Raw genomic sequence first — 72,089 nt, 5'->3', positions numbered from 1 at the left:
ACTCTCTTTTTGTCTCTCACTCACTCACTCACTCACTCACTCACTCACTCACTCACTCACTTACTCACTCTCTCTCGCTGTCACCCTCTCTCTTTGTCACACACCTGTTTCTCTTGGCTGTTGATGACCACCAGGTCTGCTCCTCTATTTCTGCAGTCCTGTCTGCTCTCCTCCCAGGATTTGGACTCAGTAGAGACGTAGTAACAACTGTTACCAAGCTTCTTCCATCCTTGAGGACACACTGTAAGTTGAACATTTCTTGCTTTAGTCACTTTAATACAACATTGAATTAAGTATCAATCAAACACTCAAGGAAGACACTAGCTAATGGACGGTTTGGAAGCATCATTTTTCATTTTATATAAGTTAAATTCCTTTCTATTAGTGACATGTGAACTGATACAGAGACTGTCAAACAGAACAGTCATGAGACTATTTGACTCACCTTTCTCAACTGAAGATTGTTTCAGACGTTCTATCTCTTTCTGTAGCTGGCCTCTCTCTCTGGTCAGGGTGTTGTAACTGGTCTGTAGCTGGCCTCTCTCTCTGGTCAGGGTGTTGTAACTGGTCTGTAGCTGGCCTCTCTCTCTGGTCAGGGTGTTGTATCTGGTCTGCAGCTGGTCTCTCTCTTTGGACAGGGTGTTGTTACTGGTCTGTAGCTGGCCTCTCTCTCTGGTCAGGGTGTTGTAGCTGGTCTGTAACTGGTCTCTGTCTTTGGTCAGGGTGTTGTATTTGGTCTGTAGCTGGTCTCTCTCTTTGGTCAGGGTGTTGTTACTGGTCTGTAGCTGGTCTCTGTCTTTGGTCAGGGTGTTAAATCTGGTCTGTAGCTGGTCTCTCTCATTGGTCAGGGTGTTGTTAATGGTCAATTGGTTTCTTTCTGAAATAATGAGATCATTGAACAAGGTAACAGTGGAAAAGTTAATCAGACATTACCAAGGTTGGGGTCAGTTGCATTCAATTCCAGTCAATTCAGGAAATACACTAGAATTCCAATTGATTTCCAATTTTTTGGAATTTAAATTTGGCTTACTTTCGGAATGTAATTGACTGGAATGTAAATGTAATTGAACCCTCGTCATTACACCACTGATGATGAAGAATGTTTGAGTGAGAACATATCAAACTCACGGTAGAGTAACAGGCCTATGATCCCAGCCAGTAGGAGAACACACAGCAGCCCCAGACACACTGCAGCAGCTCCAGAGTATCTCTTCCACCACTGACAAAACACTGAAGCACAAATTATTACCAGAAGAACTTGCTCTTTATTAGCGTTGTAGTTGGTGTCAACATATGTGTCCAGTTTCTCTTTAAAAAAGCGCATGGAACAGACCACCAGAACTGAGTTCCAGAACCTCTAACAGATGATTGGCTTGAACATAATGCAGAGTCCAGGTACCCAAATGACTGCCAACATCTACTTCAATCAAAATGAAACGTAATTTGTCATTTGCTTCAGAAACAACAGGTGTATGCTAATAGTAAAATGCTGAATTACGGGTCCTTTTCCAACGATGCCGAGTTGAAGATACAAAATGTAAAAAATAGTGACACAATAAATAAATACACAGTGAAAAAACTAAGAAGAATAACAAGTCAAAATAACATGGCTACAGTGCATTTGGAATGTTTTCAGACCTCTTGACTTTTTCTACATTTTGTTACGCCTTATTCTAAAATGGATTCAATTGTTTTTTTTCCCTCATCCATAAAAATTGTCTTCATCAATCTACACACAGAGCCTTTTGGTACAATGTTCACCATTCGAGCAACAGCCCAACTCTTATGCTAGTGAACGGGTCAAGATTTCCTTCCTGACTGGCTGCCTCCGTGCAGCTCGACCGGGCCCGTCTCTCTCCAGAGGAGAGGCAGTGGCAAATCAGCACTAGAAGCTGCCTGTTCTGTGGCCAGGTTGGTCACTTTGTCTCCACTTGTTCCCTGCGTCCAGCAAAAGTGGTGCTCAGCAGTAGTGCTACGGAACCCTGACCTGTTCACCGGACGTGCTTGTTGCACCCTCGACAACTACAATGATTATTATTATTTGACCATGCTGGTCATTTATGAACATTTTAACATCTTGACCATGTTCTGTTATAATATCCACCCGGCACAGCCAGAAGAGGACTGGCCACCCCTCATAGCCTGGTTCCTCTCTAGGTTTCTTCCTAGGTTTTGGCCTTTCTAGGGAGTTTTTCCTAGGGAGTTTTTCCTAGCCACCGTGCCTCTTTCACATGCATTGCTTGCTGTTTGGGGTTTTAGGCTGGGTTTCTGTACAGCACTTTGAGATTTCAGCTGATATACGAAGGGCTATATAAATAATTTTGATTTGATTTGATTTGATTTAGTGGGGATATACTGTTGAGGCAAATCACCTGCCCATCTCCCCCAGACCCCTGCTTGACGGCGCCCTCGTGTTGCAGAGCCTGGCTTTTCCCTCTGCCTGCTCTTATCGACTCAGGAGCCGAAGAGAGTTTCCTGGACCCTGGTGTCGTTGCCCAGTTGTGCCTGGACACTGTTCCACTCGATTCACACCTTGATGCCAACGCTCACAACGGACAGCTCCTCGTCCGTGTCTGGGAGAGGACCGTCCCTGTCATCCTGCATCTCTCTGGAAACTGCCAGGAAAGGATCAGTTTCCACATAATTGACTGTCCTCACTCTCCCCTGCTTCTTGGCCATCCATGGTTAAAGCTGCCAACCCTCAGATCAACTGGACCGCCGGAAGGGCAACCACTTGGAGTTAATTTTGTCACTCAAATTGTCTACATTCTGCCCTTGCCCATGCCTTGTCTTTGCCCCAGTTCATTCCAGAACCTCCGGACCTGTCATCAGTTCCTCCAGTGTGTCACAATCTAGCTCCTGTGTTCAGCTAGCACCACGCCCTGTCTCTGCCGCCTCATCGGCCGTACGACTGCACCATTGACCTCCAGCCTGGAGCTCCTCTCCCCTGTAGCCGGTTATATAACCTCTCTCGCCCCAAGCAAGAGGCCATGGAGAAGAACATCTAGGATTCCCTGGTTGCAGGACATGTCAGGCCTTCTTCCCCTCACGTGGGTGCTGGTGTTTCTTTGTAAATAAGAATGATGGGTCACAGAGGCCGTGCATTGACTTCCATGGGCTGAATAATATCACAGTGAAGAACAAGTATCCTTTGCCACTCATCAGTTCACAACGCTCCTCGCCCGTCTTTTTATTTTATTTTATTTATTTCACCTTTATTTAACCAGGTAGGCTAGTTGAGAACAAGTCCTTTATTTAACCAGGTAGGCAAGTTGAGAACAAGTTCTCATTTACAGTTGCGACCTGGCCAAGATAAAGCAAAGCAGTTCGACAACATACAACACAGAGTTACACATGGAGTAAAACAAACATACAGTCAATAATATAGTAGAAAAATAAGTCTATATACAAATGTGAGGAAATGAGGTGAGATAAGGGAGGTAAAGGCAAAAAAAAAAGGCCATGTTGGCAAAGTAAATACAATATTGCAAGTAAAACACTGGAATGGTAAATTTGTAGTAGAAGAAAGTGCAAAGTAGAAATAGAGATAATGGGGTGCAAAGGAGCAAAATAAATAAATAAATACAGTAGGGGAAGAGGTAGTAGTTTGGGCTAAATTCTAGATGGGCTATGTACAGGTGCAGTGATCTGAGAGCTGCTCTGACAGCTGGTGCTTAAAGCTAGTGAGGGAGATAAGTGTTTCTAGTTTCAGAGATTTTTGTAGTTCGTTCCAGTCATTGGCAGCAGAGAACTGGAAGGAGAGACGGCCAAAGGAGGAATTGGCTTTGGGGGTGACCAGAGAGATATACCTGCTGGAGCGCGTGCTACAGGTGGGTGCTGCTATGGTGACCAGTGAGTGGAGATAAGGGGGGACTTTACCTAGCAGGGTCTTGTAGATGACCTGGAGCCAGTGGGCTTGGCGACGATTATGAAGCGAGGGCCAGCCAATGAGAGTGTACAGGTCGCAGTGGTGGGTAGTATATGGGGCTTTGGTGACAAAACGGATGGCACTGTGATAGACTGCATCCAGTTTGTTGAGTAGGGTATTGGAGGCTATTTTGTAAATGACATCGCCGAAGTCGAGGATCGGTAGGATGGTCAGTTTTACGAGGGTATGTTTGGCAGCATGAGTGAAGGATGCTTTGTTGCGAAATAGGAAGCCAATTCTAGATTTAACTTTGGATTGGAGATGTTTGATGTAAGTCTGGAAGGAGAGTTTACAGTCTAACCAGACACCTAGGTATTTGTAGTTGTCCATAAGTCAGAACCGTCCAGAGTAGTGATGCTGGACAGGCGGGCAGGTGCAGGCAGCGATCGGTTGAAAAGCATGCATTTAGTTTTCCTTGTATTTAGGAGCAGTTGGAGGCCACGGAAGGAGAGTTGTATGGCATTGAAGCTCGTCTGGAGGGTTGTTAAGACAGTGTCCAAAGAAGGGCCAGAAGTATACAGAATGGTGTCGTCTGCGTAGAGGTGGATCAGAGACTCACCAGCAGCAAGAGTGACATCATTGATGTATACAGCTGAAGTGCACCCATGACCAGCTCTGAAACCAGATTGCACAGCGGAGAAGGTGCGGTGGGATTCAAAATGGTCGGTAATCTGTTTCTTGACTTGGCTTTCGAAGACCTTAGAAAGGCAGGGTAGGGTAGATAAAGGTCTGTAACAGTTTGGGTCAAGAGTGTCCCCTCCTTTGAAGAGGGGGATGACAGCAGCTGCTTTTCCAATCTTTGGGAATCTCAGACGACACGAAAGAGAGGTTGAACAGGCTAGAAATAAAGGTTGCAACAATTTCGGCAGATAATTTTAGAAGGAAAGGGTCCAGATTGTCTAGCCCGGCTGATTTGTAGGGGTCCAGATTTTGCAGCTCTTTCAGAACATCAGCTGAATGGATTTGGGAGAAGGAGAAATGGGGAAGGCTTGGGCGAGCAGCTGTGGGGGCTGCAGTGCTGTTGACTGCAGTAGGGGTAGCCAGGTTGAAAGCATGGCCAGCCATAGAAAAATGCTTATTGAAATTCTCAATTATAGTGGGTTTATCGGTGGTGACAGAGTTTCCTATCCTCAGTGCAGTGGGCAGTTGGGAGGAGGTGTTCTTATTCTCTATGGACTTTACAGTGTCCCAGAACTTTTTTGAGTTTGTGTTGCAGGAAGCAAATTTCTGCTTGAAAAAGCTAGCCTTGGCTTTTCTAACTGCCTGTGTATATTGGGTTCTAACTTCCCTGAAAAGCTGCATATCACGGGGGCTATTCGATGCTAATGCAGAACGCCACAGGATGTTTTTGTGTTGGTTAAGGGCAGTCAGGTCTGGAGAGAACCAAGGGCTATATCTGTTCCTGGTTCTACATTTCTTGAATGGGGCATGCTTATTTAAGATGGTGAGGAAGGCATTTTAAAAAAAATATTCCAGGCATCCTCTACTGACGGGATGAGGTCAATATCCTTTCCAGGATACCCGGGCCAGGTCGTTTAGAAAGGCTTGCTCGCTGAAATGTTTCAGGGAGCGTTTGACAGTGATGAGTGGAGGTCGTTTGACCGCTGACCCTTTACGGATGCAGGCAATGAGGCAGTGATCGCTGAGATCTTGGTTGAAAACAGCAGAGGTGTATTTAGTGGGCAAGTTGGTTAGGATGATATCTATGAGGGTGCCCGTGTTTACGGCTTTGGGGTGGTACCTGGTGGGTTCATTAATAATTTGTGTGAGATTGAGGGCATCGAGCTTGGATTGTAGGATGGCTAGGGTGTTAAGCATGTCCCAGTTTAGGTCACCTAGCAGCACGAGCTCTGAAGATAGATGGGGGGCAATCAGTTCACATATGGGTCCAGAGCACAGCTGGGGGCCAAGGGTGGTCTATAGCAGGTGGCAACGGTGAGAGACTTGTTTTTAGAGAGATGGATTTTTAAAAGTAGAAGTTCAAAATGTTTGGGTACAGACCTGGATAGTAGGACAGAAATCTGCAGGCTATCTCTGCAGTAGATTGCAACACCGCCCCCTTTGGCCATTCTATCTTGTCTGAAAACGTTGTAGTTAGGGATGAATATTTCAGAGATTTTGGTGGACTTCCTAAGCCAGGATTCAGACACGGCTAGGATATCCGGGTTGGCAGAGTGTGCTAAAGCAGTGAATAAAACAAACTTAGGGAGGAGGCTTCTAATGTTAACATGCATGAAACCAAGGCTATTACGGTTACAGAAGTCATCAAAAGAGAGCGCCTGGGGAATAGGAGTGGAGCTAGGCACTGCAGGGCCTGGATTCACCTCTACATCACCAGAGGAACAGAGGAGGAGGAGAATAAGGGTACGACTAAAAGCTATGAGAATTAGTCGTCTGTGACGTCCGGAATAGAGAGTAAAAGGAGCAGGTTTCTGGGGTGATAAAATAGCTTCAAGGTATAATGTACAGACAAAGGTATGGTAGGATGTGAATACAGTGGAGGTAAACCTAGGCATTTAGTGATGATGAGAGAGATATTGTCTCTAGAAACATCATCGAAGCCAGAAGATTTGGTCATAGCATGTGTGGGTGGAGGAACTGAAAGGTTGGATAAGGTTTAATGAGCAGGGCTAGAGGCTCTACAGTGAAATAAGCCAATAAACACTAACCAGAACAGCAATGGACAAGGCATATTGACATTAAGGAGAGGCATGCTTAGCCGAGTGATCAAAGGGTCCAGTGAGAATTAGATAGCTAGCCGAGCCATAGGTAGCAAGCTGGTAGTAGATGGAGGGAGATCTGTTTTTAGTCACCTCGTGCGATTCCGTCTGTGGATTAGTGGGGTTCCGTGTGGTAGGGGGGACCAGTCCAATTGGCAAAATAGTTATAGTTATAGTGGCCCAAGAAAATTGTCTGATAGACCTATTCAGATAGCAGCCGATAAGACAGCTAACGATTAGCGGGCCGCAGATGGGCGTTCAGGTTACGTCGCGACGGAGGGGCCAGTTGGATAACTCCCTCGGGCAGATAACGTCGGTAGTCCAGTCGTGAAGGCCCGATGGGGCTCCGCATCGGCCACAAAGCAGGTCCGGATAGGTGATTGTATCCCAGGAGTGGCTGATGGAACTCTTCAGCTGGCTAGCTCCGGAATAACTGATGTTAGCTCCGGGACCGACGTTAGCCAATAGTCACTCGGGTAGCAGCTAGCTAGCTGCAAGATCCAGGTGTGAAAGTCCAGAGCCTGCGGTAGAAATCTGGAGATATGGAGAGAGAATAGGTCCGGTATGCTCTGGTCTGAGTCGCGCTGTACAAACACTGGCGATAGCTTTTCGAGCTAATGGATAGCTGAGGACCGCTAGCTGAACTCCAACGTTAGCCAGTGAACTGGCTAACCTCTGGCTAGCTTCTGTTGTGGATTTCAGATTTGAGGTAAATAATCGTTTTTTTATTTTTAAATTGGTGAGGCGGGTTGCAGGAGAGTGTGTTGAGTTTTTAGAAAGAAAAAAAAATATGTAAAAAGATATGCGAAGAAAGATATGTAAATATATATATACACGGGACACGACAAGAGGAGGACAAAGGACGTCTGAACTGCTACGCCATCTTGGAATAAAGTGTCTCTGGGAGAGGACCGTCCCTGTCATCCTGCATCTCTCTGGAGACCACCAGCAAAGGATCAGTTTGCACATAATCGACTGTCCTCACTCTCCCCTGGTTCTTGGCCATCCATGGTTACCTCTTATGGCTGAAATCCCATTAACGGGATTGATTTGACAACATCCGGTGAAATGGCAGAGCGCCAAATTCAATTTTAAAAATATATATATTTAACTTTCAAGTGCAATACACCAAATTAAAGCTGAACGTCTTGTTTTTCTAGCCACCATGTCAGATTTCAACATGGCCTTACGGCGAAAGCAAACCATGCTATAATCTGAGGACAGCACCCCATCAAACAAACACTGACAATCATATTTCATCCCGTCAGGCGCGACACAAAACTCAGAAATAACATATAATTCATGCCTTACCTTTGACGAGCTTCTTCTGTTGGCACTCCAATATGTCCCATGAACATCGCAAATGGTCCTTTTGTTCGATTAATTCCATCGTTATATATCCAAAATGTCCACGTTTGATCCAGGAAAAACACCGGGAGCAACTTGCGCAATATGACTGCAAAATCTCTCATAAGTTACCTGTAATCTTTGTCCCAGCACTTCAAGCAACTTTCCTAATACAACTTTAGGTATTTTTTAAGTAAATAATCGATCAAATTTAAGACGGGATAAACTGCGTTCAATACCGGAGGAAAACAAAGTGGTGTGCTTTTCAGGTCGTACGCCTCTATCAAAAAGTACACTTCCCTCTACCCTCATTCTGAACAGGGCTACTTCTTCATTACACAAATGAAAAACATCAACCAATTTTTAAAGACTATTGACATCCAGTGGAAGCGATAGGAACTGCAAGCAACTGCCTTAAAATTCTAGATTCTCAATGAAAGCCCATTGAAGAGAGAGTGACCTCAAAAAAAAAAATCCTGGATTGTTTGTCCGCGGGGTTACGCCTGCCAAATAAGTTCTGTTATACTCACAGACATAATTCAAACAGTTTTAGAACCTTCAGAGTGTTTCCCATCCAAATCTAATAATACCTAATAATATGCATATCTTAGCTTCTGGGCCAGAGTAGCAGGCACTTTACTCTGGGCATGTCAGTCATCCAAGCTACTCAATACTGCCACCCATCCATAAGAAGTTAATCATGTGGGCAGACCACAAAAACCGCCAATTGTCTGAACTCCCGGCAAGCCAGATGGGCCTTGTTCTTCGGTAGATTCAATTTCACACTTACTTATCGCCCCGGTTCTTGGAATACCAAGCCTCCCGCAAGTTACCGCCGACAACACTGGTTCCGAACCAGATTCCATTGTGCATCGTTGCCGCCGTCCCCTGGGAGATCGAGTCCCGTATCCGCCAGGCTCAGCAGAACCAGCTTGACCTGGCTCTATTTGCTCCCGATTCTGTTCGCTCTGATGTTCTTCAGTGGGCCCATTCTACCCGCCTCACCTGTCACCCTGGTATGAACCGGACCCTCGCCTTTCTGCGTCAGTGCTTTTGGTGGCCCACTATAGAGAGAGATGCCCAGGAGTTTGTCTCAGCCTGCTCGGTCTGTGCCCGTAACACAACCTCCACTAAACCCACTTCCGGTCTGCTTCACCCTCTTCCCATACCCAGTCACCCCTGGTCACACATAGCTCTGGACTTTGTCACTGAGTTCAATCTTGGTTTCATCAGACCAGAGAATCTTGTTTCTTATGGTCTGAGAGTCTTTAGGTGCCTTTTGGCAATCTCTAAGCGGGCTGACAAGTGCCTTTTACTGAGGAGTAGCTTCCGTCTGGCCACTCTACCATAATGGCTTGATTGGCGGAGTGCTGCAGAGATGGTTGTCCTTCTGGAAGGTTCTCCCATCTCCATGGAGGAACTCTAGAGCTCTATCAGAGTGACCATCGGTTTCTTGGTCACCTCCCTGACCAAGGCCCTTCTCCCTCGATTGCTCAGTTTGGCCGGGCGGCCAGCTCTAGGAAGAGTCTTGTTGGTTCCAAACTTCTTCCATTTCAGAATGATGGAGGCCACTGTGTTCCTGTATTCTTCGGGACCTTCAATGCTGCAGAAATGTTATGGTACCCTTCCCCAGATCTGTGCCTCAACACAGTCCTGTCTTGGGGCACTAAGGACAATTCCATCGGCCTCATGGTTTTGTTTTTGCTTTGATATGCACTGTCAACTGTGGGACCTTATATAGACAGGTGTGTGCATTTCTAAATCATGTTGAATCAATTGAGTTTACCACAGGTGGACTCCAATAAAGTTGTAGAAACATTTCGAAGGATGACCAATGGAAACATGATGCCCCTGAGCTCAATTTTGAGTCTCATAGTAAAGGGTCTGAATACTTATATATATAATGTATTTCTGTGTTTGTTTTTGTTATAAATTTGCAAAAATGTCTAAAAACCAGTTTTTGCTTTGTCGTTATGGGGTTTTGTGTGTGGATTGATAAGGAAAAATGTGTATTAATGTCACGGTTGTCGTCGGTGAAGGAGGACCAAAACGCAGCAGGCATGCGGTTGTTCATTTTGAACATTTATTAAATCAAAACGAACACTCCAAAACAACAAAACGAAACCACGAACAACAAAACAGTCTGGCTAGGCACAAGGCTAAGCTCAGAACAATCTCCCACGAATCACAAACACACCCCAATATATGGGACTCTCAATCAAAGGCAAAGAGAAAACACCTGCCTTCAATTGAGAGTCCCAACCCCAATTAATCAACCATAGAAATACACTCACTAGACTCCACATAGAAATACATAAACCCAGACCATAAACCAAAACCCCAGAAATACTAAATCAAACACCCTTTTAACCTCTCTGGGCTAGGTGGCACCAAATCGTCCCACCTACGTAACAGCCAGTTGAATCCTGTGGCGCGATTTTCAAAACCTTTGAAATGGTATTACTTCAATTTCTCAAACATATGACTATTTTACAGCTATTTAAAGTCAAGACTCTCGTTAATCTAACCACACTGTCCGATTTCAAAAGGTTTTACAACGAAAGCAAAACATTAGATTATGTCAGCAGAGTACCCAGCCAGAAATAATCAGACACCCATTTTTCAAGCTAGCATATAATGTCACAAAACCCAAATCACAGCTAAATGCAGCACTAACCTTTGATGATCTTCATCAGATGACACACCTAGGACATTATGTTATACAATACATGCATGTCTGTTCAATCAAGTTCATATTTATATCAAAAAACAGCTTTTTACATTAGCATGTGACGTTCAGAAAAAGCATACCCCCCGCAAACTTCCGGGGAATTTACTAAATTACTCAGGATAAACGTTCACAAAAAGCATAACAATTATTTTAAGAATTATAGATACAGAACTCCTCTATGCACTCGATATGTCCGATTTTAAAATAGCTTTTCGGATGAAGCACATTTTGCAATATTCTAAGTACATAGCCCAGCCATCACGGGCTAGCTATTTAGACACCCGGCAAGTTTAGCCTTCACCAAAATCATATTTCCTATAAGAAAAATGGTCTTACCTTTCCTGTTCTTCATCAGAATGCACTCCCAGGACTTCTACTTCAATAACAAATGTAGGTTTGGTCCCAAATAATCCATCGTTATGTTCCATCAGCGACGTTTTGTTCGTGAGTTCTAGACACTATCAGATTGGTAAATCACGGTCGAGCGCATGGCGCATAACGTGACAAAACATTTCTAAATATTCCATTATCGTACTTCGAAGCATGTCAACCGCTGTTTAAAATCAATTTTTATGCAATTTATCTCGTAGAAAAGCGATAATATTCCGACCGGGAATCTGCCTGTCTGTAAATAGAGGGAAAAACAGAAAGGCGGGGGCAGGCAGTGCGCTCGCCTAAGCCTTTTGTCTGCTGATAGACCACTTAGCAAAAGCGCTCATGTGTTTCAGCCAGGGCTTTGAATTACGTCATTCAGGTTTTTCCCGGGCTCTGAGACCCCATTGGAGACGTGGGAAGTGTCACGTAACAGCAGAGAGGCTTAGTTTTTGGAAGAGATGTCAAAGAAAGCAAATAAATGCTCAGACAGGCCACTTCCTGTAAAGGAATCTCTCAGGTTTTTGCCTGCCAAATGAGTTCTGTTATACTCACAGACACCATTCAAACAGTTTTAGAAACTTTAGGGTGTTTTCCATCCATATATAATAAGTATATGAATATTCTAGTTACTGGGTAGGATTAGTAACCAGATTAAATCGGGTACGTTTTTTATCCAGCCGTGTAAATACTGCCCCCTAGCCCCAACAGGTTTTAACAAACACACCACCCTGAACCACATACAACAAATACCCTCTGCCACGTCCTGACCAAACTACAATACTAATTAACCCTTATACTGGCCAGGACGTGACAATTAAATACATTTTAGAATAAGGCTGTAACGTAACAAAATGTGGAAAATGTCAAGGGGTGTGAATACTTTCTGAATGCACTGTATGTACAGCGAGTACCAGGACCAAGCTGATGTGTAGGGGTACGAGGTAATTGAGGTAGCTATGTACAGGGAGTACCAGGACCAAGCTGATGTGTAGGGTACGAGGTTATAGAGGTAGCTATGTACAGGGAGTACCAGTACCAAGCAGATGTGAAGGGGTACGAGGTAATAGAGGTAGCTATGTACAGGGAGTAACAGTACCAAGCTGATGTGTAGGGGTACGAGGTAATAGAGGTAGCTATGTACAGGGAGTACCAGTACCAAGCAGATGTGAAGGGGTACGAGGTAATAGAGGTAGCTAGTGCCATCAGAAAAATGCCTTTTTCCACATTTTGTTGTTACTGACTGACTTTTAAACGATGTTTTGTCACTGACCTGCACACAATACCCCATAATGTCAAAGAGGAATTATGTTTTATATATATATATATATATATATATATATATATATATATATATATATATATATATATATATATATATATATACTGACCTGTTATAACATAATATTTTTATATATAAAATGAAAAACTGAAATGTTTTGATTCAATAAGTATTCGACCACTTCAACCTAAAAAATCTCAGGAATCATTTGCTTAACAAGTCACATAATAAGTTGCAATGAATCACTCTGTGTGTAATTATAGTGTTTAACCCTCTACAGTCTGATCCGGGGAGGGGGGGAGGGTCTGAGCCGGGGGAGGGGGAGGGTCTGAGCCGGGGGAGGGGGGGAGGGGGGGAGGGTCTGAGCCAACATATGGAATTGTTTTAAGATACCAAGGATTATTTAGCTATTTCATTTATAATTTTAAGACCTGTTAATGTATAAAAAATATTGAAAAAAATGATTGCATGAAGCATTGAATTTGGCATTTCCGCTATTAGCCAATAGAAACACATTGAATAACAGATTCACTACATGGATCAACAGATAGTCACCAAAAAAATCAAAAGGAAGTTTGTTCTGAAGTGCCCTAAATCTGAGAGATTTTAGAAAGATCAGGAAACATGTATTTTTTTTATATATATTTATCCCTTATTTTAGGCACTAAACTATCTCCATATATACGTCCATAAATGTTTTAAACCAGTACTGGGGACCTTCAGAGTCGTGTGAGGCTTGAAGACGTCCTAAATGGAGAACCCCATCCCGTTTGTGAGAGTCTCATCTTTCAATAGAGCGGTTATAATAGTTTGTAGGCCAAACCGTTCAGACGCTACGTAAGATTTTGAGAGAAGACCGATTTTTAGGATGTCTCATGGTCTGACAAACATCGCTCTAGCTCTGCCACATTTCACCACAGATACGGAAGGGTGATATCTGAGGATGGATCAACATTGTAGTTACTCCACAATACTAACCTACTTGACAGAGTGAAAAGAAGGAAGCTTGTACAGAATAAAAAATATTCCAAAACATGCATCCTGTTTGCAACAAGGCACTAAAGTAATACTGCAAAAAAATGTGGCAAAGCGCTTCACTTTTTGTACTGAATACAGGGGGGCAATCCAACACAACACATTACTGAGTACCTCTCAATATTTTCAATCATAGTGGTGGCTGCATCATGTTATCGGTATGCTTGTAATTGTTAAGGACTGGGGAGTTTTTCAGGATAAAAAAATTATAGAATGGAGCTAAGTACAGGAAAAATCCTAGAAGAAAACCTGGTTCAGTCTGCTTTCCACCAGACAACCAAGAACACAAGACCAAATCTACACTGGAGTTTGCAAAGTTACAGTTGTGATCTAAATCTGCTTGCAAATCTATGATAAGACTTCAAAATGGTTGCCAAGCAATGATCAACAACCAATTTGACAGAGCTTGAAGAATTTTGAAAAGAAAAAGCTCTTAGAGTCTTACCCAGAGACTCATAGTTGTAATCGCTGCCAAACGTGATTCTAACATGTATTGACTTGGGTGTGAATATTTATGTAAATGAGAAAAGTCTGTATTTATGTTGTGTGTGGTGTCAGTGTCAGTATGTGTGAGCCTGTTGTAGAATCCAGTGTGTATGCATATAGTCAGTGTAGGAAATTTAGTGCAATAAAGTTGTGTGTGTGTGCGGGTGCATGTGCATGTGTGTTGGGGTGTAAGTATGTGTCAGTGTCAAGCACTACACCAGGATAAACTGTTACCTGAATGTTGATCACCAACTCCATCCTTCTTGCAGGGCATGATGTGTCTTTCGTTGTTGTATATTTGATCATTAAAATCCATGGCCTCTATTTCATTTATTTTTTTGCCTCTAAATCCATCGCTGTTTTCATAGATTTCCTCTGACATCTTTACACACGTGTGTTCAAATGCAGTAACTTCTACTGTTGTAACTTCTACTGTTGTAACTTCTACTGCTGTAACTTCTACTGTTGTAACTTCTACTGCTGTAACTTCTACTGTTGTAACTTCTACTGTTGTAACTTCTACTGCTGTAACTTCTACTGTTGTAACTTCTACTGTTGTAACTTCTACTGTTGTAACTTCTACTACTGTAACTTCTACTGCTGTAACTTCTACTGCTGTAAAGTCTGCTGTTATCTCAGTTGTAGGTTTGTGTCTGTTCTCTGCACAGCTGGAGTCTCTGTGTGACTCAGTCTAATGTAAGAGACAGTTTTAACTGTCAACCTTCATTAAAGGGGAAACTGTCTAACCAATAGTATGACACTAACCACCACCATGTGACCACAGACTTATTTTCTGAAAACCATGTTTGTTTACCACAGTGAAGATTAGTTTGTATATTTAGTTTATATTAGTTTAGTTTACCATAGTGCAGAATAGTTTGTATATTTAGTTTATGTTAGTTTAGTTTACCATAGCGTAGAATAGTTTGTATATTCAGTGTATATTAGTTTAGTTTACCACAGTGTAGATACATTTTAACATGTGATTAAAGCATTGAAGTGACAATATATTTACATGGAGTAAAATGGGACCCTGTGAGTTCACACACACATCACAGAGCATGACTGTAGTTCTGAGAGGTTACGTATCACTACACAGTGGATTCTACGAATACAGCTTGATGATGAAGAGTTAATTATTTTAGTTTAGAGTTTAGGAAATGCTGCATTACGTCTACACCATAGAGAACCAAGGGCTCTCTATGGTCAGGGCGTGACAGTACCCCCCCCAAAGGTGCGGACTCCGGCAACAAAACCTGAAACCAAATGGGGAGGGTAAGGGGTGATTAGTGTCGGTGGCGGCTCCGGTGCAGGTCGTAGCCCCCGCTCACACCCTGGATCCGGCCATCGCGCCGGGCAGAACGCCGTGCCTGGACTGGGCACCGGCGCAAAGGAGGGCTCTGGCCATGGAGCTGGGTTGGACTCCGTGCCTGGACTGGGCACCGGCGCAGAGGAAGGCTCCGGCTTTGGAGCGGGACTGGACGCCGTGCCTGGACTGGGCACCAGTGCAGAGGAAGGCTCCTGCCATGGAGCGGGACTGGACGCCGTGCCTGGACTGGGCACCGGCGCAGAAGAAGCCTCCGGCCTGTTGACTGTCGCTGGAGTATCCGGACCGTGGACCGTGGCTGGAGGTTCCGGACCGTGGACCGTGGCTGGAGGTTCCGGACTGTGAATGCGCACTGGAGGCCTGATGCGTGGAGCCGGTACAGGTGGCACCGGACTGGTGACATGCACTTCAGGGCGACTGCACTCCTCGCTAATTCCTCTCTCCGGTATCTCTCATTAAACTCCTCTATCGACTGCCAGACGGTCTCTGGCTCTCTCCTCTGCCCAGCCGACCGCCCCATGTGCCCCCCCCAAAACAAATCTTGGGGTTTCTGTGGCACCGGACTGTTTCCCCGCTCCTCAGGGCGAGTGCGGGGAGCTGACACGGGCGTTGGAGCGGGACTGGACGCCATGCCTGGACTGGGCACCGGCGCAGAGGAAGGCTCCTGCCATGGAGCGGGACCGGACGCCGTGCCTGGAATGGGCACCGGCGCAGAAGAAGCCTCCGGCCTGTTGACCGTCGCTGGAGGTTCTGGACCTTTGACCGTCGCTGGAGGATCCGGACCGTTGACCGTCGCTGGCAGTTCCGGACCGTTGACCGTCGCTGGAGGTTAGGGACCGTGGACCGTCGCGGGAGGTTCCGGACTGTGAACCGTCGCCGGAAGCTCTGGACTGTGAACCGTCGCCGGAAAGTCTGGACTGTGAATGTGCACTGGAGGCCTGATGCGTGGAGCCGGTACAGGTTGCACCGGACTGGTGACGCGCACTTCAGGGCGAGTGCGGGGAGCTGGCACAGGGCGTACCGGACTGGGGGGATTCACCAGACTGCTAACCGGATCCTCTGGTCGTATGTTGAGCAGAACACACTTGCACAACATCTCTCTCATCTCTCTCCCAACTTCTCCATTGCCTCCCTGACCGTCTCTTCCCTCTGATCAGCCGCCAGCTCCATGTGCTCCCCCCCAAAACAAATCTTGGGGTTCCTGTGGCCGCCGTCCCCGGCGGCGTCGCTGTCCCCCTGTGCTCCTTGGCGACTCCCGCTAAGGAAGGGTCTTGTGTTCTCTCATGTCCTCCCAAGTCCAAAACTCCTTTACCTCATATACACGCTGCTTGGTCCTAGAACACCCCTTAGTCACGCCCTGACCTACTACACCATAGAGGACCAAGGGCTGTCTATGGTCAGGGCGTGACAAGATGCAAGACGGTGTATTGCAAAAAATGACTGAGCATGTGCACAGGTGCGCTTCACACTGCTACAATGTGATAGCTGCAGGACATAAACAGCAGAGAAGTTAGGTCTAACTCTACATACTGCTACATAGTGATAGCTGCAGGACATAAACAGCAGAGAAGTTAGGTCTAACTCTTCAATCTGCTACAACATGATAGCTGCAGGACATAAACAGCAGAGAAGTTAGGTCTAACTCTACATACTGCTACAAAGTGATAGCTGCAGGACATAAACAGCAGAGAAGTCTAGTCTAATGTTTCATACTGTTAGTAGTTTATCCCATTTCACCTTGCACACCATCGATGGCCATGTATAGTTATTTTAATCTCTACTGTCTCAGTGAGGAGAGTTATTCAGAGATATGTATTAGAATGTATGTCTGCATCTATCTCAGAGGTTTTTCAGTGGTGATAACATTCACACCATTTGAAACTCTGGCGGTCCACTTCCTGTTAAACTTTAAGCAGTGGTTTAAACTGAGACTCTGATATGATGTTGACACCAGCAGCAGGATGAACAGTAGATAGCTCAATGCAAGACGGAGCACTCACAATATTACCTACTGTCTCCTGAGTGACATGGACACCAGAGAGAATATTTACTCAGAGATGTCTCTGTCTTTTTTCAGAGAGGGCCTAATGTCTACAATTACTCACACTTCTCCTTCCCTCTTTCTCATTCTCTATCTACATCAAAACAAGTGGAGAGACACTAACTGCATTGCACACTACTCTACCAACTTCCTGTTTATCAGAGGACAGTATGGTGTCACTAAGTACAGAAGTGTGAATGAGTGTAAAAACAGCTCTGTGTGAGAGTCAGCGTGTAAGATGCTTCTTACTGGAAAAAAGGAAAACGACTTACTGTAAATTGCATGTTGATCATTTGCATGAGACCTGGCTCGGATTAGAGTACTACACTTCTCAAGGGCTGTGTCTGGGGAGTCCTGTGTGTAATTCCTCCCTTCCTTCACCAGTAATAAGGGGTGTGTCTGAGGAGTCCTGTGTGTAATTACTCCCTTCCTGCACCAGTAATAAGGGGTGTGTCTGGGGAGTCCTGTGTGTAATTCCTTCCTTCCTACACCTGTAATAAGGGGTGTGTCTGGGGAGTCCTGTGTGTAATTCCTCCCTTCCTTCACCAGTAATAAGGGGTGTGTCTGAGGAGTCCTGTGTGTAATTCCTCCCTTCCTTCACCAGTAATAAGGGGTGTGTCTGGGGAGTCCTGTGTGTAATTCCTCCTTTCCTTCACCAGTAATAAGGGGTGTGTCTGGGGAGTCCTGTGACATTGGAGTGAATTCCCTGTGTGCCCCGCCCATCTGACCCCCATTGACCCCAACACCTCTGGATGTTTCACATTACCATTTGTATCAGCTTGTATTGACCTCAGGACTCCGGTTCACCTCCTCAGGACGCCGGTTCACCACCTCAGGACGCCGGTTCACCACCTCAGGACGCCGGTTCACCACCTCAGGACTCCGGTTCACCACCTCAGGACGCCGGTTCACCTCCTCAGGACCCCGGTTCACCTCCTCAGGACGCCGGTTCACCACCTCAGGACGCCGGTTCACCTCATCAGGACGCCGGTTCACCTCATCAGGACGCCGGTTCACCACCTCAGGACGCCACCTCAGGACGCCACCTCAGGACACCGGTTCACCTCCTCAGGACTCCGGTTCACCACCTCAGGACGCCGGTTCACCTCCTCAGGACTCCGGTTCACCACCTCAGGACGCCGGTTCACCTCCTCAGGACGCCGGTTCGCCTCCTCAGGACTCCGGTTCACCACCTCAGGACGCCGGTTCACCATCACACATTGAATTCAGAAAGTATTTAGACCCCTTGACTTTTTCCACATTTTGTTACTTTACAACGGCAGGGTAGGGGCGGCAGGGTAGCCTAGTGGTTAGAGCGTTGGGCTAGTAACCGAAATCTTGCAAGTTCAAATCCCCGAGATGACAAGGAACAATCTGTTGTTCTGCCCCTGAACAAGGAAGTTAACCCACTGTTCCTAGTCCGTCATTGTAAATAAGAATTTGTTCTTAACTAATTTTCCTAGGGATTTATTGGCATGGGAAAGACATGTTTACATTGCCAAAGCAAGAGGAATGTGAAATGAACAACAGACAACATTAGTAAACATTACACTCACAGAAGTTGTAAAAGATTATAGATGTTTCAAAAGTTATTTTATTGACTATGTACTGTGTTGTAACAATGTGCAAATAGTTTAAGTATGAAAGGAAAATAAACAGATAAATATAGGCTGCGATGGTGTTTGTGTTCCACTGGTTGTCCCGTTCTGGGTCACAATTCTTGCAGCTGTGGTGACACACACCTAATAGATATGGGAGTAGCTGTTATCAGTCATATCCCCAGACTAGCTGTTATCAGTCATATCCCCAGACTAGCTGTTATCAGTCATATCCCCAGACTAGCTGTTATCAGTCATATCCCCAGACTAGCTGTTATCAGTCATATCCCAGACTAGCTGTTATCAGTCATATCCCCAGACTAGCTGTTATCAGTCATATCCCCAGACTAGCTGTTATCAGTCATATCCCCAGACTAGCTGTTATCAGTCATATCCCTTAGACTAGCTGTTATCAGTCATATCCCCAGACTAGCTGTTATCAGTCATATCCCCAGACTAGCTGTTATCAGTCATATCCCCAGACTAGCTGTTATCAGTGATATCCTTAGACTAGCTGTTATCAGTCATATCCCTTAGACTAGCTGTTATCAGTCATATCCCCAGACTAGCTGTTATCAGTCATATCCCCAGACTAGCTGTTATCAGTCATATCCCCAGACTAGCTGTTATCAGTCATATCCCCAGACTAGCTGTTATCAGTCATATCCCCAGACTAGCTGTTATCAGTCATATCCCCAGACTAGCTGTTATCAGTCATATCCCTTAGACTAGCTGTTATCAGTCATATCCCCAGACTAGCTGTTATCAGTCATATCCCCAGACTAGCTGTTATCAGTCATATCCCCAGACTAGCTGTTATCAGTGATATCCTTAGACTAGCTGTTATCAGTCATATCCCTTAGACTAGCTGTTATCAGTCATATCCCCAGACTAGCTGTTATCAGTCATATCCCCAGACTAGCTGTTATCAGTCATATCCCCAGACTAGCTGTTATCAGTCATATCCCTTAGACTAGCTGTTATCAGTCATATCCCTTAGACGAGCTGTTATCAGTCATATCCCCAGACTAGCTGTTATAAGTCATATCCTTAGACTAGCTGTTATCAGTCATATCCCCAGACTAGCTGTTATCAGTCATATCCCCAGACTAGCTGTTATCAGTCATATCCCCAGACTAGCTGTTATCAGTCATATCCCCAGACTAGCTGTTATCAGTCATATCCCCAGACTAGCTGTTATCAGTCATATCCCCAGGCTAGCTGTTATCAGTCATATCCCCAGACTAGCTGTTATCACCTGTTGTTTTCGGCACTTGTGACAAATAACATTTGATTATTCCCCACCACCTGGGACCTGTAACACATACGTAATACAATAATAGGAAAAAGCATTGTCACTTTAATACCACTCACCTTGAATTAAGAATCATGAAAGTAAGTGAAGAGGACCGTGCTTAGAAGACAGGACAAAGAATAAACATGGGTAATGTAGTTGACAAAACCCCAGTGAAAAGAAACAACAGCAAAGTAGGTGTTATAAAACAGCATTTTATTACTGTTACCTCACACCCACATTGACTTATAACACTTTATTTTAACAATTGGAGTAGCAAAAGGTTGTTATCATAATTCATTTGTAAGCGTGGTTTTTATTCAAGCAAAAGATTAAAAAGTGAAAGCCACACACACTTCACTTTCTCCAAAGATACATTTCATCTGGAATGTTATATTCCTTTACTACAAAAATTATAAACAAGCTTAATAAAATGATTGCAATAATATAATGTAAAACATACACAACCTTAATGAAATAATAGAAATAATATAATGTAAAACGTACACATCACCACTATGTAGATGGTTTCTTTGCTCCAATCCACATCAGTACAAGTTATTCTCTGCACTCCGGAACTGCACATCCCACACCAGACAAGAGTTATGATACTGTCACAGATTATGTCGTGGTGTTGTAGAGAGGACCAAAATGCAGCAGAGTTGTGGATACTCATTTTCTTTAAATTCAAAAAAAGAGGAGTATGGCATCCACTGGAAAAACAAAACACTAAATGATACTCAGGAACAGTCTCACAGGCATACAAAAACGCAGTGCAAGAACAACTACATACAAAACCAAGTGACAAACATACTCCCATATATATGACTCCCAATCAGGAACAACGATCCCCAGCTGTTCCTGATCAGGAGTCACAAGACCAACACAGAACATTCACACACACAAGACTGCCACGTCCTGACCCCAAAACTACTACAACAGCTCCATCTGCTGGTCAGGACGTGACAGATACAATCCAGATATTAACCTACAGTAGCATGGGAGAGTAACCTACAGTAGAATGAGAGAGTAACCTACAGTAGCATGGGAGAGTAACCTAAAGTAGCATGAGAGAGTAACCTACTGTAGCATGGGAGAGGAACCTACTGTAGCATGGTAGAGTAACCTACAGTAGCATGAGAGTAACCTACAGTAGCATGGGAGAGTAACCTACAGTAGAATGGGAGAGTAATCTACAGTAGCATGGGAGAGTAACCTAGAGTAGCATGAGAGAGTAACCTTCAGTAGCATGGGAGAGTAACCTACTGTAGCATGGGAGAGTAACCTAGAGTAGCTTGGGAGAGTAACCTAGAGTAGCATGGGAGAGTAACCTACAGTAGCATGGGAGAGTAACCTACAGTAGCATGGGAGAGTAACCTACAGTAGCTTGGGAGAGTAACCTGCAGTAGCATGGGAGAGTAACCTACAGTAGCTTGGGAGAGTAACCTACAGTAGCATGAGAGTAACCTACAGTAGCATGGGAGAGTAACCTACAGTAGCATGGGAGAGTAACCTACAGTAGCATGGGAGAGTAACCTACTGTAGCATCGGAGAGAACCTACAGTAGCTTGGGAGAGTAACCTACAGTAGCTACTGTAGCATGGGAGAGTAACCTACAGTAGCATGAGAGAGTAACCTACAGTAGCAGTCAGCTCAGCCATATGGGAGAATAACCTACAATAGCTGAACAGTCAACTCAGCCATGTGGGAGAATAACCTACAGTAGCTGAACAGTCAACTCAGCCATATGGGACAATAACCTACAGTAGCTGAACAGTCAACTCAGCCATATGGGAGAGTAACCTACAGTAGCTGAACAGTCAACTCAGCCATATGGAGAATAACCTACAGTAGCTGAACAGTCAACTCAGCCATATAGGAGAATAACCTACAGTAGCTGAACAGTCAACTAAGCCATATGGAGAATAACCTACAGTAGCATGTAGCTGAACAGTCAACTCAGCCGTATGGGAGAGTAACCTACAGTAGCTGAACAGTCAACTCAGCCATATGGGAGAGTAACCTAAAGTAGCTGAACAGTCAACTCAGCCATATGGAGAATAACCTACAGTAGCATGTAGCTGAACAGTCAACTCAGCCATATGGGAGAATAACCTACAGTAGCTGAACAGTCAACTCAGCCATATGGGAGACTGAGCTACAGTAGCATGTAGCTGAACAGTCAACTCAGCCATATGGAGAATAACCTACAGTACCTGAACAGTCAACTCAGCCATATGGGAGAATAACCTACAGTAGCTGAACAGTCAACTCAGCCGTATGGGAGAATAACCTACAGTAGCTGAACAGTCAACTCAGCTATATGGAGAATAACCTACAGTAGCTGAACAGTCAACTCAGCCACATGGAGAATAACCTACAGTAGCTGAACAGTCAACTCAGCCATATGGAGAATAACCTACAGTAGCATGTAGCTGAACAGTCAACTCAGCCATATGGACAATAACCTACAGTAGCTGAACAGTCAACTCAGCCATATGGAAGAATAACCTACAGTCGCATGTAGCTGAACAGTCAACTCAGCCATATGGAAGAGTAACCTACAGTAGCTGAACAGTCAACTCAGCCGTATGGGAGAATAACCTACAGTAGCTGAACAGTCAACTCAGCCATATGGGACAGTAACCTACAGTAGCTGAACAGTCAACTCAGCCATATGGAGAATAACCTACAGAAGCTGAACAGTCAACTCAGCCGTATGGAGAATAACCTACAGTAGCTGAACAGTCAACTCAGCCATATGGAGAATAACCTACAGTAGCTGAACAGTCAACTCAGCCATATGGAGAATAACCTACAGTAGCTGAACAGTCAACTCAGCCACATGGGAGAATATCCTACAGTAGCTGAACAGTCAACTCAGCCATATGGGAGAATAACCTACAGTAGCTGAACAGTCAACTCAGCCATATGGAGAATAACCTACAGTAGCTGAACAGTCAACTCAGCCATATGGAGAATAACCTACAGTAGCATGTAGCTGAACAGTCAACTCAGCCATATGGGAGAATAACCTACAGTAGCTGAACAGTCAACTCAGCCGTTTGGAGAATAACCTACAGTAGCATGTAGCTGAACAGTCAACTCAGCCCTATGGAGAATAACCTACAGTAGCTGAGCAGTCAACTCAGCCGTTTGGAGAATAACCTACAGTAGCTGAACAGTCAACTCAGCCATATGGGAGAGTAACCTACAGTAGCTGAACAGTCAACTCAGCCATATGGAGAGTAACCTACAGTAGCTGAGCAGTCAACTCAGCCCTATGGAGAATAACCTACAGTAGCTGAGCAGTCAACTCAGCCCTATGGGAGAGTAACCTACAGTAGCTGAACAGTCAACTCAGCCATATGGGAGAGTAACCAACAGTAGCATGTAGCTGAACAGTCAACTCAGCCATATGGGAGAATAACCTACAGTAGCTGAACAGTCAACTCAGCCATATGGAGAATAACATACAGTAGCATGTAGCTGAACAGTCAACTCAGCCCTATGGAGAATAACCTACAGTAGCTGAGCAGTCAACTCAGCCGTTTGGAGAATAACCTACAGTAGCTGAGCAGTCAACTCAGCCGTTTGGAGAATAACCTACAGTAGCATGTAGCTGAACAGTCAACTCAGCCCTATGGAGAATAACCTACAGTAGCTGAACAGTCAACTCAGCCATATGGGAGAGTAACCTACAGTAGCTGAACAGTCAACTCAGCCATATGGAGAGTAACCTACAGTAGCTGAGCAGTCAACTCAGCCCTATGGAGAATAACCTACAGTAGCTGAACAGTCAACTCAGCCATATGGAGAATAACCTACAGTAGCTGAACAGTCAACTCAGCCATATGGGAGAATAACCTACAGTAGCTGAACAGTCAACTCAGCCATATGGAGAATAACCTACAGTAGCATGTAGCTGAACAGTGAACTCAGCCATATGGAGAATAACCTACAGTAGCTGAACAGTCAAGTCAGCCATATGGAGAATAACCTACAGTAGCTGAACAGTCAACTCAGCCATATGGAGAATAACCTACAGTAGCTGAACAGTCAACTCAGCCATATGGGAGAATAACCTACAGTAGCTGAACAGTCAACTCAGACATATGGAGAATAACCTACAGTAGCTGAACAGTCAACTCAGCCATATGGGAGAATAACCTACAGTAGCTGAACAGTCAACTCAGCCATATGGAGAATAACCTACAGTAGCTGAACAGTCAACTCAGCCATATGGAGAATAACCTACAGTAGCTGAACAGTCAACTCAGCCATATGGAGAATAACCTACAGTAGCTGAACAGTCAACTCAGCCGTATGGGAGAATAACCTACAGTAGCTGAACAGTCAACTCAGCCATATGGAGAATAACCTACAGTAGATGAACAGTCAACTCAGCCGTATGGAGAATAACCTACATTAGCTGAGCAGTCAACTCAGCCATATGGAGAATAACCTACAGTAGCTGAACAGTCAACTCAGCCCTATGGAGAATAACCTACAGTAGCTGAGCAGTCAACTCAGCCATATGGAGAATAACCTACAGTAGCTGAACAGTCAACTCAGCCATATGGAGAATAACCTACAGTAGCTGAACAATCAACTCAGCCATATGGAGAATAACCTACAGTAGATGAACAGTCAACTCAGCCGTATGGAGAATAACCTACATTAGCTGAGCAGTCAACTCAGCCATATGGAGAATAACCTACAGTAGCTGAACAGTCAACTCAGCCCTATGGAGAATAACCTACAGTAGCTGAGCAGTCAACTCAGCCATATGGAGAATAACCTACAGTAGCTGAACAGTCAACTCAGCCATATGGAGAATAACCTACAGTAGCTGAACAGTGAACTCAGCCATATGGGAGAATAACCTACAGTAGCTGAACAGTCAACTCAGCCGTATGGGAGAATAACCTACAGTAGCTGAACAGTCAACTCAGCCATATGGGAGAATAACCTACAGTAGCTGAACAGTCAACTCAGCCATATGGAGAATAACCTACAGTAGCTGAACAGTGAACTCAGCCATATGGAGAATAACCTACAGTAGCTGAACAGTGAACTCAGGATTCATTTCCTTTGAATTTGAGTCCTTAGTGGTGAATTACTACGACAATAAAGATAACAGTCCTTCTGTTATCAGTTCATTGTATTGTTATTGCATATGTTTTGTTATTTTTATTATAATGTATAATACATTTGTATTGCTATATATTGTATGTACTTGAACATTTTAGTTGAAAAAGCAGAAAATAGTTTATGATTGATAGTACTTATCATAATCCTATTTAGCAGTTGAGAGTACCGAGGATGATTCCTATTTCTCACAGATCCATCTGTATTCATAGTAACAGTAATAGTCCCACCATTCTCCTTTGTCTGATGACCAGGAGTAGAAATACACACAGTTCTCAGCTCCTCCACCATTAGGCTCTCCACTGTACCAATACCTGTAGGAGAAACAACACATAGAATCAGACTGTCCACTGTTCCAATAACTGTAGAAGAAACAACACAGAATCAGGCTGTCCTCTGTTCCAATACCTGTAGAAGAAACAACACATAGAATCAGACTGTCCACTGTTCCAATACCTGTAGGAGAAACAACACATAGAATCAGACTGTCCACTGTTCCAATACCTGTAGGAGAAACAACACATAGAATCAGGATGTCCACTGTTCCAATATCTGTAGGAGAAACAACACATAGAATCAGACTGTCCACTGTTCCAATACCTGTAGGAGAAACAACACATATAATCAGACTGTCCACTGTTCCAATACCTGTAGGAGCAACAACACATAGAATCAGACTGTCCACTGTTCTAATACCTGTAGGAGAAACAACACATAGAATCAGGCTGTCCACTGTTCCAATACCTGCAGGAGAAACAACACATATAATCAGACTGTCCACTGTTCCAATACCTGTAGGAGCAACAACACATAGAATCAGACTGTCCACTGTTCCAATACCTGTTGGAGAAACAACACATAGAATCAGGCTGTCCACTGTTCCAATACCTGTAGGAGAAACAACACATATAATCAGGCTGTCCACTGTTCCAATATCTGTAGAAGAAACAACACATAGAATCAGACTGTCCACTGTTCCAATATCTGTAGAAGAAACAACACATAGAATCAGGCTGTCCACTGTTCCAATATCTGTAGAAGAAACAACACATAGAATCAGACTGTCCACTGTTCCAATACCTGTAGAAGAAACAACACATAGAATCAGGCTGTCCACTGTTCCAATACCTGTAGGAGAAACAACACATAGAATCAGACTGTCCACTGTTCCAATACCTGTAGAAGAAACAACACATATAATCAGGCTGTCCACTGTTCCAATACCTGTAGGAGAAACAACACATAGAATCAGGCTGTCCACTGTTCCAATACCTGTAGGATAAACAACACATAGAATCAGACTGTCCACTCTGAACCTACTACTCCAGACAGTGATGTCATGGTGACACAGAATTCATGAATTTCTTACTTTGTGGTCAGTGGTGTGTCGTCCACCCATTTCCAGGTCCCCTCAGTAGCAGAGTCAGTCAGACCAATCCAGACATACTTCTTTACCCCGCATAACCAATTGACTAATGTCTGTAATTGTGGAAGAGATTCAACATTGTTAATACATAGCCATTACTATGTGTGTCTCTCTCTCTGTCTCTCTCTGTCTCTAACTCTCAATTCATTTAATTTCAATTTAAGAGCTTTATTGGGAAACATATATTAACATTGCCAAAGCAAGTGAACTAGATAATCAACAAAGGTGAAATTAACAATACAAATGAACAGTAAACATTACACTTAGAAAAGTTCCAATACAATAAAGACATTTCAAATGTCATATCATTTGCACGTAGTTAAAGTAAAAAAGGGAAAATAAATAAACATAAACATTGTTTTTGTTCTTCACTGGTTGCCCTTTTCTTGTGGCAACAGGTCACAAATCTTGCTGCTGTGATGACACACTGGAATTTCACCCATTAGATTCTTTGTGGATCTGTGTAATAATCTGAGGGAAATATGTGTCTCTAATAGGTTCATACATTGGGCAGGAGGTTAGGAAGTGAAGCTCAGTTTCCACCTCATTTTGTGGGCAGTGTGCACATAGCCTGTCTTCTCTTGAGAGCCAGGTCTGCCTACGTCGGCCTGTCTCAATAGCAAGGCTTTTCTTTCCTTGAGTTTGGGTCAGTCAGTGGTCAGGTATTCTGCCACTGTGTACTCTCTGTTTAGGGCCAAATAACATTCTAGTTTGCTCAGTTTGTTTGTTCATTCTTTCCAATGTGCCAAGTAATTATCTTTTTGTTTTCTCATGATTTGGTTGGGTGTAATTGTGTTGCTGTCCTGGGGCTCTGCGGGGTCTGTTTGTGTTTGTAAACAGAGCCCCAGGACCAGCATGCTCAGGGGACTCTTCTCCAGGTTCATCTCTCTGTAGGTGATGGCTTGGTTATGGAAGGTTTGGGAATCGCTTCCTTTTAGGTGATTGTAGAATTCAATGACTCTTTTCTGGATTTTTTCTGCTCTGCATGCATTATTTGGTGTTTTACGTTGTACACAGAGGATATTTTTTTAAAGAATGATGTATGCAGAGTCTCAATTTGATGTTTGTCCCATTTTGTGAATTCTTGGTTGATGAGCGGACACCAGACCTCACAACCATAAAGGGCAATGGTTTCTATAACTGATTAAAAAAAAATCCTGATCCTAATTGGTATGTCAATTTTATGTTCCTTTTGATGGCATAGAAGGCCCTTCTTTCCTTGTCTCTCAGATTGTTCACAGCTTTGTGGAAGTTACCTGTGGCCCTGATGATTAGACCGAGGTATGTATAGTTTCTTGTGTGCTCTAGGGCAACGGTGTCTAGATGGAATTTGTATTCATGGGTCTTACTGAGATTTATTGTCAGGGCCCAGGTCTGACAGAATCTGTGCAGAAGATCTAGGTGCTGCTGTAGGCCCTCCTTGGTTGGGGACAGAAGCACCAGATCATGAGCAAACAGTAGACATTTGACTTCAGATTCTAGTATGGTGAGGACCGGGGCTGCAGACTGCTCTAGTGCCCTCGTCAATTCGTTGATATATATGTTGAAGAGGGTGGGGCTTAAACTGCATCCCTGTCTCACTCTCTTTTTGTCTCTCACTCACTCACTCACTCACTCACTCACTCACTCACTCACTCACTCACTCACTCACTTACTCACTCTCTCTCGCTGTCACCCTCTCTCTTTGTCACACACCTGTTTCTCTTGGCTGTTGATGACCACCAGGTCTGCTCCTCTATTTCTGCAGTCCTGTCTGCTCTCCTCCCAGGATTTGGACTCAGTAGAGACGTAGTAACAACTGTTACCAAGCTTTTTCCATCCTTGAGGACACACTGTAAGTTGAACATTTCTTGCTTTAGTCACTTTAATACAACATTGAATTAAGTATCAATCAAACACTCAAGGAAGACACTAGCTAATGGACGGTTTGGAAGCATCATTTTTCATTTTATATAAGTTAAATTCCTTTCTATTAGTGACATGTGAACTGATACAGAGACTGTCAAACAGAACAGTCATGAGACTATTTGACTCACCTTTCTCAACTGAAGATTGTTTCAGACGTTCTATCTCTTTCTGTAGCTGGCCTCTCTCTCTGGTCAGGGTGTTGTAACTGGTCTGTAGCTGGCCTCTCTCTCTGGTCAGGGTGTTGTAACTGGTCTGTAGCTGGCCTCTCTCTCTGGTCAGGGTGTTGTATCTGGTCTGCAGCTGGTCTCTCTCTTTGGACAGGGTGTTGTTACTGGTCTGTAGCTGGCCTCTCTCTCTGGTCAGGGTGTTGTAGCTGGTCTGTAACTGGTCTCTGTCTTTGGTCAGGGTGTTGTATTTGGTCTGTAGCTGGTCTCTCTCTTTGGTCAGGGTGTTGTTACTGGTCTGTAGCTGGTCTCTGTCTTTGGTCAGGGTGTTAAATCTGGTCTGTAGCTGGTCTCTCTCATTGGTCAGGGTGTTGTTAATGGTCAATTGGTTTCTTTCTGAAATAATGAGATCATTGAACAAGGTAACAGTGGAAAAGTTAATCAGACATTACCAAGGTTGGGGTCAGTTGCATTCAATTCCAGTCAATTCAGGAAATACACTAGAATTCCAATTGATTTCCAATTTTTTGGAATTTAAATTTGGCTTACTTTCGGAATGTAATTGACTGGAATGTAAATGTAATTGAACCCTCGTCATTACACCACTGATGATGAAGAATGTTTGAGTGAGAACATATCAAACTCACGGTAGAGTAACAGGCCTATGATCCCAGCCAGTAGGAGAACACACAGCAGCCCCAGACACACTGCAGCAGCTCCAGAGTATCTCTTCCACCACTGACAAAACACTGAAGCACAAATTATTACCAGAAGAACTTGCTCTTTATTAGCGTTGTAGTTGGTGTCAACATATGTGTCCAGTTTCTCTTTAAAAAAGCGCATGGAACAGACCACCAGAACTGAGTTCCAGAACCTCTAACAGATGATTGGCTTGAACATAATGCAGAGTCCAGGTACCCAAATGACTGCCAACATCTACTTCAATCAAAATGAAACGTAATTTGTCATTTGCTTCAGAAACAACAGGTGTATGCTAATAGTAAAATGCTGAATTACGGGTCCTTTTCCAACGATGCCGAGTTGAAGATACAAAATGTAAAAAATAGTGACACAATAAATAAATACACAGTGAAAAAACTAAGAAGAATAACAAGTCAAAATAACATGGCTACAGTGCATTTGGAATGTTTTCAGACCTCTTGACTTTTTCTACATTTTGTTACGCCTTATTCTAAAATGGATTCAATTGTTTTTTTTCCCTCATCCATAAAAATTGTCTTCATCAATCTACACACAGAGCCTTTTTGGTACAATGTTCACCATTCGAGCAACAGCCCAACTCTTATGCTAGTGAACGGGTCAAGATTTCCTTCCTGACTGGCTGCCTCCGTGCAGCTCGACCGGGCCCGTCTCTCTCCAGAGGAGAGGCAGTGGCAAATCAGCACTAGAAGCTGCCTGTTCTGTGGCCAGGTTGGTCACTTTGTCTCCACTTGTTCCCTGCGTCCAGCAAAAGTGGTGCTCAGCAGTAGTGCTACGGAACCCTGACCTGTTCACCGGACGTGCTTGTTGCACCCTCGACAACTACAATGATTATTATTATTTGACCATGCTGGTCATTTATGAACATTTTAACATCTTGACCATGTTCTGTTATAATATCCACCCGGCACAGCCAGAAGAGGACTGGCCACCCCTCATAGCCTGGTTCCTCTCTAGGTTTCTTCCTAGGTTTTTGGCCTTTCTAGGGAGTTTTTCCTAGGGAGTTTTTCCTAGCCACCGTGCCTCTTTCACATGCATTGCTTGCTGTTTGGGGTTTTAGGCTGGGTTTCTGTACAGCACTTTGAGATTTCAGCTGATATACGAAGGGCTATATAAATAATTTTGATTTGATTTGATTTGATTTAGTGGGGATATACTGTTGAGGCAAATCACCTGCCCATCTCCCCCCAGACCCCTGCTTGACGGCGCCCTCGTGTTGCAGAGCCTGGCTTTTCCCTCTGCCTGCTCTTATCGACTCAGGAGCCGAAGAGAGTTTCCTGGACCCTGGTGTCGTTGCCCAGTTGTGCCTGGACACTGTTCCACTCGATTCACACCTTGATGCCAACGCTCACAACGGACAGCTCCTCGTCCGTGTCTGGGAGAGGACCGTCCCTGTCATCCTGCATCTCTCTGGAAACTGCCAGGAAAGGATCAGTTTCCACATAATTGACTGTCCTCACTCTCCCCTGCTTCTTGGCCATCCATGGTTAAAGCTGCCAACCCTCAGATCAACTGGACCGCCGGAAGGGCAACCACTTGGAGTTAATTTTGTCACTCAAATTGTCTACATTCTGCCCTTGCCCATGCCTTGTCTTTGCCCCAGTTCATTCCAGAACCTCCGGACCTGTCATCAGTTCCTCCAGTGTGTCACAATCTAGCTCCTGTGTTCAGCTAGCACCACGCCCTGTCTCTGCCGCCTCATCGGCCGTACGACTGCACCATTGACCTCCAGCCTGGAGCTCCTCTCCCCTGTAGCCGGTTATATAACCTCTCTCGCCCCAAGCAAGAGGCCATGGAGAAGAACATCTAGGATTCCCTGGTTGCAGGACATGTCAGGCCTTCTTCCCCTCACGTGGGTGCTGGTGTTTCTTTGTAAATAAGAATGATGGGTCACAGAGGCCGTGCATTGACTTCCATGGGCTGAATAATATCACAGTGAAGAACAAGTATCCTTTGCCACTCATCAGTTCACAACGCTCCTCGCCCGTCTTTTTATTTTATTTTATTTATTTCACCTTTATTTAACCAGGTAGGCTAGTTGAGAACAAGTCCTTTATTTAACCAGGTAGGCAAGTTGAGAACAAGTTCTCATTTACAGTTGCGACCTGGCCAAGATAAAGCAAAGCAGTTCGACAACATACAACACAGAGTTACACATGGAGTAAAACAAACATACAGTCAATAATATAGTAGAAAAATAAGTCTATATACAAATGTGAGGAAATGAGGTGAGATAAGGGAGGTAAAGGCAAAAAAAAGGCCATGTTGGCAAAGTAAATACAATATTGCAAGTAAAACACTGGAATGGTAAATTTGTAGTAGAAGAAAGTGCAAAGTAGAAATAGAGATAATGGGGTGCAAAGGAGCAAAATAAATAAATAAATACAGTAGGGGAAGAGGTAGTAGTTTGGGCTAAATTCTAGATGGGCTATGTACAGGTGCAGTGATCTGAGAGCTGCTCTGACAGCTGGTGCTTAAAGCTAGTGAGGGAGATAAGTGTTTCTAGTTTCAGAGATTTTTGTAGTTCGTTCCAGTCATTGGCAGCAGAGAACTGGAAGGAGAGACGGCCAAAGGAGGAATTGGCTTTGGGGGTGACCAGAGAGATATACCTGCTGGAGCGCGTGCTACAGGTGGGTGCTGCTATGGTGACCAGTGAGTGGAGATAAGGGGGGACTTTACCTAGCAGGGTCTTGTAGATGACCTGGAGCCAGTGGGCTTGGCGACGATTATGAAGCGAGGGCCAGCCAATGAGAGTGTACAGGTCGCAGTGGTGGGTAGTATATGGGGCTTTGGTGACAAAACGGATGGCACTGTGATAGACTGCATCCAGTTTGTTGAGTAGGGTATTGGAGGCTATTTTGTAAATGACATCGCCGAAGTCGAGGATCGGTAGGATGGTCAGTTTTACGAGGGTATGTTTGGCAGCATGAGTGAAGGATGCTTTGTTGCGAAATAGGAAGCCAATTCTAGATTTAACTTTGGATTGGAGATGTTTGATGTAAGTCTGGAAGGAGAGTTTACAGTCTAACCAGACACCTAGGTATTTGTAGTTGTCCATAAGTCAGAACCGTCCAGAGTAGTGATGCTGGACAGGCGGGCAGGTGCAGGCAGCGATCGGTTGAAAAGCATGCATTTAGTTTTCCTTGTATTTAGGAGCAGTTGGAGGCCACGGAAGGAGAGTTGTATGGCATTGAAGCTCGTCTGGAGGGTTGTTAAGACAGTGTCCAAAGAAGGGCCAGAAGTATACAGAATGGTGTCGTCTGCGTAGAGGTGGATCAGAGACTCACCAGCAGCAAGAGTGACATCATTGATGTATACAGCTGAAGTGCACCCATGACCAGCTCTGAAACCAGATTGCACAGCGGAGAAGGTGCGGTGGGATTCAAAATGGTCGGTAATCTGTTTCTTGACTTGGCTTTCGAAGACCTTAGAAAGGCAGGGTAGGGTAGATAAAGGTCTGTAACAGTTTGGGTCAAGAGTGTCCCCTCCTTTGAAGAGGGGGATGACAGCAGCTGCTTTTCCAATCTTTGGGAATCTCAGACGACACGAAAGAGAGGTTGAACAGGCTAGAAATAAAGGTTGCAACAATTTCGGCAGATAATTTTAGAAGGAAAGGGTCCAGATTGTCTAGCCCGGCTGATTTGTAGGGGTCCAGATTTTGCAGCTCTTTCAGAACATCAGCTGAATGGATTTGGGAGAAGGAGAAATGGGGAAGGCTTGGGCGAGCAGCTGTGGGGGCTGCAGTGCTGTTGACTGCAGTAGGGGTAGCCAGGTTGAAAGCATGGCCAGCCATAGAAAAATGCTTATTGAAATTCTCAATTATAGTGGGTTTATCGGTGGTGACAGAGTTTCCTATCCTCAGTGCAGTGGGCAGTTGGGAGGAGGTGTTCTTATTCTCTATGGACTTTACAGTGTCCCAGAACTTTTTTGAGTTTGTGTTGCAGGAAGCAAATTTCTGCTTGAAAAAGCTAGCCTTGGCTTTTCTAACTGCCTGTGTATATTGGGTTCTAACTTCCCTGAAAAGCTGCATATCACGGGGGCTATTCGATGCTAATGCAGAACGCCACAGGATGTTTTTGTGTTGGTTAAGGGCAGTCAGGTCTGGAGAGAACCAAGGGCTATATCTGTTCCTGGTTCTACATTTCTTGAATGGGGCATGCTTATTTAAGATGGTGAGGAAGGCATTTTAAAAAAAATATTCCAGGCATCCTCTACTGACGGGATGAGGTCAATATCCTTTCCAGGATACCCGGGCCAGGTCGTTTAGAAAGGCTTGCTCGCTGAAATGTTTCAGGGAGCGTTTGACAGTGATGAGTGGAGGTCGTTTGACCGCTGACCCTTTACGGATGCAGGCAATGAGGCAGTGATCGCTGAGATCTTGGTTGAAAACAGCAGAGGTGTATTTAGTGGGCAAGTTGGTTAGGATGATATCTATGAGGGTGCCCGTGTTTACGGCTTTGGGGTGGTACCTGGTGGGTTCATTAATAATTTGTGTGAGATTGAGGGCATCGAGCTTGGATTGTAGGATGGCTAGGGTGTTAAGCATGTCCCAGTTTAGGTCACCTAGCAGCACGAGCTCTGAAGATAGATGGGGGGCAATCAGTTCACATATGGGTCCAGAGCACAGCTGGGGGCCAAGGGTGGTCTATAGCAGGTGGCAACGGTGAGAGACTTGTTTTTAGAGAGATGGATTTTTAAAAGTAGAAGTTCAAAATGTTTGGGTACAGACCTGGATAGTAGGACAGAAATCTGCAGGCTATCTCTGCAGTAGATTGCAACACCGCCCCCTTTGGCCATTCTATCTTGTCTGAAAACGTTGTAGTTAGGGATGAATATTTCAGAGATTTTGGTGGACTTCCTAAGCCAGGATTCAGACACGGCTAGGATATCCGGGTTGGCAGAGTGTGCTAAAGCAGTGAATAAAACAAACTTAGGGAGGAGGCTTCTAATGTTAACATGCATGAAACCAAGGCTATTACGGTTACAGAAGTCATCAAAAGAGAGCGCCTGGGGAATAGGAGTGGAGCTAGGCACTGCAGGGCCTGGATTCACCTCTACATCACCAGAGGAACAGAGGAGGAGGAGAATAAGGGTACGACTAAAAGCTATGAGAATTAGTCGTCTGTGACGTCCGGAATAGAGAGTAAAAGGAGCAGGTTTCTGGGGTGATAAAATAGCTTCAAGGTATAATGTACAGACAAAGGTATGGTAGGATGTGAATACAGTGGAGGTAAACCTAGGCATTTAGTGATGATGAGAGAGATATTGTCTCTAGAAACATCATCGAAGCCAGAAGATTTGGTCATAGCATGTGTGGGTGGAGGAACTGAAAGGTTGGATAAGGTTTAATGAGCAGGGCTAGAGGCTCTACAGTGAAATAAGCCAATAAACACTAACCAGAACAGCAATGGACAAGGCATATTGACATTAAGGAGAGGCATGCTTAGCCGAGTGATCAAAGGGTCCAGTGAGAATTAGATAGCTAGCCGAGCCATAGGTAGCAAGCTGGTAGTAGATGGAGGGAGATCTGTTTTTAGTCACCTCGTGCGATTCCGTCTGTGGATTAGTGGGGTTCCGTGTGGTAGGGGGGACCAGTCCAATTGGCAAAATAGTTATAGTTATAGTGGCCCAAGAAAATTGTCTGATAGACCTATTCAGATAGCAGCCGATAAGACAGCTAACGATTAGCGGGCCGCAGATGGGCGTTCAGGTTACGTCGCGACGGAGGGGCCAGTTGGATAACTCCCTCGGGCAGATAACGTCGGTAGTCCAGTCGTGAAGGCCCGATGGGGCTCCGCATCGGCCACAAAGCAGGTCCGGATAGGTGATTGTATCCCAGGAGTGGCTGATGGAACTCTTCAGCTGGCTAGCTCCGGAATAACTGATGTTAGCTCCGGGACCGACGTTAGCCAATAGTCACTCGGGTAGCAGCTAGCTAGCTGCAAGATCCAGGTGTGAAAGTCCAGAGCCTGCGGTAGAAATCTGGAGATATGGAGAGAGAATAGGTCCGGTATGCTCTGGTCTGAGTCGCGCTGTACAAACACTGGCGATAGCTTTTCGAGCTAATGGATAGCTGAGGACCGCTAGCTGAACTCCAACGTTAGCCAGTGAACTGGCTAACCTCTGGCTAGCTTCTGTTGTGGATTTCAGATTTGAGGTAAATAATCGTTTTTTTATTTTTAAATTGGTGAGGCGGGTTGCAGGAGAGTGTGTTGAGTTTTTAGAAAGAAAAAAAAATATGTAAAAAGATATGCGAAGAAAGATATGTAAATATATATATACACGGGACACGACAAGAGGAGGACAAAGGACGTCTGAACTGCTACGCCATCTTGGAATAAAGTGTCTCTGGGAGAGGACCGTCCCTGTCATCCTGCATCTCTCTGGAGACCACCAGCAAAGGATCAGTTTGCACATAATCGACTGTCCTCACTCTCCCCTGGTTCTTGGCCATCCATGGTTACCTCTTATGGCTGAAATCCCATTAACGGGATTGATTTGACAACATCCGGTGAAATGGCAGAGCGCCAAATTCAATTTTAAAAATATATATATTTAACTTTCAAGTGCAATACACCAAATTAAAGCTGAACGTCTTGTTTTTCTAGCCACCATGTCAGATTTCAACATGGCCTTACGGCGAAAGCAAACCATGCTATAATCTGAGGACAGCACCCCATCAAACAAACACTGACAATCATATTTCATCCCGTCAGGCGCGACACAAAACTCAGAAATAACATATAATTCATGCCTTACCTTTGACGAGCTTCTTCTGTTGGCACTCCAATATGTCCCATGAACATCGCAAATGGTCCTTTTGTTCGATTAATTCCATCGTTATATATCCAAAATGTCCACGTTTGATCCAGGAAAAACACCGGGAGCAACTTGCGCAATATGACTGCAAAATCTCTCATAAGTTACCTGTAATCTTTGTCCCAGCACTTCAAGCAACTTTCCTAATACAACTTTAGGTATTTTTTAAGTAAATAATCGATCAAATTTAAGACGGGATAAACTGCGTTCAATACCGGAGGAAAACAAAGTGGTGTGCTTTTCAGGTCGTACGCCTCTATCAAAAAGTACACTTCCCTCTACCCTCATTCTGAACAGGGCTACTTCTTCATTACACAAATGAAAAACATCAACCAATTTTTAAAGACTATTGACATCCAGTGGAAGCGATAGGAACTGCAAGCAACTGCCTTAAAATTCTAGATTCTCAATGAAAGCCCATTGAAGAGAGAGTGACCTCAAAAAAAAAAATCCTGGATTGTTTGTCCGCGGGGTTACGCCTGCCAAATAAGTTCTGTTATACTCACAGACATAATTCAAACAGTTTTAGAACCTTCAGAGTGTTTCCCATCCAAATCTAATAATACCTAATAATATGCATATCTTAGCTTCTGGGCCAGAGTAGCAGGCACTTTACTCTGGGCATGTCAGTCATCCAAGCTACTCAATACTGCCACCCATCCATAAGAAGTTAATCATGTGGGCAGACCACAAAAACCGCCAATTGTCTGAACTCCCGGCAAGCCAGATGGGCCTTGTTCTTCGGTAGATTCAATTTCACACTTACTTATCGCCCCGGTTCTTGGAATACCAAGCCTCCCGCAAGTTACCGCCGACAACACTGGTTCCAAACCAGATTCCATTGTGCATCGTTGCCGCCGTCCCCTGGGAGATCGAGTCCCGTATCCGCCAGGCTCAGCAGAACCAGCTTGACCTGGCTCTATTTGCTCCCGATTCTGTTCGCTCTGATGTTCTTCAGTGGGCCCATTCTACCCGCCTCACCTGTCACCCTGGTATGAACCGGACCCTCGCCTTTCTGCGTCAGTGCTTTTGGTGGCCCACTATAGAGAGAGATGCCCAGGAGTTTGTCTCAGCCTGCTCGGTCTGTGCCCGTAACACAACCTCCACTAAACCCACTTCCGGTCTGCTTCACCCTCTTCCCATACCCAGTCACCCCTGGTCACACATAGCTCTGGACTTTGTCACTGAGTTCAATCTTGGTTTCATCAGACCAGAGAATCTTGTTTCTTATGGTCTGAGAGTCTTTAGGTGCCTTTTGGCAATCTCTAAGCGGGCTGACAAGTGCCTTTTACTGAGGAGTAGCTTCCGTCTGGCCACTCTACCATAATGGCTTGATTGGCGGAGTGCTGCAGAGATGGTTGTCCTTCTGGAAGGTTCTCCCATCTCCATGGAGGAACTCTAGAGCTCTATCAGAGTGACCATCGGTTTCTTGGTCACCTCCCTGACCAAGGCCCTTCTCCCTCGATTGCTCAGTTTGGCCGGGCGGCCAGCTCTAGGAAGAGTCTTGTTGGTTCCAAACTTCTTCCATTTCAGAATGATGGAGGCCACTGTGTTCCTGTATTCTTCGGGACCTTCAATGCTGCAGAAATGTTATGGTACCCTTCCCCAGATCTGTGCCTCAACACAGTCCTGTCTTGGGGCACTAAGGACAATTCCATCGGCCTCATGGTTTTGTTTTTGCTTTGATATGCACTGTCAACTGTGGGACCTTATATAGACAGGTGTGTGCATTTCTAAATCATGTTGAATCAATTGAGTTTACCACAGGTGGACTCCAATAAAGTTGTAGAAACATTTCGAAGGATGACCAATGGAAACATGATGCCCCTGAGCTCAATTTTGAGTCTCATAGTAAAGGGTCTGAATACTTATATATATAATGTATTTCTGTGTTTGTTTTTGTTATAAATTTGCAAAAATGTCTAAAAACCAGTTTTTGCTTTGTCGTTATGGGGTTTTGTGTGTGGATTGATAAGGAAAAATGTGTATTAATGTCACGGTTGTCGTCGGTGAAGGAGGACCAAAACGCAGCAGGCATGCGGTTGTTCATTTTGAACATTTATTAAATCAAAACGAACACTCCAAAACAACAAAACGAAACCACGAACAACAAAACAGTCTGGCTAGGCACAAGGCTAAGCTCAGAACAATCTCCCACGAATCACAAACACACCCCAATATATGGGACTCTCAATCAAAGGCAAAGAGAAAACACCTGCCTTCAATTGAGAGTCCCAACCCCAATTAATCAACCATAGAAATACACTCACTAGACTCCACATAGAAATACATAAACCCAGACCATAAACCAAAACCCCAGAAATACTAAATCAAACACCCTTTTAACCTCTCTGGGCTAGGTGGCACCAAATCGTCCCACCTACGTAACAGCCAGTTGAATCCTGTGGCGCGATTTTCAAAACCTTTGAAATGGTATTACTTCAATTTCTCAAACATATGACTATTTTACAGCTATTTAAAGACAAGACTCTCGTTAATCTAACCACACTGTCCGATTTCAAAAGGTTTTACAACGAAAGCAAAACATTAGATTATGTCAGCAGAGTACCCAGCCAGAAATAATCAGACACCCATTTTTCAAGCTAGCATATAATGTCACAAAACCCAAATCACAGCTAAATGCAGCACTAACCTTTGATGATCTTCATCAGATGACACACCTAGGACATTATGTTATACAATACATGCATGTCTGTTCAATCAAGTTCATATTTATATCAAAAAACAGCTTTTTACATTAGCATGTGACGTTCAGAAAAAGCATACCCCCCGCAAACTTCCGGGGAATTTACTAAATTACTCAGGATAAACGTTCACAAAAAGCATAACAATTATTTTAAGAATTATAGATACAGAACTCCTCTATGCACTCGATATGTCCGATTTTAAAATAGCTTTTCGGATGAAGCACATTTTGCAATATTCTAAGTACATAGCCCAGCCATCACGGGCTAGCTATTTAGACACCCGGCAAGTTTAGCCTTCACCAAAATCATATTTCCTATAAGAAAAATGGTCTTACCTTTCCTGTTCTTCATCAGAATGCACTCCCAGGACTTCTACTTCAATAACAAATGTAGGTTTGGTCCCAAATAATCCATCGTTATGTTCCATCAGCGACGTTTTGTTCGTGAGTTCTAGACACTATCAGATTGGTAAATCACGGTCGAGCGCATGGCGCATAACGTGACAAAACATTTCTAAATATTCCATTATCGTACTTCGAAGCATGTCAACCGCTGTTTAAAATCAATTTTTATGCAATTTATCTCGTAGAAAAGCGATAATATTCCGACCGGGAATCTGCCTGTCTGTAAATAGAGGGAAAAACAGAAAGGCGGGGGCAGGCAGTGCGCTCGCCTAAGCCTTTTGTCTGCTGATAGACCACTTAGCAAAAGCGCTCATGTGTTTCAGCCAGGGCTTTGAATTACGTCATTCAGGTTTTTCCCGGGCTCTGAGACCCCATTGGAGACGTGGGAAGTGTCACGTAACAGCAGAGAGGCTTAGTTTTTGGAAGAGATGTCAAAGAAAGCAAATAAATGCTCAGACAGGCCACTTCCTGTAAAGGAATCTCTCAGGTTTTTGCCTGCCAAATGAGTTCTGTTATACTCACAGACACCATTCAAACAGTTTTAGAAACTTTAGGGTGTTTTCCATCCATATATAATAAGTATATGAATATTCTAGTTACTGGGTAGGATTAGTAACCAGATTAAATCGGGTACGTTTTTTATCCAGCCGTGTAAATACTGCCCCCTAGCCCCAACAGGTTTTAACAAACACACCACCCTGAACCACATACAACAAATACCCTCTGCCACGTCCTGACCAAACTACAATACTAATTAACCCTTATACTGGCCAGGACGTGACAATTAAATACATTTTAGAATAAGGCTGTAACGTAACAAAATGTGGAAAATGTCAAGGGGTGTGAATACTTTCTGAATGCACTGTATGTACAGCGAGTACCAGGACCAAGCTGATGTGTAGGGGTACGAGGTAATTGAGGTAGCTATGTACAGGGAGTACCAGGACCAAGCTGATGTGTAGGGTACGAGGTTATAGAGGTAGCTATGTACAGGGAGTACCAGTACCAAGCAGATGTGAAGGGGTACGAGGTAATAGAGGTAGCTATGTACAGGGAGTAACAGTACCAAGCTGATGTGTAGGGGTACGAGGTAATAGAGGTAGCTATGTACAGGGAGTACCAGTACCAAGCAGATGTGAAGGGGTACGAGGTAATAGAGGTAGCTAGTGCCATCAGAAAAATGCCTTTTTCCACATTTTGTTGTTACTGACTGACTTTTAAACGATGTTTTGTCACTGACCTGCACACAATACCCCATAATGTCAAAGAGGAATTATGTTTTATATATATATATATATATATATATATATATATATATATATATATATACTGACCTGTTATAACATAATATTTTTATATATAAAATGAAAAACTGAAATGTTTTGATTCAATAAGTATTCGACCACTTCAACCTAAAAAATCTCAGGAATCATTTGCTTAACAAGTCACATAATAAGTTGCAATGAATCACTCTGTGTGTAATTATAGTGTTTAACCCTCTACAGTCTGATCCGGGGAGGGGGGGAGGGTCTGAGCCGGGGGAGGGGGAGGGTCTGAGCCGGGGGGGGGGGGGGGGGGGGGGAGGGTCTGAGCCAACATATGGAATTGTTTTAAGATACCAAGGATTATTTAGCTATTTCATTTATAATTTTAAGACCTGTTAATGTATAAAAAATATTGAAAAAAATGATTGCATGAAGCATTGAATTTGGCATTTCCGCTATTAGCCAATAGAAACACATTGAATAACAGATTCACTACATGGATCAACAGATAGTCACCAAAAAAATCAAAAGGAAGTTTGTTCTGAAGTGCCCTAAATCTGAGAGATTTTAGAAAGATCAGGAAACATGTATTTTTTTTATATATATTTATCCCTTATTTTAGGCACTAAACTATCTCCATATATACGTCCATAAATGTTTTAAACTGGTACTGGGGACCTTCAGAGTCTTGTGAGTCTTGTGGACGTCCTAAATGGAGAACCCCATCCCGTTTGTGAGAGTCTCATCTTTCAATAGAGCGGTTATAATAGTTTGTAGGCCAAACCGTTCAGACGCTACGTAAGATTTCGAGAGAAGACCAATTTTTAGGATGTCTCATGGTCTGACAAACATCGCTCTAGCTCTGCCACATTTCACCACAGATACGGAAGGGTGATATCTGAGGATGGATCAACATTGTAGTTACTCCACAATACTAACCTACTTGACAGAGTGAAAAGAAGGAAGCTTGTACAGAATAAAAAATATTCCAAAACATGCATCCTGTTTGCAACAAGGCACTAAAGTAATACTGCAAAAAAATGTGGCTAAGCAATTCACTTTTTGTCCTGAATACAGGGGGGCAATCCAACACAACACATTACTGAGTACCTCTCAATATTTTCAATCATAGTGGTGGCTGCATCATGTTATCGGTATGCTTGTAATTGTTAAGGACTGGGGAGTTTTTCAGGATAAAAAAATTATAGAATGGAGCTAAGTACAGGAAAAATCCTAGAAGAAAACCTGGTTCAGTCTGCTTTCCACCAGACAACCAAGAACACAAGACCAAATCTACACTGGAGTTTGCAAAGTTACAGTTGTGATCTAAATCTGCTTGCAAATCTATGATAAGACTTCAAAATGGTTGCCAAGCAATGATCAACAACCAATTTGACAGAGCTTGAAGAATTTTGAAAAGAAAAAGCTCTTAGAGACTTACCCAGAGACTCACAGTTGTAATCGCTGCCAAACGTGATTCTAACATGTATTGACTTGGGTGTGAATATTTATGTAAATGAGAAATGTCTGTATTTATGTTTTGTGTGGTGTCAGTGTCAGTATGTGTGAGCCTGTTGTAGAATCCAGTGTGTATGCATATAGTCAGTGTAGGAAATTTAGTGCAAAAAAGTTGAGTGTGTGTGCGGGTGCATGTGCATGTGTGTTGGGGTGTAAGTATGTGTCAGTGTCAAGCACTACACCAGGATAAACTGTTACCTGAATGTTGATCACCAACTCCATCCTTCTTGCAGGGCATGATGTGTCTTTCGTTGTTGTATATTTGATCATTAAAATCCATGGCCTCTATTTCATTTATTTTTTTGCCTCTAAATCCATCGCTGTTTTCATAGATTTCCTCTGACATCTTTACACACGTGTGTTCAAATGCAGTAACTTCTACTGCTGTAACATCTACTGCTGTAACTTCTACTGCTGTAACTTCTACTGTTGTAACTTCTACTGCTGTAACTTCTACTGTTGTAACTTCTACTGTTGTAACTTCTACTGTTGTAACTTCTACTGCTGTAACTTCTACTGTTGTAACTTCTACTGTTGTAACTTCTACTGTTGTAACTTCTACTGCTGTAACTTCTACTGCTGTAAAGTCTGCTGTTATCTCAGTTGTAGGTTTGTGTCTGTTCTCTGCACAGCTGGAGTCTCTGTGTGACTCAGTCTAATGTAAGAGACAGTTTTAACTGTCAACCTCATTAAAGGGGAAACTGTCTAACCAATAGTATGACACTAACCACCACCATGTGACCACAGACTTATTTTCTGAAAACCATGTTTGTTTACCACAGTGAAGATTAGTTTGTATATTTAGTTTATATTAGTTTAGTTTACCATAGTGCAGAATAGTTTGTATATTTAGTTTATGTTAGTTTAGTTTACCACAGTGTAGAATAGTTTGTATATTTAGTGTATATTAGTTTAGTTTACCACAGTGTAGATAAATTTTAACATGTGATTAAAGCATTGAAGTGACAATATATTTACATGGAGTAAAATGGGACCCTGTGAGTTCACACACACATCACAGAGCATGACTGTAGTTCTGAGAGGTTACATATCACTACACAGTGGATTCTACTAATACAGCTTGATGATGAAGAGTTAATTATTTTAGTTTAGAGTTTAGGAAATGCTGCATTACGTCTAAACCATAGAGAACCAAGGGCTCTCTATGGTCAGGGCGTGACAGTACCCCCCCCAAAGGTGCGGACACCGGCAACAAAACCTGAAACCAAATGGGGAGGGTAAGGGGTGATTAGTGTCGGTGGCGGCTCCGGTGCAGGTCGTAGCCCCCGCTCACACCCTGGATCCGGCCATCGCGCCGGGCAGAACGCCGTGCCTGGACTGGGCACCGGCGCAAAGGAGGGCTCTGGCCATGGAGCTGGGTTGGACTCCGTGCCTGGACTGGGCACCGGCGCAGAGGAAGGCTCCGGCTTTGGAGCGGGACTGGACGCCGTGCCTGGACTGGGCACCAGTGCAGAGGAAGGCTCCTGCCATGGAGCGGGACTGGACGCCGTGCCTGGACTGGGCACCGGCGCAGAAGAAGCCTCCGGCCTGTTGACTGTCGCTGGAGTATCCGGACCGTGGACCGTGGCTGGAGGTTCCGGACCGTGGACCGTGGCTGGAGGTTCCGGACTGTGAATGAGCACTGGAGGCCTGATGCGTGGAGACGGTACAGGTGGCACCGGACTGGTGACATGCACTTCAGGGCGACTGCACTCCTCGCTAATTCCTCTCTCCGGTATCTCTCATTAAACTCCTCTATCGACTGCCAGACGGTCTCTGGCTCTCTCCTCTGCCCAGCCGACCGCCCCATGTGCCCCCCCCAAAACAAATCTTGGGGTTTCTGTGGCACCGGACTGTTTCCCCGCTCCTCAGGGCGAGTGCGGGGAGCTGACACGGGCTTTGGAGCGGGACTGGACGCCATGCCTGGACTGGGCACCGGCGCAGAGGAAGGCTCCTGCCATGGAGCGGGACCGGACGCCGTGCCTGGAATGGGCACCGGTTCTGGACCGTTGACCGTCGCTGGAGGATCCGGACCGTTGACCGTTGCTGGCAGTTCCGGACCGTTGACCGTCGCTGGAGGTTCCGGACCGTGGACCGTCGCTGGAGGTTCCGGACTGTGAACCGTCGCCGGAAGCTCTGGACTGTGAACCGTCGCCGGAAGCTCTGGACTGTGAATGTGCACTGGAGGCCTGATGCGTGGAGCCGGTACAGGTTGCACCGGACTGGTGACGCGCACTTCAGGGCGAGTGCGGGGAGCTGGCACAGGGCGTACCGGACTGGGGGGGATTCACCAGACTGCTAACCGGATCCTCTGGTCGTATGTTGAGCAGAACACACTTGCACAACATCTCTCTCATCTCTCTCCCAACTTCTCCATTGCCTCCCTGACCGTCTCTTCCCTCTGATCAGCCGCCAGCTCCATGTGCCCCCCCCCCAAAAAAATCTTGGGGTTCCTGTGGCCGCCGTCCCCGGCGCCGTCGCTGTCCCCCTGTGCTCCTTGGCGACTCCTGCTAAGGAAGGGTCTTGTGTTCTCTCATGTCCTCCCAAGTCCAAAACTCCTTTACCTCATATACACGCTGCTTGGTCCTAGAACACCCCTTAGTCACGCCCTGACCTACTACACCATAGAGGACCAAGGGCTGTCTATGGTCAGGGCGTGACAAGATGCAAGACGGTGTATTGCAAAAAATGACTGAGCATGTGCACAGGTGCGCTTCACACTGCTACAACGTGATAGCTGCAGGACATAAACAGCAGAGAAGTTAGGTCTAACTCTTCATACTGCTACAACGTGATAGCTGCAGGACATAAACAGCAGAGAAGTTAGGTCTAACTCTACATACTGCTACAACGTGATAGCTGCAGGACATAAACAGCAGATAAGTCTAATCTAATGTTTCATACTGTTAGTAGTTTATCCCATTTCACCTTGCACACCATCGATGGCCATGTATAGTTATTTTAATCTCTACTGTCTCAGTGAGGAGAGTTATTCAGAGATATGTATTAGAATGTATGTCTGCATCTATCTCAAAGGTTTTTCAGTGGTGATAACATTCACACCATTTGAAACTCTGGCGGTCCACTTCCTGTTAAACTTTAAGCAGTGGTTTAAACTGACACTCTGATATGATGTTGACACCAGCAGCAGGATGAACAGTAGATAGCTCAATGCAAGACGGAGCACTCACAATATTACCTACTGTCTCCTGAGTGACATGGACACCAGGGAGAATATTTACTCAGAGATGTCTCTGTCTTTTTTCAGAGAGGGCCTAATGTCTACAATTACTCACACTTCTCCTTCCCTCTTTCTCATTCTCTATCTACATCAAAACAAGTGGAGAGACACTAACTGCATTGCACACTACTCTACCAACTTCCTGTTTATCAGAGGACAGTATGGTGTCACTAAGTACAGAAGTGTGAATGAGTGTAAAAACAGCTCTGTGTGAGAGTCAGCGTGTAAGATGCTTCTTACTGGAAAAAAGGAAAACGACTTACTGTAAATTGCATGTTGATCATTTGCATGAGACCTGGCTCGGATTAGAGTACTACACTTCTCAAGGGCTGTGTCTGAGGAGTCCTGTGTGTAATTCCTCCTTTCCTTCACCAGTAATAAGGGGTGTGTCTGGGGAGTCCTGTGTGTAAATCCTCCCTTCCATCAACAGTAATAGGGGTGTGTCTGGGGAGTCCTGTGTGTAATTCCTCCCTTCCTTAACCAGTAATAAGGGGTGTGTCTGGGGAGTCCTGTGTGTAATTCCTCCCTTCCTTCACCAGTAAAAAGGGGTGTGTCTGAGGAGTCCTGTGTGTAATTCCTCCTTTCCTTCACCAGTAATAAGGGGTGTGTCTGAGGAGTCCTGTGTGTAATTCCTCCCTTCCTTCACCAGTAATAAGGGGTGTGTCTGAGGAGTCCTGTGTGTAATTCCTCCCTTCCTGCACCAGTAATAAGGGGTGTGTCTGGGGAGTCCTGTGACATTGGAGTGAATTCCCTGTGTGCCCCGCCCATCTGACTCCCATTGACCCCAACACCTCTGGATGTTTCACATTAAATCAAATCAAATCAAATTTATTTATATAGCCATTCGTACATCAGCTGAAATCTCAAAGTGCTGTACAGAAACCCAGCCTAAAACCCCAAACAGCAAGCAATGCATGTGAAAGAAACACGGTGGCTGGGAAAAACTCAGTTGGAAAAACTCCTGAGAAAGGCCAAAAACCTAGGAAGAAACCTAGAGAGGAACCAGGCTATGAGGGGTGGCCAGTCCTCTTCTGGCTGTGCCGGGTGGATATTATAACAGAACATGGTCAAGATGTTAAAATGTTCGTAAATGACCAGCATGGTCAAATAATAATAATCATAGTAATTGTCGAGGGTGCAACAAGCACGTCCGGTGAACAGGTCAGGGTTCCGTAGCCGCAGGCAGAACAGTTGAAACTGGAGCAGCAGCATGGCCAGGTGGACTGGGGACAGCAAGGAGTCATCATGCCAGATAGTCCTGAGGCATGGTCCTAGGGCTCAGGTCCTCCGAGAGAAAGAAAGAAAGAGAGAAAGAGAGAATTAGAGAGAGCATATTTACATTCACACAGGACACCGGATAAGACAAGAGAATACTCCAGATGTAACAGACTGACCCTAGCCCCCCGACACATAAACTACTGCAGCATAAATACTGGAGGCTGAGACAGGAGGGATCAGAAGACACTGTGGCCCCATCCGATGATACCCCCGGACAGGGCCAAACAGGCAGGATATAACCCCACCCACTTTGCCAAAGCACAGCCCCCACACCACTAGAGGGATATCTACAACCACCAACTTACCGTCCGAAGACAAGGCCGAGTATAGCCCACAAAGATCTCCGCCACAGCACAACCCAAGGGGGGGGCGCCAACCCAGACAGGAAGACCACGTCAGTGGCTCAACCTACTCAAGTGACGCACCCCTCCCATGGACGGCATGGAAGAACACCAGTAAGTCAGTGACTCAGCCCCTGTAAAAGGGTTAGAGGCAGAGAATCCCAGTGGGAAGAGGGGAACCGACAAGGCAGAGACAGCAAGGGCGGTTCGTTGCTCCAGCCTTTCCGTTCACCTTCACACTCCTGGGCCAGACTATACTTAATCATAGGACCTACTGAAGAGATAAGTCTTCAGTAAAGACTTAAAGGTTGAGACTGAGTCTGCGTCTCTCACATGGGTAGGCAGACCATTCCATAAAAATGGAGCTCTATAGGAGAAAGCCCTACCTCCAGCCGTTTGCTTAGAAATTCTAGGGACAATTAGGAGGCCTGCGTCTTGTGACCGTAGCGTACGTGTAGGTATGTACGGCAGGACCAAATCGGAAAGATAGGTAGGAGCAAGCCCATGTAATGCTTTGTAGGTTAGCAGTAAAACCTTGAAATCAGCCCTTGCCTTAACAGGAAGCCAGTGTAGGGAGGCTAGCACTGGAGTAATATGATCAAATTTTTGGGTTCTAGTCAGGATTCTATTACATTACCATTTGTATCAGTTTGTATTGACCTCAGGACACCGGTTCACCACCTCAGGACGCCGGTTCACCTCCTCAGGACGCCGGTTCACCTCCTCAGGACGCCGGTTCACCTCCTCAGGACGCCGGTTCACCTCCTCAGGACGCCGGTTCACCTCCTCAGGACGCCGGTTCACCTCCTCAGGACGCCGGTTCACCTCCTCAGGACGCCGGTTCACCTCCTCAGGACGCCGGTTCACCACCTCAGGACGCCGGTTCACCACCTCAGGAAGCCGGTTCACCACCTCAGGAAGCCGGTTCACCACCTCAGGAAGCCGGTTCACCACCTCAGGACTCCGGTTCACCACCTCAGGACGCCGGTTCACCATCACACATTGAATTCAGAAAGTATTTAGACCCCTTGACTTTTTCCACATTTTGTTACTTTACAACGGCAGTGTACCCTAGTGGTTAGAGCGTTGGGCTGGTAACCGAAAGTTTGCAAATTCAAATCCCCGAGCTGACAAGGAACAATCTGTTGTTCTGCCCCTGAACAAGGAAGTTAACCTACTGTTCCTAGCCCGTCATTGTAAATAATAATTTGTTCTTAACTAATTTGCCTAGGGATTTATTGGCAAGGGAAACACATGTTTACATTGCCAAAGCAAGAGGAATGTGAAATGAACAACAGACAACATTAGTAAACATTACACTCACAAAAGTTGTAAAAGAATATAGACATTTCAAAAGTTATATTATTGACTATGTACTGTGTTGTAACAATGTGCAAATAGTTTAAGTATGAAAGAAAACAGATAAAAATAGGCTGTGATGGTGTTTGTGTTCCACTGGTTGTCCCGTTCTGGGTCACAATTCTTGCAGTTGTGGTGACACACACCTAATAGATATGGGAGTAGCTGTTATCAGTGATATCCTTAGACTAACTGTTATCAGTCATATCCCCAGACTAGCTGTTATCAGTCATATCCCCAGACTAGCTGTTATCAGTCATATCCCCAGACTAGCTGTTATCAGTCATATCCCCAGACTAGCTGTTATCAATCATATCCCCAGACTAGCTGTTATCAGTCATATCCCCACATCAGTCATGTCCCCAGACTAGCTGTTATCAGTCATATCCCCAGACTAGCTGTTATCAGTCATATCCCCAGACTAGCTGTTATCAGTCATATCCCTTAGACTAGCTGTTATCAGTCATATCCCTTAGACTAGCTGTTATCAGTCATATCCCCAGACTAGCTGTTATCAGTCATATCCCCAGACTAGCTGTTATCAGTCATATCCCTTAGACTAGCTGTTATCAGTCATATCCATTTGACTAGTAGTTATCAGTCATATCCATTTGACTAGCTGTTATCAGTCATATCCCCAGACTAGCTGTTATCAGTCATATCCCCAGACTAGCTGTTATCAGTCATATCCCCAGACTAGCTGTTATCAGTCATATCCCCAGACTAGCTGTTATCAGTCATATCCCCAGACTAGCTGTTATCAGTCATATCCTTAGACTAGCTGTTATCAGTCATATCCTTAGACTAGCTGTTATCAGTCATATCCCCAGACTAGCTGTTATCACCTGTTGTTTTCGGCACTTGTGACAAATAACATTTGATTATTCCCCACCACCTGGGACCTGTAACACATACGTAATTCAATAATAGGAAAAAGCATTGTCACTTTAATACCACTCACCTTGAATTAAGAATCATGAAAGTCAGTGAAGAGGACCGTGCTTAGAAGACAGGACAAAGAATAAACATGGGTAATGTAGTTGACAAAACCCCAGTGAAAAGAAACAACAGCAAAGTAGGTGTTATATAACAGCATTTTATTACTGCTACCTCACACCCACATTGACTTACAACACTTTACTTTAACACTTGGAGTAGCAAAAGGTTGTTATCATCATTCATTTGTAAGCGTGGTTTTTATTCAAGCAAAAGATTAAAAAGTGAAAGCCACACACACTTCACTTTCTCCAAAGATACATTTCATCTGGAAAGTTACATTCCTTTACTACAAAAATTATACACAACCTTAATGAAATAATAGTAATAATATAATGTAAAACGTACACATCACCACTATGTAGATGGTTTCTTTGCTCCAATCCACATCAGTACAAGTTATTCTCTGCACTCCGGAACTGCACATCCCACACCAGACAAGAGTTATGATACTGTCACAGATTATGTCGTGGTGTTGTAGAGAGGACCAAAATGCAGCAGAGTTGTGGATACTCATTTTCTTTTCATTCAAAAAAAGAGGAGTATGGCATCCACTGGAAAAACAAAACACTAAATGATACTCAGGAACAGTCTCACAGGCATACAAAAACGCAGTGCAAGAACAACTACATACAAAACCAAGTGACAAACATACTCCCATATATATGACTCCCAATCAGGAACAACGATCCCCAGCTGTTCCTGATCAGGAGTCACAAGACCAACACAGAACATTCACACACACAGGACTGCCACGTCCTGACCCCAAAACTACTACAACAGCTCCATCTGCTGGTCAGGACGTGACAGATACAATCCAGATATTAACCTACAGTAGCATGGGAGAGTAACCTACAGTAGAATGAGAGAGTAACCTACAGTAGCATGGGAGAGTAACCTACAGTAGCATGAGAGTAACCTACAGTAGCATCGGAGCGTAACCTACAGTAGCATGGGAGAGTAACCTACAGTAGCTTGGGAGAGTAACCTAGAGTAGCATGAGAGAGTAACCTACTGTAGCATGGGAGAGTAACCTACTGTAGCATGGTAGAGTAACCTACAGTAGCATGAGAGTAACCTACAGTAGCATGGGAGTAACCTACAGTAGAATGGGAGAGTAATCTATAGTAGCATGGGAGAGTAACCTAGAGTAGCATGATAGAGTAACCTACAGTAGCATGGGAGAGTAACCTACTGTAGCATGGGAGAGTAACCTAGAGTAGCTTGGGAGAGTAACCTAGAGTAGCATGGGAGAGTAACCTACAGTAGCATGGGAGAGTAACCTACAGTAGCATGGGAGAGTAACCTACAGTAGCTTGGGAGAGTAACCTGCAGTAGCATGGGAGAGTAACCTACAGTGGCTTGGGAGAGTAACCTACAGAAGCATGGGAGAGTAACCTACAGTAGCTTGGGAGAGTAACCTACAGTAGCATGGGAGAGTAACCTACAGTAGCATGGGAGAGTAACCTACAGTAGCATGAGAGTAACCTACAGTAGCATGGGAGAGTAACCTACAGTAGCATGGGAGAGTAACCTACAGTAGCATGGGAGAGTAACCTACAGTAGCATCGGAGAGAACCTACAGTAGCATGAGAGAGTAACCTACTGTAGCATCGGAGAGAACCTACAGCAGCATGGGAGAGTAACCTACAGTAGCATGGGAGAGTAACCTACAGTAGCATGGGAGAGTAACCTACAGTAGCATGGGAGAGTTACCTACTATAGCATGGGAGAGTAACCTACAGTAGCATGGGAGAGTAACCTACAGTAGCATGGGAGAGTTACCTACTGTAGCATGGGAGAGTAACCTACAGTAGCATCGGAGAGAACCTACAGTAGCATGAGAGAGTAACCTACTGTAGCATCGGAGAGTAAGCTACAGTAGCAGTCAGCTCAGCCATATGGGAGAATAACCTACAATAGCTGAACAGTCAACTCAGCCATATGGGACAATAACCTACAGTAGCTGAACAGTCAACTCAGCCATATGGGAGAGTAACCTACAGTAGCTGAACAGTCAACTCAGCCACATGGAGAATAACCTACAGTAGCTGAACAGTCAACTCAGCCATATGGAGAATAACCTACAGTAGCATGTAGCTGAACAGTCAACTCAGCCAAATGGAGAATAACCTACAGTAGCTGAACAGTCAACTCAGCCATATGGAGAATAACCTACAGTAGCTGAACAGTCAACTCAGCCATATGGGAGAATAACCTACAGTAGCTGAGCAGTCAACTCAGCCATATGGAGAATAACCTACAGTAGCTGAACAGTCAACTCAGCCATATGGAGAATAACCTACAGTAGCTGAACAGTCAACTCAGCCATATGGAGAATAACCTACAGTAGCTGAACAGTCAACTCAGCCATATGGAGAATAACCTACAGTAGCTGAACAGTCAACTCAGCCATATGGAGAATAACCTACAGTAGCTGAACAGTCAACTCAGCCATATGGAGAATAACCTACAGTAGCTGAACAGTCAACTCAGCCATATGGGAGAGTAACCTACAGTAGCTGAACAGTCAACTCAGCCATATGGAGAATAACCTACAGTAGCTGAACAGTCAACTCAGCCATATGGGAGAATAACCTACAGTAGCTGAACAGTCAACTCAGCCATATGGAGAATAACCTACAGTAGCTGAACAGTCAACTCAGCCATATGGAGAATAACCTACAGTAGCTGAACAGTCAACTCAGCCATATGGGAGAATAACCTACAGTAGCTGAACAGTCAACTCAGCCATATGGAGAATAACCTACAGTAGCTGAACAGTCAACTCAGCCATATGGGAGAATAACCTACAGTAGCTGAACAGTGAACTCAGCCATATGGAGAATAACCTACAGTAGCTGAACAGTGAACTCAGCCATATGGAGAATAACCTACAGTAGCTGAACAGTCAACTCAGCCATATGGAGAATAACCTACAGTAGCTGAACAGTCAACTCAGCCATATGGAGAATAACCTACAGTAGCTGAACAGTCAACTCAGCCATATGGAGAATAACCTACAGTAGATGAACAGTGAACTCAGCCATATGGAGAATAACCTACAGTAGCTGAACAGTGAACTCAGCCATATGGAGAATAACCTACAGTAGCTGAACAGTGAACTCAGCCATATGGAGAATAACCTACAGTAGCTGAACAGTGAACTCAGCCATATGGAGAATAACCTACAGTAGCTGAACAGTGAACTCAGGATTCATTTCCTTTGAATTTGAGTCCTTAGTGGTGAATTACTACGACAATAAAGATAACAGTCCTTCTGTTATCAGTTCATTGTATTGTTATTGCATATGTTTTGTTATTTTATTATAATGTATAATACATTTGCATTGTTATATATTGTATGTACTTGACAAGGTAAATAGAATGAGCAGAAAATAGTTTCCCATTGATAGTACTTATCATAATCCTATTTAGCAGTTGAGAGTACCGAGGATGAATCTTATTTCTCACAGATCCATCTGTATTTATAGGAACAGTCATAGTCCCACCATTCTCCTTTGTCTGATGACCAGGAGTAGAAATACACACAGTTCTCAGCTCCTCCACCATTAGGCTCTCCACTGTTCCAATACCTGTAGGAGAAACAACACATATAATCAGGCTCTCCACTGTTCCAATACCTGGAGAAGAAACAACACATAGAATCAGGCTGTCCACTGTTCCAATATCTGTAGAAGAAACAACACATAGAATCAGGCTGTCCACTGTTCCAATATCTGTAGGAGAAACAACACACAGAATCAGGCTGTCCACTGTTCCAATACCTGTAGAAGAAACAACACATAGAATCAGGCTGTCCACTGTTCCAATACCTCTAGAAGAAACAACACATAGAATCAGGCTGTCCACTGTTCCAATATCTGTAGGAGAAACAACACATAGAATCAGGCTGTCCACTCTGAACCTACTACTCCAGACAGTGATGTCATGGTGACACAGAATTCATGAATGTCTTACTTTGTGGTCAGTGGTGTGTCGTCCACCCATTTCCAGGTCCCCTCAGTAACAGAGTCAGTCAGACCAATCCAGACATAGTTATTTCGTCCACATAACCAATTGACTAATGTCTGTCATTGTGGAAGAGATTCAACATTGTTAATACATAGCCATTACTATGTGTCTCTCTCTCTCTGTCTCTAACTCTCAATTCATTTAATTTCAATTTAAGAGCTTTATTGGGAAACATATATTAAAATTGCCAAAGCAAGTGAACTAGATAATTAACAAAGGTGAAATTAACAATACAAATGAACAGTAAACATTACACTTAGAAAAGTTCCAATACAATAAAGACATTTCAAATGTCATATAATTTGCACGTAGTTAAAGTACAAAAGGGAAAATAAATAAATATAAACATTGTTTTTGTTCTTCACTGGTTGCCCTTTTCTTGTGGCAACAGGTCACAAATCTTGCTGCTGTGATGACACACTTGAATTTCACCCAGTAGATATGGGAGATTATCAAAATTGGGTTTGTTTTCTAATTATTTGTGGATCTGTGTAATCTGAGGTTAATGTGTGTCTCTAATATGGTCATACATTTGGCAGGAGGTTTGGAAGTGAAGCTCAGTTTCCACCTCATTTTGTGGGCAGTGTGCACATTGCCTGTCTTCTCTTGAGAGTCAGGTCTGCCTACGTCGGCCTGTCTCAATTGCAAGGCTATGCTCACTGAGTCTGTACATAGTCAAAGCTTTCCTTGAGTTTGGGTCAGTCATAGTGGTCAGGTATTCTGCCACTGTGTACTCTCTGTTTAGGGCCAAATAGCATTCCAGTTTGCTCTGTTTGTTTGTTAATTCTTTCCAATGTGCCAAGTAATTATCATTTTGTTTTCTGATGATTTGGTTGGGTGTAATTGTGTTGCTGTCCTGGGGCTCTGCGGGGTCTGTTTGTGTTTGTAAACAGAGACCTCCAGAACCAGCATGCTTAGGGGACTCTTCTCCAGGTTCATCTCTCTGTAGGTGATGGCATTGTTATGGAAGGTTTGGGAATCGCTTCCTTTTAGGTGATTGTAGAATTCAATGACTCTTTTCTGGATTTTTTCTGCTCTGCATGCATTATTTGGTGTTTTACGTTGTACACAGAGGATATTTTTTAAAGAATGATGTATGCAGAGTCTCAATTTGATGTTTGTCCCATTTTGTGAATTCTTGGTTGATGAGCGGACACCAGACCTCACAACCATAAAGGGCAATTGTTTCTATAACTTATTTTAAAAAATCCTGATCCTAATTGGTATGTCAATTTTATGTTCCTTTTGATGGCATAGAAGTCCCTTCTTTCCTTGTCTCTCAGATCGTTCACAGCTTTGTGGAAGTTACCTGTGGCGCTGATGTTTAGACCGAGGTATGTATAGTTTCTTGTGTGCTCTAGGGCAATGGTGTCTAGATGGAATTTGTATTCATGGTCTTACTGAGATTTATTGTCAGGGCCCAGGTCTGACAGAATCTGTGCAGAAGATCTAGGTGCTGCTGTAGCCCCTCCTTGGTTGGGGACAGAAGCACCAGATCATCAGCAAACAGTAGACATTTGACTTCAGATTCTAGTATGGTGAGGACCGGGGCTGCAGACTGCTCTAGTGCCCTCGTCAATTCGTTGATATATATGTTGAAGAGGGTGGGGCTTAAACTGCATCCCTGTCTCACTCTCTCTCGCTGTCACCCTCTCTCTTTGTCACACACCTGTTTCTCTTGGCTGTTGATGACCACCAGTTCTGCTCCTCTATTTCTGCAGTCCTGTCTGCTCTCCTCCCAGGATTTGGACTCAGTAGAGACGTAGTAACAACTGCTACCAAGCTTCTTCCATCCTTGAGGACACACTGTAAGTTGAACATTTCTTGCTTTAGTCACTTTAATACAACATTGAATTAAGTATCAATCAAACACTCAAGGAAGACACTAACTAATGGACGGTTTGGAAGCATCATTTTTCATTTAATATAAGTTAAATTCCTTTCTGTTAGTGACATGTGAACTGATACAGAGACTGTCAAACAGAACAGTCATGAGACTATTTGACTCACCTTTCTCAACTGAAGATTGTTTCAGACGTTCTATCTCTTTCTGTAGCTGGTCTCTCTCTTCGGTCAGGGTGTTGTTGCTGGTCTGTAGCTGGTCTCTCTCTTTGGTCAGGGTGTTGTATTTGGTCTGTAGCTGGTCTCTCTCTTTGGTCAGGGTGTTGTATGTAGTCTGTAGCTGGTCTCTGTCTTTGGTCAGGGTGTTAAATCTGGTCTGTAGCTGGTCTCTCTCTTTGGTCAGGGTGTTGTATGTAGTCTGTAGCTGGTCTCTCTCTCTGGTCAGGGTGTTGTAACTGGTCTGTAGCTGGTCTCTCTCTTTGGTCAGAGTGTTGTATCTGGTCTGTAGCTGGTCTCTCTCTTTGGTCAGGGTGTTGTATGTAGTCTGTAGCTGGTCTCTCTCTCTGGTCAGGGTGTTGTAACTGGTCTGTAGCTGGTCTCTCTCTTTGGTCAGAGTGTTGTATCTGGTCTGTAGCTGGTCTCTCTCTTTGGTCAGGGTGTTGTATTTGGTCTGTAGCTGGTCTCTCTCTTTGGTCAGGGTGTTGTATGTAGTCTGTAGCTGGTCTCTGTCTTTGGTCAGGGTGTTAAATCTGGTCTGTAGCTGGTCTCTCTCTTTGGTCAGGGTGTTGTATGTAGTCTGTAGCTGGTCTCTCTCTCTGGTCAGGGTGTTGTAACTGGTCTGTAGCTGGTCTCTCTCTTTGGTCAGGGTGTTGTATTTGGTCTGTAGCTGGTCTCTCTCTTTGGTCAGAGTGTTGTATGTAGTCTGTAGCTGGTCTCTGTCTTTGGTCAGGGTGTTAAATCTGGTCTGTAGCTGGCCTCTCTCTTTGGTCAGAGTGTTGTATCTGGTCTGTAGCTGGTCTCTCTCTTTGGTCAGGGTGTTGTATTTGGTCTGTAGCTGGTCTCTCTCTTTGGTCAGAGTGTTGTATGTAGTCTGTAGCTGGTCTCTGTCTTTGGTCAGGGTGTTGTATCTGGTCTGTAGCTGGTCTTTGTCTTTGGTCAGGGTGTTAGAACTGGTCAATTGGTTTCTCTCTGCAAAATAATTCAATCAACAACCAAGGTAAAAGTGAAAAGTTAATCAGACATGACCAGGTTCGGGGTCAATTCCATTTAAATTCCAGTCAATGGCTGGAATTTAAATGGAATTGAACCCTGGTCATTACACCACTGATGATGAAGAATGTTTGAGTGAGAACATATCAACTCACGGTAGAGTAACAGGCCTATGATCCCAGCAAGTAGAACACACAGCAGCCCCAGACACACTGCAGCAGCTCCAGAGTATCTCTTCCACCACTGACAAAACACTGAAGCACAAACTATTACCATAAGAATTTGCTCTTTATCGTCTGTGTTTGTGTTCATTTGCTGTTTGAATCAGTGAGGGAAATTGACAAGGGACAGAACACCAGAACTGAGTTCCAACACCTCATATTTTCTACTGCTTGAGTTCCAGAACCTCTTACAGAATATTGGCTTTAACATATTGCCGAGGTCAGGCACCCAAAATGAGTACTGGCACCTATTTCTGTCCAAATCAAATCCAATGTAATTTGTCACATGCTTCATAAAACAACAGGTGTATGCTAATATTGAAATGTTGACTGACGGGTAATTTTCCAACAATACAGAGAGAAATAAATAGAAATACTGACAAGGATTAAATAACGAATAACATTAACAAGTAAAAATAACATGGCTATATACAGGAAGTACCAGGTAATAACATGGCTATATACAGGAAGTACCAGGTCATAACATGGCTATATACAGGAAGTACCAGGTAATAACATGGCCATACACAGGGAGTACCAGGTAATAACATGGCTGTATACAGGGAGTACCAGGTAATAACATGGCTATATACAGGGTGTACCAGGTAATAACATGGCTATATACAGGAAGTACCAGGTAATAACATGGCTATATACAGGAAGTGCCAGGTAATAACATGGCTATACACAGGGAGCACCAGGTAATAACATGGCTATATACAGGGAGTACCAGGTAATAACATGGTTATATACAGGGAGTACCAGGTAATAACATGGCTATATACAGGGAGTACCAGGTAATAACATGGCTATATAGTTGGAGTACCAGTACAGAGTCCATGTGCAGGGGTATGAGGTAATAACATGGCTATATACAGGGAGTACCAGGTAATAGCATGGCTATATACAGGCAGTACCAGTACAGAGTCGATGTGCAGGGGTACGAGGTAATCAGAAAGTGAATTTTCCACATTTTGTTGTGTTACAGTCGAAATAAAATAAAAATAATTGTCACTGGTCTGGAATTAAGTTTTTAGAAATGTTTACAAATTCATTAAGAATGAAAAGCTGAAATGTCATGAGTCAATAATTATTCAACACCTTTGTTATGGCAAGCCTAAAAACATTCAGGAGTAAACATGTCACATAATAAGTTGCATGGACTCACTCTGTGTGCAATAATAGAGTTTAACATGATTTTTGAATGACAACCTCATCTCTGTACCCCACACATACAATTATCTGTAATGCCCTCAGTCGAGCAGTGAATTTCAAACACAGATTCAACCACAAAGACCAGGGTGGTTTTCCAATGACTCGCAAAGAAGGGCACCTATTGGTAGATCTATTTGGTAGGTTTTATCTCCATCTCTTCATTCTAAGACTCAATCATGGACACTCTTACTTACTGTTGTGGCAGTTTCGTGTGATGTATTGTTGTCTCTACCTTTTTGCCCTTTGTGCTGTTGTCTGTGCCCAATAATGTTTGTACCATGTTTTTGTGCTGCTACCATGTTGTGCTGCTGCCCTGTTGTGTTGCTACCATGCTGTGTTGTCATATGATTCTACCATGCTGTGTTGTCATGTGTTGCTACCATGCTGTGTTTTCATGTGTTGCTACCATGCTGTGTTTTCATGTGTTGCTACCATGCTGTGTTTTCATGTGTTGCTACCATGCTGTGTTTTCATGTGTTTGTTACCATGCTGTGTTGTCATGTGTTGCTACCATGCTGTGTTGTCATGTGTTGCTACCATGATGTGTTTTCATGTGTTGCTACCATGCTGTGTTGTCATGTGTTGCTAACATGCTATGTTGTTGTCTTAGGTCTCTCTTTATGTAGTGTTGTGTTGTTGCTCTTGGCGTGATGCGGGTTTTGTCCTATATATATTGTATTATTATATTACATTTTATTTTTAATCCCAGCCCCTGTCCCCACAGGAGGCCTTTTTCCTTTTGGTAGGCCATCGTTGTAAATAACAATTTGTTCTTACTTAACGGACTTGCCTAGTTAAATAAAGGTTAAACAAATAAAAACAAATAAAGATAGGTCAACAAAAAAAAGCAGACATTGAATTTCCCTTTGAGAGGTGAAGTCATTAATTACACTCTGGATGGTGTCAATACACCCAGCCACTACAAAGATACAGGTGTCCTTCCAAACTCAGTTGCCGGAAAGGAAGGAAACCGCTCAGGGATTTCATCATTGAGGCCAATGGTGACTTTAAAACTGTTACAGAGTTTAATGGCTGTGATAGGAGAACACAGGGGATGGATCAACAACAGTGTAGTTACTCCACAATACTAACGTAATGGACAGAGTGAAAATAAGGAAGCTGTATATAATACAACATGTTCCTAAACATGCATCCTGTTTGCAACAAGGCACTAAAGTCCTACTGCAAAACAATGTGGCAAAGCAATTCACTTTTTGTCCTGAATACAAAGTGTTATTTTTGGGGCAAATCCAATACAACACATTACTGAGTATCACTCTCCATATTTTCTCAGGATAAAAAAAAGAAACTGACTGTATTTAATCACAGGCAAAATCCTGGAGGAAAACCTGGTTCAGTCTGCTTTCCACCAGACACAGAGAGATGAATTCACCATTCAACAAGACAATAAACTTAATAAACACCAGTTTGCAGAGATATAGTTTTGACCTAAATCGGCTTAAAAATCTATGGCAAGATTTGAAAATGGTTGTCTAGCAATGATCAACAGTGAATTTGACAGAGCTTGAAGAATTTTGAAAAGAATAATGGGCAGATATTGTACTCTTAGAGACTTACCCAGAGACTCACAGCTGTAATCGCTCTTAGAGACTTACCCAGAGACTCACAGCTGTAATCGCTCTTAGAGACTTACCCAGAGACTCACAGCTGTAATCGCTCTTAGAGACTTACCCAGAGACTCACAGCTGTAATCGCTCTTAGAGACTTACCCAGAGACTCACAGCTGTAATCGCTCTTAGAGACTTACCCAGAGACTCACAGCTGTAATCGCTCTTAGAGACTTACCCAGAGACTCACAGCTGTAATCGCTCTTAGAGACTTACCCAGAGACTCACAGCTGTAATCGCTCTTAGAGACTTACCCAGAGACTCACAGCTGTAATCGCTCTTAGAGACTTACCCAGAGACTCACAGCTGTAATCGCTCTTAGAGACTTACCCAGAGACTCACAGCTGTAATCGCTCTTAGAGACTTACCCAGAGACTCACAGCTGTAATCGCTCTTAGAGACTTACCCAGAGACTCACAGCTGTAATCGCTCTTAGAGACTTACCCAGAAAGACTCACAGCTGTAATCGCTCTTAGAGACTTACCCAGAGACTCACAGCTGTAATCGCTCTTAGAGACTTACCCAGAAAGACTCACAGCTGTAATCGCTCTTAGAGACTTACCCAGAAAGACTCACAGCTGTAATCGCTCTTAGAGACTTACCCAGAGACTCACAGCTGTAATCGCTCTTAGAGACTTACCCAGAAAGACTCACAGCTGTAATCGCTCTTAGAGACTTACCCAGAGACTCACAGCTGTAATCGCTCTTAGAGACTTACCCAGAGACTCACAGCTGTAATCGCTCTTAGAGACTTACCCAGAGACTCACAGCTGTAATCGCTCTTAGAGACTTACCCAGAGACTCACAGCTGTAATCGCTCTTAGAGACTTACCCAGAGACTCACAGCTGTAATCGCTCTTAGAGACTTACCCAGAGACTCACAGCTGTAATCGCTGCCAACTGTAATTCTAACATGTACTGACTCAGTGGTGTGAATACTTATGTAAATGAGATATTCCTGCATTTCTTAAATGTTTGCACTGTGTCATTATGGGATATTGTGTGTAGATTTCATCCATTTTGAATACCAATACTTCGCCAGGCCAAATATATACACTTATTTCTTATAACATGGATATCTGAACAGTCTTTCTTTATGTCTATTATAGACGTGTTCGCGCAGTAGCGAACCTATAGGCATTCAGTATGTGACAGGTTCGTGATTCTGAAAGGACAACAACCGTAATTCCAGCGCACTCACTCATGTAGGAGAGGGGACTTTTTATAAAACAAAAAAGGCCAGTAGTGTAGTGGAGGGTATACGCAGGTTTTTCCGTGGGCTTTGTTTATACTCACTTATTAATCCCTACTGATGTGTGTCAAAGTAGTGTAGTGAAGGTATACGACTTATCAATTATGCAGTACAATAGAGAAATCATGCGCAAAATAGCCTACACATTCGCAAAGCACCTGAAATATATTAACATGCGCGCTGCCGCACACAGCCTAGTTTCAGTGGAATATCATCCGCAGGGAGCAAGACCACGTAGTTTTCAACCGGTTTTCGCATAAAGCAGGTCACAAAAGAACGACATCGGTAGCCGGTAGGGTAGGAAAGACGTTTCAACTCATGATATCTACCAGTAAATGCTAACAAAGGTAACAACGGGTATGTAAACCAGCTATTGAAAAAATGTTGTCCGAAGTGTTGGTTAGTAGGCTATTTGTGATGCGCAATATTGTCACCATGCACTGTTTCCATCAGGAGTGTAGACATTGATGCGCCTCTGTGGACAGAGGCCCACCCACTGGGGAGTCAGACCTTGACAGACCCACCCACTGGGGAGTCAGACCTTGACAGACCCACCCACTGGGGAGACCCAATCAGATTGATGTGCTTTAAGTATAGTTTTTTTTTCTATTAAAAAAAGTTAGATTTTTAGTGAAAATCAGAAAAACACATAGGGACCATTACACCACTGGACAGATCTATACTCACTACACCACTGGACAGATCTATACCCACTACACCACTGGACAGATCTATACCCACTACACCACTGGACAGATCTATACCCACTACACCACTGGACAGATCTATACCCACTACACCACTGGACTGATCTATACTCACTACACCACTGGACAGATCTATACCCACTACACCACTGGACAGATCTATACCCACTACACCACTGGACTGATCTATACTCACTACACCACTGGACAGATCTATACCCACTACACCACTGGACAGATCTATACCCACTACACCACTGGACAGATCTATACCCACTACACCACTGGACAGATCTATACCCACTACACCACTGGACAGATCTATACCCACTACACCACTGGACAGATCTATACCCACTACACCACTGGACAGATCTATACCCACTACACCACTGGACAGATCTATACCCACTACACCACTGGACAGATCTATACCCACTACACCACTGGACTGATCTATACTCACTACACCACTGGACAGATCTATACCCACTACACCACTGGACAGATCTATACCCACTACACCACTGGACAGATCTATACCCACTACACCACTGGACAGATCTATACCCACTACACCACTGGACAGATCTATACCCACTACACCACTGGACTGATCTATACTCACTACACCACTGGACAGATCTATACCACATATGCTGAGCACTTGTTGGCTGCTTTTCCTTCACTCTGCAGTCCAACTCATCCCAAACCATCTCAATTGGGTTGAGGTTGGGTGATTGTGGAGGCCAGGTCATCTGATGCAGCACTCCATCACTCTCCATTCCGGTTAAGTGTGCCTTGAATTGTAAATAAATCACAGATGGTGTCACCAGCAAAGCACCCCCACACCATCACACCTCCTCCTCCATGCTTCATGGTGGGAACCAGACATGTGGAGATCATCCATTTACCTACTCTATGTCTCACAAAGACATGGCGGTTGGAACCTAAAATCTAAAATTTGGACACGTCAGACCAAATTACAGATTTCCACCGGTCTTATGTCTATTGATCGTGTTTCTTGGCCGGAGCAAGTCTCTTCTTCTTATGGGTGTCCTTTAGTAGTGGTTTCTTTGCAGCAATTCGACCATGAAGGCCTGATTCACACAGTCTCTGGACAGTTGATGTTGAGATGTGTCTGTTACTTGAACTCTGTGAAGCATTTATTTGGGCTGCAATTTCCGAGGATGGTAACTCGAATGAACTTATCCTCTGAAAACACATTAATTAAGAAGGAAATGAATTCCACAAATTAACTTTTACCAAGACACACCTGTTAATTGAAATATATTCCATGTGACTACCTCATTAAGCTGGTTGAGAGAATGCCAATCGTGTGCAAAACTGTCATCAAGGCAAAGGGTAGCTACTTTGAAAAATCTAAAATATGTATTTGTTTAACACTTTTTTGGTTACTACATGATTCCATATGTGTTATTTCATAGTTTTCAAATCAAATCAAATTTATTTATATAGCCCTTCTTACATCAGCTGATATCTCAAAGTGCTGTACAGAAACCCAGCCTAAAACCCCAAACAGCAAGCAATGCAGGTGTAGAAGCACAGTGGGTAGGAAAAACTCCCTAGAAAGGACCAAAACCTAGGAAGAAACCTAGAGAGGAACCAGGCTATGAGGGGTGGCCAGTCCTCTTCTGGCTGTGCCGGGTGGAGATTATAACAGCACATGGCCAAGATGTTCAAATGTTCATAAATGACCAGCATGGTCAAATAATAATAATCATAGTAGTTGTTGAGGGTGCAACAAGTCAGTAACACAAGATTAAGTGTCAGTTGGCTTTTTCATAGCCGATCTTTGAGAGTATCTCTACCGCTCCTGCTGTCTCTTTTTTTGATGGCTTCACTATTATTCTGCAATGTAGAAAATAGTAAAAATAAAGTTAAACCCTTGAATGAGTTGGTGTGTCCAACTTTTGATTGGTACTGTAAGTGGTCACTTGGCAGATTTTTTTTTTTAAATTGTCATGTACTTCCTGGGGTCTATATGAACAGATTTTATTAAGATTTGATGTTTCTAAAATGCTGTCAGTTCCACGTTAAATGCAATGTTTCACACACAAGTTGTTTTCAAAGAGATGGTTAACAACAGCAAACACGCTGCAATACCAAACACAGTTCCACTCAACAGATGATCATTTGAAACTTCTTGTTGAAAGTTATTCTTGGACGAAGCTAACAAATTAGCAACAGCATCCTCTTTGATAACACCTGCTGCAGCCGCTGCTAACAACAAAAGCTAGCTAGCTAGACCGTGGGAGAACTACTGCTCGCTGTTACACAGTGACCTGTTGGCCTACAAGGAGGCAGAAGTTTCCATAAATGTTTGTAAAAACGGTCCCACCCATTAAGTCAAAATGTGATTTGTTGATTCCACTGTCACTCCAAAAATGTTGCCCTAATACAGTTGAATGGCAGATACCTTTATCTAGCTTCTGATGGCCTAGCCAATGGCTGACTGAGCTAGCTAGATGTATCTCCCCAGAGACCAGCAAAGAACAATCCTTATTGGATCTTTTTTTCTCTTCAGTGTTAACCCTTTACAACAACAACCAAAGAGATTAAATGAGAACGTCATAGAAAATAATAATATGATTTTATAAATCCTTATCCCTTCTCTGAAGGCGTAGAAGTCACATTGTTCCCACTGTGTTTGGGTTAGTAATGATTTGTAGTGGACCTATTTTCCCCCAGAATGCAGTGTTTCACTATTCTGAAAGTCTAAAGAATCCATATGTTGTTGTAAAATATGAACACAGAAATACTGGACATTTTGAACTCCATATTATGGTTGTGATTTGACAAAATTACAATCATGGTCTTGAATTGGACTCGCATTGTTCTGGTCTCGGTCTTGACTCGGTCTCGCCCCCCCCCCCCCCCCCCCCCCCCCCGGTCTCGGTCTTGACCCGGTCTCCCTGGGTCAAGTATCTCTCTGTTTGGGGAGTGTGTGTGTGTGTGTGTGTGTGTATGTTGGGGTGTAAGTATGTGTCAGTATCTAGCATTATAACAGGATAAACTGTTACCTGAATGTTGATCACCAACTCCATCCTTCTTGCAGGGCATGATGGGTCTTTCTTTGTTGTAAATATGATCATCAATGTCAATGGTCTTTATTTCATTAGGTTCGTCGTCTTCAAATCCATTTGTGTATTCATAGATTCCCTTTCACATCTTTATACGCTTGTGCTCAAATGCAGTAACAGTAGACTCTTGTAACATCTACTCTTGTAACTTCTACTGTTGTAACTTCTACTGCTGTAACTTCTACTGTTGTAACTTCTACTACTGTAACTTCAACTGTTGTAAAGTCTGCTGTTGTAAAGACTGCTGTTGTAACTTCTACTGCTGTAACTTCTATTGCTGTAACTTCTACTGCTGTAACTTCTACTGTTGTAAAGTCTGCTGTTGTCTCAGTTGTAGGTTTGTGTCTGTTCTCTGCACAGCTGGAGTCTCTGTGTGACTCAGTCTAATGTAAGAGACAGTTTTAACTGTCAACCTCATTAAAGGGGAAACTGTCTAACCAATAGTATGACACTAACCACCACCATGTGACAGCCCCACCTGTTTTGAGACCCACATTTGTAAAAAAAAATAATATATATATATATATATATATATCCCCTCCCCCAATTTATTAAAAAAAAATATATATATATATTTTTTTTTTTAATAAATTGGGGGAGGGGGGACTTGCATGTTATTTTGGCATTAATACGTGTCACATGTCAGTTTAAAATATATAATTGTGTTAATAAAGCCGCTTACAAACATGGTCTGTTTTTGTTTTCTTGAGTAAGGCAGCTACAAAATGCAGGTGTTTCAGTCTAGCTCAGTGCTTTCTGTGGTGGTGGGGCGGGCCAGCAGAAAATAGGAGCATTGCGCCGTGATTGGCTCAGTATGCTGTCACTTATGAGGATCTTTCACAATCGCCAAGCTTTCAGTCCTTTGTAAGGGTAGACATCCAAAATTTCAGCCCTTTGGGTCCTACCATAGAGTTAAATTACAAGTGCCCTTGTAAGGCTTAAGGTCATTGGTCATTGAAATGACGTCAAACCACGTTATATCTACAGTAGCTTTGATTGGACTGATCATGTCAACATCATACTTTCACAATCTTAACTAGCAGTCATCATCATGAATCAAGTCGACAGTCTACTGGCAAATCTTTTTCAATCCTTGTTATATTAAGAGAAATAATGAATAGGAAATATTGATAAAATGTATCGGCTATTGAACATAAACATTACACAACAAGTTAGAAATCGCAAATTCAACAATGACTGTTTTGGAAATAATCAGTGTCTAACTGTGAGTTCAAGACAACTAGGAACTCGGGAAAAATGAGCTATGACTGGGAAAATACGTTTTGAATGGTCATTCAACTTGGAATTGTAAATCCGACATACACTGCTCAAAAAAAAGGGAAACACTTAAACAACACAATGTAACTCCAAGTCAATCACACTTCTGTGAAATCAAACTGTCCACTTAGGAAGCAACACTGATTGACAATAAATTTCACATGCTGTTGTGCAAATGAAATAGACAACAGGTGGAAATTATAGGCAATTATCAAGGCACCCCCAATAAAGGAGTGGTTCTGCAGGTGGGGACCACAGACCACTCCTCAGTTCCTATGCTTCCTGGCTGATGTTTTGGTCACTTTTGAATGCTGGCGGTGCTTTCACTCTAGTGGTAGTATGAGACGTAGTCTACAACCCACACAAGTGGCTCAGGTAGTGCAGCTCATCCAGGATGGCACATCAATGCGAGCTGTGGCAAGAAGGTTTGCTGTGTCTGTCAGCGTAGTGTCCAGAGCATGGAGGCGCTACCAGGAGACAGGCCAGTACATCAGGAGACGTGGAGGAGGCCGTAGGAGGGCAACAACCCAGCAGCAGGACCGCTACCTCCGCCTTTGTGCAAGGAGGAGCAGGAGAAGCACTGCCAGAGCCCTGCAAAATGACCTCCAGCAGGCCACAAATGTGCATGTGTCTGCTCAAACGGTCAGAAACAGACTCCATGAGGGTGGTATGAGGGCCCGACGTCCACAGGTGGGGGTTGCGCTTACAGCCCAACACCGTGCAGGACGTTTGGCATTTACCAGAGAACACCAAGATTGGCAAATTCGCCACTGGCGCCCTGTGCTCTTCACAGATGAAAGCAGGTTCACACTGAGCACATGTGACAGACGTGACAGAGTCTGGAGACGCCGTGGAGAACGTTCTGCTGCCTGCAACATCCTCCAGCATGACCGGTTTGGCAGTGGGTAAGTCATGGTGTGGGGTGGCATTTATTTGGGGGGCCGCACAGCCCTCCATGTGCTCGCCAGAGGTAGCCTGACTGCCATTAGGTACCGAGATGAGATCCTCAGACCCCTTGTGAGACCATATGCTGGTGCGGTTGGCCCTGGGTTCCTCCTAATGCAAGACAATGCTAGACCTCATGTGGCTGGAGTGTGTCAGCAGTTCCTGCAAGAGGAAGGCATTGATGCTATGGACTGGCCCGCCCGTTCCCCAGACCTGAATCCAATTGAGCACATCTGGAACATCATGTCTCGCTCCATTCACCAACGCCACGTTGCACCACAGACTGTCCAGGAGTTGGCGGATGCTTTAGTCCAGGTCTGGGAGGAGATCCCTCAGGAGACCATCCGCCACCTCATCAGGAGCATGCCCAGGCGTTGTAGGGAGGTCATACAGGCACGTGGAGGCCACACACACTACTGAGCCTCATTTTGTCTTGTTTTAAGGACATTACATCAAAGTTGGTTCAACCTGTAGTGTGGTTTTCCACTTTAATTTTGAGTGTGACTCCAAATCCAGACCTCCATGGGTTGATAAATTGGATTTCCATTGCTTATTTTTGTGTGATTTAGTAGTCCGCACATTCAGCTATGTAAAGGAAAAAGTATTTAATAAGATTATTTCTTTCATTCAGATCTAGGATGTGTTGTTTAAGTGTTCCCTTTATTTTTTTGAGCAGTATATTTCTCTTTGATTACAAAATTTGCCCAAGAAGGACCGCCGCACCAGTTTCCTGTCCAAGCACATCACAACAATTACATTTACATTTTAGTCATTTAGCAGACGCTCTTATCCAGAGCGACTTACAGTAGTGAATACATACATTTCATTTCATGCATTTTATTGAATTTTTTTGTAATGTGAGTCCAAAACTCTTCTGCTGCTTTATAAATTATGTTGGATGCCAGAGAGATATGTATACTGTAGCTAAGAAAGTAATACTGAGTATAGTAAACAATTTTCACAAACGGGGTATTGCAAACACATCGTTCGTGGCCGATGTGTGCTTGTTTGCCTATAACCTGTTTTAAAGAAATGTAATCATTGAATATAGAACTGAATTATGTCGCTGTACATTTCAAAGTGCAGAAAAAAATAGTTAAATTGACTTCGTCCGTCGTCTCTAACTCATTAATGCCTTAATCACAATTACGGATTGCCTCTTATTGTCACGTCCTGACCAGCAGAGGGAGTATTGTATTAGTATTTTGGTCAGGACGGGGCAGAAAGGTTTGTGTTGTATGGTTTTTCTAGTATGTCTATTTCTTTGTTGGTCTGTGTGGCTCCCGATCAGGAACAGCTGGTTATCGTTGTTCCTGATTGGGAGTCATATATTAGGAGTGTTTTTCACCTGGGGTTTGTGGGTTGTTGATTTTGCACTGCTAGTATTTGTTATAGCCTGCAAAACTGTGCCTGTCGGTCGTTGTTTCTTGTTTTTTCTTGGTGTTCACATTTAATAAATATAATGATGAGCACGCAACCCGCTGCGTATTGGTCCACTTTTTCCGACAGCGATTTCTCTCTATCTTCAGACGAAGAGGAATGTGACACTTATTCGCTTGTCGTCCTCTTATGCCGTAGTTTGTACATCTCAATTGTCAGTAGAAAACACATTTGTTTAAGCAAGTCAGCCATATCAGCTATGTTTTTTTTAAAGGCAGTAAATGAGGCTGAATTAGCTGTTTCTGTCACACCCTGATCTGTTTCACCTGTCTTTGTGCTTGTCTCCACCCCCCTCCAGGTGTCACCGATCTTCCCCATTATCCCCTGTGTATTTATACCTGTGTTCTCTGTTTGTCTGTTGCCAGTTCGTCTCGTTTTGTCAAGTCAACCAGCGTGTTTTTCCGTGCTCCTGCTGTTTTTCTAGTCCTCCCTGTTCTGACCTTTACCTGCCCCGACACTGAGCCCGGCTGCCTGACCATTCTGCCTGCCCTGACCTCAAGCCTGTCTGTCACTCTGTACCTCCTGGACTCTGACCTGGTTTATGATCTTTTGCCTGTCCATGACCTGTCTCTTGCCCGCCCCTTGTTTATAATAAATATTAGCGACTCGCACCATCTGCCTTCCGTGTCTGCATCTGGGTCTTGCCCTGTGTCGTTATAGTTTCGCTGCCAGACAAGGCTCTGCTGAAAGCCAGGTGTAGCAGTGGTAAGGTGTTGGGACTGCTGTTGGGACTCTGCTGTTGGGACAGCTTTATTTTGGCCCTAACAGTTTGTGGGCACCATGTGTCACAGTAGTGCAATTCATGTTGTGTTGTGGCTTTGCTGGCATGCCCCACAAAGATTTACATGCAAAAATTCCCACTGTATGTGACACGTTTCAGGAAGCTAAGCATATTTATTTTTTTAACATTTATTTAACTAGGTAAGTCAGTTAAGAACAAATTCTTATTTTCAATGACAGCCTAGGAACAGTGGGTTAACTGCCTTGTTCAGGAGCAGAACGACAGATTTTTACCTTGTCAGCTCGGATACTTCACACTGGGGATTTCACAAGCCGATTGTTTCCACGGTGATATCTGTAAAAACATTGGGAAAGGATAAAGCCCATTCTTCTAACATTGTTGATCCTGTCATACTGTGATAGCAAAGGAGCCATGTCTGCTGGATACGCTGTGTGAATGACAAACAATCCAGGAAACTTAGAGGGATGCTCTGGCTTGTTTCATGGCTATATCTAATAGACATGACTAGTGCTTTGTCCAAATGTTTGATTAAATATTACAAGTTTCAAATTCATCTAATTCATTCACATGGTAGAATACAAATGACTAAAATAAAACTACAAAATGAAGTCAAACACGTTACAACACACATACCTATGAGGTCAATCAGTTTATAACATGGTTCATGAGGTCAATCAGTTTATAACATGGTTCATGAGGTCAATCACTTTATAACATGGTTCATGAGGTCAATCAGTTTATAACATGGTTCATGAGGTCAATCAGTTTATAACATGGTTTATGGAGACCCACCTTTACTATGGTCCTTTCCAATTAAATTAAATGTTTTATGTAGAAGACACATCTGACTTCAGATTTGTTCAAAGGATATTGAAATAGCATACTTGTAAATACACACACATGCACGCACACACACACACACACACACATTTGATTTGATATCATTCTTCTCACTCCTCACTCTTGAGGGCTGGATGGAGGACTAAATGGAAGACTGGATGGAGGGCTGGATGGAAGGCTGGATGGAGGGCTGGATGGAGGGCTGGATGGAGGGCTGGATGGAAGGCTGGATGGAGGGCTGGATGGAGGGCTGGATGGAAGGCTGTCCTCAAATATTCAAATGCTATGCTTTCACCGTAAAGCCTTTTTGAAATCTGACAAAGCGGGTGGATTAACAAGAAGTTAAGCTTTTAAAATATGTAGGACACTTGTATGTTATGAATGTTTAATATATAACGATATTGTATTTTTGAATTTCACGCTCGCTTGCGTCCCACCTAGCGCAGAGGTTAAGCACAAGTTTTAAATCAGCAAGTGATTCCTGCATACTGTAGCTATGAATTCTGACTGTAGTTTTGACACAGCCAGAGCAATAGCATACAAAATAGTATATCCGTATATAGATGAAGTTTAGCATTTTTTTACAGATTGAGGCATTACATACATGAAGGGACGTCGCGTGCGCCATCCGTATGGTTAGTGAGAAAGTCCATGTTGCAAATGTACCCTCCCTTACTAGACGTCCGACCACGTCCGATAAATCCGCGGACGGCGTCGGGCCGATCGCGGGGGCCGGATCTTCCAGGAAGTCATCGAACGAAGTCTCTCGGACCTTCGGTTTCCGTTTAATTAAATTTTCAAATTTTGGTCATTTTCTTGCAGTCCCGGATTATTCCACGAGAGGGCGTATGGAATCATATTGCAAATGTAACATATATCACCAAATGCGACACGGCTTTTTCTCCTAAACCGAAGACAATTCGAAGACGAAACTCGGTCTGCGTGGGTTTGGCATAATGGGCAGTTGGCCCCGAATAGGATGGAGTCGAGGCCTCGACGCTTTTCGAGTTAAGGCTATTTTTCTGGGATTGAAAGTCAAACAGGAAAATAGAGTGCTGATTTGACCACTTCACATCAAACTACATGAGCCTACGGTGTCAGGAGAAAAGGAACCATGCATTTACCAATGTTCATTTCAGAGAAATTGTACAATGACACATTGGTGATATTCAACAACAAGAGGTTTTTTTTTCAAAAAAGTTACATATCCAGTTGCAGCGTGTTCAGATGAGTCCGTTAAGGCAGGTTTCGGAGCTCTGCGAGATTTCTGTGATTTTCTGTGATTTTCTGAAACAACACACACTTGTTCAACCCTCTGTAAATAAGTCAGTTCTTAACTTCTTACATCTACACGTTCCGCTAGCGGAACGTCTGCTCCAATATCCAATGATGGGCGGGGCGCGAAATTCAAACTCCTCTAAATCCGAAAACTTACACTTTTCAAACATATGACTATGTTACAGCTATTTAAAGACAAGACTCTCCTTTATCTAACCAAACTGTCCGATTTCAAAAAGGCTTTACAGCGAAAGCAAAACATTAGATTATGTCAGCAGAGTACCCAGCCAGGAATAATCACACAGCCATTTTTCAAGCTAGCATATCATGTCACATAAACCCAAACCATATCTAAATGCAGCACTAACCTTTGATGATCTTCATCAGATGACACACCTAGGACATTGTGTTATACAATACATGCATGTCTGTTCAATCAAGTTCATATTTATATCAAAAACCAGCTTTTTACATTAGCATGTGACGTTCAGAACTAGCATTCCCACCGAACACTTCCGGTGATTTTACTAAATTACTCACGATAAACGTTCACAAAAAGCATAACAATTATTTTAAGAATTATAGATACAGAACTCCTCTATGCACTCGATATGTCCGATTTTAAAATAGCTTTTCGGATGAAGCACATTTTGCAATAATGTAAGTACATAGCCCGGCGTTACAGGGCTAGCTATTTAGACACCCACCCAGTGTAGCCTTCACCAAAATCACATTTCCTATAAGAAAAATGTTCTTACCTTGCTTGTTCTTCATCAGAATACACTGCCAGGACTTCTACTTCAATAACAAATGTAGGTTTGGTCCCAAATAATCCATCGTTATATCCAAACAGCGACGTTTTGTTCGTGCGTTCTAGACACTATCCCAACGCTA

At 43.8% G+C, this 72,089-nt stretch overlaps 3 long non-coding RNA genes across 6 annotated transcripts in view; all 3 read right to left on the bottom strand.

The window, feature by feature from the left end:
* The window catches only part of LOC115181969 (uncharacterized), a 2,069-nt gene extending 1,548 nt beyond the window's left edge, over window positions 1-521 (bottom strand). Inside the window, exons 1-2 of the long non-coding RNA XR_003873581.1 lie at window positions 446-521; window positions 105-241 (exon numbers count right to left, since the gene is read on the bottom strand). This is a non-coding gene — a long non-coding RNA (uncharacterized LOC115181969). The remainder of the gene's footprint in view (window positions 1-104; window positions 242-445) is intronic.
* Window positions 522-25,519: 24,998 nt separating this feature from the next.
* On the bottom strand, window positions 25,520-55,656 carry LOC115181964 (uncharacterized). 4 transcript variants are annotated; one of them, XR_003873580.1, is made up of 4 exons: window positions 55,505-55,656; window positions 55,164-55,300; window positions 53,441-53,550; window positions 25,520-25,626 (listed from the first exon to the last, which is right to left on the bottom strand). It is a non-coding gene; the product is annotated as an uncharacterized LOC115181964 (long non-coding RNA). The 4 variants fall into 4 exon arrangements; XR_003873577.1 differs by lacking the exon at window positions 25,520-25,626 and adding an exon at window positions 52,820-53,055; XR_003873578.1 differs by lacking the exon at window positions 25,520-25,626 and adding an exon at window positions 53,082-53,103.
* Window positions 55,657-56,484: 828 nt separating this feature from the next.
* Window positions 56,485-65,123, bottom strand: LOC115181963 (uncharacterized). The gene is made up of 3 exons (XR_003873576.1): window positions 64,613-65,123; window positions 56,701-56,799; window positions 56,485-56,524 (listed from the first exon to the last, which is right to left on the bottom strand). It is a non-coding gene; the product is annotated as an uncharacterized LOC115181963 (long non-coding RNA).
* Window positions 65,124-72,089: the final 6,966 nt, after the last annotated feature.

Source organism: Salmo trutta, unplaced genomic scaffold (assembly GCF_901001165.1).
Source record: "Salmo trutta unplaced genomic scaffold, fSalTru1.1, whole genome shotgun sequence".
NCBI lineage: Eukaryota > Metazoa > Chordata > Actinopteri > Salmoniformes > Salmonidae > Salmo > Salmo trutta.
This window is presented reverse-complemented; position numbering and strand designations above follow the sequence as displayed.